The 71,730-nt window shown below is 45.6% G+C and overlaps 4 protein-coding genes and 3 pseudogenes across 4 annotated transcripts in view; all 7 read left to right on the top strand.

Annotated features, from left to right (window-relative positions):
• Window positions 1–7,643: 7,643 nt before the first annotated feature.
• LOC100086261 (putative olfactory receptor 56B2) lies at window positions 7,644–8,600 on the top strand. Its single transcript, XM_003428652.1, has one exon. The coding sequence runs from the start codon at window positions 7,644–7,646 to the stop codon at window positions 8,598–8,600; it is 957 nt and encodes a 318-aa protein (XP_003428700.1).
• A 3,740-nt stretch (window positions 8,601–12,340) lies between these two features.
• On the top strand, window positions 12,341–15,001 carry LOC100680678 (annotated as a pseudogene).
• Window positions 15,002–24,465: 9,464 nt separating this feature from the next.
• On the top strand, window positions 24,466–25,440 carry LOC114805625 (olfactory receptor 688-like). Its single transcript, XM_029046900.1, has one exon. The coding sequence runs from the start codon at window positions 24,466–24,468 to the stop codon at window positions 25,438–25,440; it is 975 nt and encodes a 324-aa protein (XP_028902733.1).
• Window positions 25,441–31,601: 6,161 nt separating this feature from the next.
• On the top strand, window positions 31,602–32,678 carry LOC100092713 (putative olfactory receptor 56B2). Its single transcript, XM_001521212.3, has one exon. It carries the CDS (start codon window positions 31,602–31,604, stop codon window positions 32,676–32,678), a length of 1,077 nt encoding a protein of 358 aa, XP_001521262.3.
• Window positions 32,679–35,546: 2,868 nt separating this feature from the next.
• On the top strand, window positions 35,547–38,362 carry LOC100092709 (annotated as a pseudogene).
• A 15,721-nt stretch (window positions 38,363–54,083) lies between these two features.
• Window positions 54,084–55,203, top strand: LOC100092706 (annotated as a pseudogene).
• Window positions 55,204–71,427: 16,224 nt separating this feature from the next.
• The window catches only part of LOC100681207 (olfactory receptor 52N2-like), a 963-nt gene continuing 660 nt past the window's right edge, over window positions 71,428–71,730 (top strand). Inside the window, exon 1 of the mRNA XM_007664459.1 lies at window positions 71,428–71,730. This exon is cut by the window's right edge and continues 660 nt beyond it. Within this exon, the coding sequence (XP_007662649.1) occupies window positions 71,428–71,730 (303 nt within the window).

The following is a 71,730-nucleotide window of genomic DNA, read 5'->3' as shown; positions in this document are numbered from 1 at the left end:
TCCAAATGCAAAGATGATACAGAAGGCAGAGGGAGTAGGGGAAATGAGAGTTTAGCCAGGGTAGGCCTCTTGGAGGAGATGTGATTTTAATGTGGCTTTGAAGGAGGGGAAAACGATCATCTGTCGGATATGAAGCGGTAGGAAGTTCCAGGCCAGAGGGAGGAGATTGGCTGGAGGTCTGCGGTGAGATAGAGGGGGCCATGGTACAGTGAGTAGGTTGCAATTCAAAGAGCAAAGTGAATGTGCCGGGTTGTAGTAGGAAAACAATGAGGAAAGATAAGAGAGGGCAAGGTGATTGAGTGCTTTAAAGCCAATGGTAAGGAGTTTCTTTTTAATGCAAAGGTGGATGAGCAACCACTGGAGGTTCTTGAGGAATGTTAAAGTATGACCTGAATGGTTTTGTAGAAAAATGGTCTGAACAGCAGAGTGATGCTGGAGTGGGGAGAGGCAGGAGGAAGGGAGGTTAGCCAAGAGGCTGATGTGGTAATCGAGGCGGGTTAGGATAATGATGATGATGATGGTATTTGTTAAGCACTTACTATGTGCCAAGCACGATTGTAAGCTCTGGGGTAGATATAAGGTAATCAGGTTGTCCCATATGGGGCTCACAGTCTTAATCCCCATTTTACAGTGGAGGTAACTTAGGCACAGAGAAGTTAAGTGACTTGCCCAAAATCACACATCTGATAAGTGGTGGAGCTGGGATTAGAACCCACGACCTGTGACTCCCAAGTCTGTGCTCTTTCCACTAAGCCATGATGCTCCTAAAGTGCCTGGATCAACATAGTAGAAGTTTGGATGGAGTGGAAAGGGTAGATTTTCGTAATGTTGTGAAGATTTTTGTAATGTTGTGAAGGTAGATCTGACATATTTAGTGACAGATTGAAATGTGGGTTGAATGAGGGTTGCCCAGGTTACGGTTTCGTGAAACAAGAAGGACTGTAGTGCTGTCATTCAGGTCCATCGTATATTCTTTGAGGGCCAGGCACATGTCTCCCCACTCCATTGTGTTGTAGAATCTCAAGCACTTAGTAAAGTGGTCCGCCCATAGTAGGAGTTCAATCAGTATGACTGATTGATAACGATAATGATGGCATTTGTTAAGTCCTAGCTGTGTATCAAGCACTCTTTTAAGCACTGGGGTAGATACAAGATAGTGAGGTTGGGCAGAGTCCCTGGCCCACTTGAGATTCACAGTTTTGAGCCCCATTTTACGGAAGTGACTGAGGCACAGAGAAGTTAAGGGCCTTGACCAAGAACACTCAGCAAACAGGTGGCAGAGTTGGTATTAGAAGCACAGTCCTCTGAATCCCAGACCCCTGCTCTTTCCACTGGGCCATATTGCTTCTTCGATTAATTGACTGATATCTCTGAGTAAGAAGATCCCAGTCCCATGCTAGACTCTTGCTGAGTCTTAATAAATCTACGCTGATGGTCATCACAGTGTTCTGGATTTCCACATGCTTCCATATGCTCCATTTATGGCTTAGGCCCGAAGAACGGAGGAACTTATATTTTCCTTGATGCTAGGGCAGATTCGGCATTGAACATCTGGATCCCTAATCCAGTCTAAGGCTGTTGGGAAAAGTAGCCAGGATCCAAGACTGAGTGGTCAACTGTGAGCAAACTAGAATACTGAGGCTCCTCCAATATCTGAGTCTCCTTTGCAGAAATGCTCAACTTGCTTTGGTCATTAACTACAGATCTGGGGTCCTGGAAGGAACAGACTCAATTTGAATTTAGAATAATAATCCTAATTGAAAAATGTCAATTTGGTTTCTGAATTACCTATCATTACCGCATGGATTAATGGAGAGGCATGGGCCTGAGAGGACCTGGGTTCTAAACCTGACTCTGCCACTTGTCTGCTGGGGGACCTTGAGCAAGTCACTTCACTTCTCTGTACCTCAGTTAACTCATCTGTAAAATAACGATTAAGACTGTGAGCTCCATGTGAAGCATAGACAGTTGTCCAACTTGATTAGCTTGTATCTACCCCAGCGCTTAGTACAGTATCTGGCATATAGTGTTTAACAAATGCCATTTAAAAAAAGGGCTCAGCTATTTGTCAGCTGTGTGACCTTCACAAGTCTTTTAACTTTTCTGTGCCACTGTATCCTCATCTGTAAAGTGGGGATTAAATCCTACTCCTTCTTATTTAGATTGTGAGCCCCATGTGGGACAGGGACTGTGTTCTACCTGATCATCTTGTACATACCCTGGGGCTTAGTTTAGTGCTTGGCACAGAGTAACCATTTAACGAGGAAAAAATTAATATTATCATTAATTGTTTTTTCTATCATTAGATGGTTCTGCAGTCTCCAGTGCCAGTTAGATAGCTCGGCCTGGAGTAATTTCTGGTTGTATCCTACTGACCTGTGCAAGCAGCGTGGCCTAGTGGAAAGAGGTGGGCTTGGGAGTCAGAGGTCATGGGTTCTAATCCCGACTCCTCCGCTTGTCAGCTGTGTGACCTTAGGCAAGTCACTTAACCTCTCTGTGCCTCAGTTACCTCATCTGTAAAATAATAATAATGTTAGTATTTGTTAAGCTCTTACTATGTGCCGAGCACTGTTCTAAGCGCTGGGGTAGACATAGGGGAATCAGATCGTCCCACGTGGGGCCCACAGCCTTAATCCCCATTTTACAGATGAGGGAACTGAGGCACAGAGAAGTTAAGTGACTTGCCCACAGTCACACAGCCAACAAGTGGCAGAGCTGGGATTTGAACTCATGAGCCCTGACTCCAAAGCCCGTGCTCTTTCCACTGAGCCAAGCTGCTTCTCTAAATGGGGATGAAGACTGTGAGCCCTACATGGGACAACCTGACTACCTTGTATCTATTTAACCCAGCACTTAGAACAGTGCTTGGCATATAGTAAGCACTTAACAAATACCAACATTACTATTAATACCTCTGGGGCTTTGGCCTGTGTTCTCTGGAGACTCTAAGATCCCAAGGGGAAATTGGCTCCCCTAAACATGACAGCGCTCAGCCCTCTTATCCTCAACTCCCCAAACTCTCAGTCTTCCTCAGTTAAGCCCTTTTTTCCACAACTCCCTCTCCCTTCTATGTCACCTATGATCTCGGATCTGGTCCCTTTAGCACTGTATGTATATAGCAGCACTTATGTATATATCTGTCATTTACATTGTCCTCTCCTGGCCGCTCCTCCTCAGCCACTTTGCAGGCTCCTCCTCTTCATCTCATCCTCTGACAGTGGAGCATCCCTCGAAGCTGAGTTCTGGGTCCCCTTCTATTCTCCATCTACACCCACTCCCTTGGAGATTGCCTTCTTTACTCTCACGGCTTCAACTACCATCTTTACATAGATAATTGACCAATATATCTTTCCAGCCCTGACCTCTTCTTCTCTGCAGTCTCACATTTCCTCCTGCCTTCAAGACATCTCTAACTGGATGTCCCACCAGCACCTCAAACTAAATACATCCAAAAGAGAGTTCCTCATCTTCCTACCCAAATCTCATCCTTCCCCTGCCTTTCCCATCACTGGAGACAATAGTACTATCCTCCCAATCTCATAAGCCTGAAGCATGGCCTAGAGGAAAGAGAATGAGCTTGTCAATCAGAGAAACTTTGTTCTAATCCCAGCTCTGCCATGTACCTGTTGCAGTACCTTGATGAGTCATTTAACTTCTCTGTGCCTCAGTTGCCTCATCTACAAAATGGAGACTCAGTGCCTTGTCTACCTCCTACTTAAATTCTGAGTTCTATGTGGACCTGATTATCTTGTATCTACTCCAACACCTAGTACAGGGTTTGGCCAGAGAAGCAGCATGGGATAGTGGATAGAGCACAGGCCTGGGAGTCAGAAGGACACGAGTCTAATCCCGGCTTTGCCAGTTATCTGCTATGTGACCTTGGGCAAGTCACTTCACTTCTCTAGGTCTCTTCTGTGAGCCTCACATGGGACAGAGACTGCATCCAACCCGATTAGCTTGATTCCACCCCAGCACTTAGTACAGTGCCTGGCACATAGTAAGCGCTTAATAAATGCCATTATTATTATTATTAGTAATAGTAGTAGTAGTAGCACATAAACTCATTATGGGCAAGGAGTGTATCTGCTAATTCTGTTGTACCGTACTCTCCCAAGCGCTTAGTACAGAGCTCTGCACATAGTAAGCACTATGTCAACAAAACTTGTTCGTTCTACCCTACCAACGTCGGTAGAATCTGCCCTTCCCTCTGTAACTAAACTGCTACTCTGCTAATCCAAGCACGTATCTTATCCCCCCTTGGCTAATGCATCTACCTCCCTGCCTCTTGTCTCTCTCCACTCCTGGGCACACTTCACTCTACTGTCTGAAACATTTTTCTAAAAAAACATGTTTAGTGCACATAACCCCCATCCTCCACACCTCTAGTGGTTATCCATCCACTTCCACGACAAACAGAAACTCCTCACCATCAGCTTTAAAACACTCAATCAGCTTGCTTCCTCCTACCTTATCTCACTGATCTCCTACTACTGCCCAATCCACCACTTCATTCTTCTAGTACCAACTTGCTCACTGTACCTTGATCTGGACTATCTCTCCAATGACACCTTTTCCACATCCTCCCTCTGGCTTGGAACTCCTTCCCCCTCCATAAATGCAGGACCATCCACCACACACACACACACACACACACACACACACACACACACACACACCCTTTAAAGCCTTATTAAGGTCACAACTCCTCCAAGAGGTCTTCCCAAATTATGCTCTCATTCCCTGGCTTCCTCTCCCTTCTGTGTCATCTATGCACTTGGATCTGTACCCTTTAGGCACTTGATATTCACCCCTCCCTCCTCAGCCTCACATCAATTATGTACACATCCATAACTTAAATATTTATATTACTGTCTCTCTCCCCTCTAGACTGTAAACTCCTTGTGGACAGGGCATGTGTCTACCACTTCTGTTGTACTGTACTTTTCCAAGCATCTAGTAGAGTGCTCTGCACAGTGTAAGTCATCAGTAAATTCCCTTGGTTGATCCATTCCTCTATGACCTTATCTTCATGGTAATTTTCCTTCAAATAATCCTCCTGGATCTCTCATCTAAACTTCTTTCCTAAAAATAACATTAGTAATAATGATAATCATTTAATAGCCAATAATTAAAAGGATAATAATAACCATTATTATTATTATTATATTTAAGTGCTTACTATTTGCCAAGTGCTGCATTAAGGGCTGAGGGAGATACAAGTTAACCAGGTGAAACACTGTACTTTTCCCATATGGGGCTCCCAATCTACATAGGAGGGGAAGACAGGTATTGAATTCCCATTTTACAGATGAGGAAAATGAGGCGCAGAGAAATTAAGTGACCCTCCCAGAGTCAAGCAGCAGGCAAGTGTCAGAGCAGGGATGAGAATCCAAATCTTCTGACTCTCAGGCCCGTACCCTTTCCAAGAGACCATCCTGCTTCTCCAGAATCACCGGCACACCTGGTGACAAATTCCATGTACTTCCCACCAGCTGGGTCAAAAACTGTTTCCTTTTTGGGTATTTGCATGTGAAAACACAGCAATCTCACCCTTATTTCCAGAGAGGGGAGAGCATAAATATACAAGAGTATGTCATAAAGAAGAGGAAACCAAGCCCAAGGTTAAGAACTGCTGGGGTGACTTAGAATCACTGTGGAGAACAGCTGTCACTTAGAATCATTGTGGAGAACAGCCCTACTTCTGTGGATGGTGGTACTGCTAATATGGCATTTTGACCATAGTATCTATAGTGGTCTTGATAGTTTATTGCCTTGCAGTACAGAAAATCTGTCAAACAAGATTTAGCTGTTTTACAGTTCTCATGCATGTATGAAGGGACACTGGGGCTTTGGTATTTAAACATGTGCCCTGCATGAGTGCCAAAGCGTTATTGGACATATTCTTTTCCGGTCTTCTGTGGGGAGGTGAAGGTGTTTTATTCTTAAGGTGGAAGTTGAAACAACAGCCAAACAAACCCACATTAAGGTCCTACCTGGTTCTCAACACCTGATACCTCAGGCTAGTCCCAGTCTAGGCACTGTAGGTTTAGGGAAAAGATGGGGGCCTGTGACCTAAAAACCTCCCCAGCTGTTCTTCCTAGACCACAGTCATCTATCAAATCCTACTCCTTTCCCTCTTCTAGCCATCCCAACCTGAATGGTGTGGACAGAGTGAACATGAGATTGGTGTCCACCACATCCCATGCACTAGGTCAAAGGGACACATATGTGAATGCCTGAGTGCCAGATTTCAAAAAGGATGTCACTAGGGACCCTCCCTCATGTGACTGGCTCTGCTGGTCCAGAATCGCTCTGGGGATCAGGTGCTACTCTGGGGTTCCCAGCAGCTCCAAGGCCCAGATTGCCCTCTCCCTGCAATTATAAGGTGACTCTTCCCTCCTCTGTCTCAGTATAAAGCCCCAGAACATGACTATCTCAGCCCTAATGGAATCTGAAGAATTGAGCCAGAGTTCCACTGAACCCCTGTCAGAGAGGGGAAGCCCTGGCCTCCCTGCAGATCACTGGTGAGTACCCCAGACCAGGTGGATCAGTTTGGAGAGGACTGATTCAGAGAAGAAAAATCAGACTCCCGCTCAAAGTGCAGGAGTTAGCAGGATCAACTCGGCGGGAGGTTCACAGAAAAAAAAGGATCCACACACACAAAGTTTGCAGGTCAATGGCTGAGTGCTTTTTCCAGGATTCCTCCACTGCCCCCAAGACTTGTATTTTTATGTTGAAAAGAGCTATGATTTTCAGCAGTAGATTTGCTGCGGGGAGAGAAGATTGCACCCCAACCAGCCTTCCACTACCCAGGAAGAAAGGACAACAGCACCTGCAGCATGAGGTCTCTTCAAAACCACAGGGAGACTGGTGGCCGAGATGAGATAAGACTTTGACTATGAGCCACATGGAGCCTGAAACATTAATCATCTAGCCATAGCTCCTTGCCAATTATTGTATTCATTCCATCATGTTGGCTTTATGTTTTACAGTTTTGGCGTTTAGTGTTTTATCACTTCTAATGTTTCTGTCTCCTGGCTCCTCTCTCCCATTGGTTCTCAGATTGTTAACCTACCCAAGGGAAAAGGATAGAGTTTTATTCCACATCTGCATATTTTCCCAGAGCTGAGTACAATGCTCTCCACACAGCAAGTGCTTAATAAGTACTATTTTTACTAATCTTCCATGGGTAAAATGATTTGTTTTTTGTCCATTGGAAATTGCATAAGTTTCCTTTCTATTTTTTTCCAGATCACTACTGCTGCCTTTGGGGTCAGCCGAGAAAGAGCTCTCATAACCATTTTAGCAAGGCTGAACTCTGTTCAGCTATCTACCAGGCACTGAGAATATTTTGCTAGCAATGTGGCATAGCCTGACACTCCTCTGATGCCTCTTGCTTTTGTTTCCCCTTGTTTAGTTTCCCAAGATCTGGGAGGACCTGCATTTCCCCAGAAGTGAATCCTTCCAAATTAAATCTCCCAAATCCACAAGGCATCCAGATAGTCAGAGAGGCATCAAAAGAATATTTTTTTTTTCCCAGAGATCTCAATGGCGACCCTGGTGCAAAGGAATTAGAAGACTTGGGTAATTCAAAGACAGTTTCTTCAGAGACATCCTGCGGTCAGCCTGTGCATCCCAAAAGGATGTTTGTGCCCATCAGGGCCTCCAATGGCTCTAGCCCCCAGGTCACCGAGTTCATCCTAATGGGTTTCCCGGGCATTCACAGCTGGCAGCATTGGCTCTCCCTCCCACTGGCCCTTCTCTATCTCTCAGCCCTTTTGGCTAATGCCATGATCCTGCTCATTATCTGGCAGAAAACGGTTCTGCATCATCCTATGTTCTATTTCCTGGCTGTCCTGGCCCTGGTGGACATGGGTCTGAGCACCACCATCATGCCTAGGATCCTGGCCATGCTTTGGTTCAATGCCCGCACCATCAGCCTCCAAGAATGCTTCTTTCAGATTTATGCTATTCACGTCTTCGTGGGACTGGAGTCCGGCATCTTCCTTTGCATGGCAATTGACAGGTATGTGGCCATCTGTCACCCCCTCCGCTACCCCTCTGTCATCACAGAAGGCTTTGTCCTCAAGGCCACCTTGTTCATGGTGTTCAGAAATGTCCTCCTAGCCATTCCATTGCCCATCCTGGCCACAAAGCGTCATTACTGCTCCAAGAACGAGATTGGCCACTGTCTGTGCTCCAACCTGGCTGTCACCAGCCTTGCATGTGATGACTGGAAGATCAACAGCATTTTCCAGCTGTCTGTAGCTTGGGTCTTAATGGGCAGTGATGTGGGTCTCATCATTTTCTCCTACACTCTGATCCTGAGGGCGGTACTGAAGTTACACTCCGCCGAGGCCGCCTCCAAAGCCCTGAGCACTTGCAGCTCCCACATCATCCTCATCCTCTTCTTCTATACAGCGATCGTGGTCATGTCCATTACTCACAGTGCAAATAAGGAAGTGCCCCTCATTCCCGTCCTCCTCAATGTTCTGCACAATGTCATCCCCCCGGCTCTCAACCCCATAGTGTATGCCCTGAGGACTCAGGAGATTAAAGTAGGGATCCTCAAGCTGATCAGGCTGGCAGGGGAGAGGTGACCTTTGGTCCAATGTGACTACAATGGGTTTTTTTTCCTAACCACCCAATATCAGGAGGCAGGGTCTAGGAAAGCACAAAAAGGAGTAGAAGCAGGATTCCAAGTCCAGCTCCAGGGCCCCTCTTTGAGGGGAAGTCAAGTTGACAGGTCTACAGTGGTGGTCCAGTTCCCAGGTGGCACTGGGACATGTTGAGCAGACATTCAGAATGATGAAATCTAATCCTTTCTAACCCTAGAGTTTCCCCTGAAACCCACTTCCTCGAGCTGAAATTCAGGGCAGGTATTTGTTAAGTGCTTGCTGTTGTGCCAGCTCTGTTATAAGCACTGGCTTAAAACAAGATACTCAGTTTGGACACAGTCCCTGTCCCACTTGGGATTCACAGTTTTAATCCCCATTTTACAAATGAAGTGCCTGAGGCACAAAGCAGTTAAGTGCTTTACTCAAGGACACTCAGCAAACAAGTGGCAGAGCCAGTACTAATTTAGAAGCCATGTCCTCTGACTTCCAGGCCTGTGCTTTTTCCACTAGGCCACATTGCTTCTTTGATTGATTGATTGATATATTTGAGAGAGTAAGAAGTATCCAAACCCATACAAGGCTCTATCTGAGTTTCAGCAAACATAGGTTGATGGTCATCACAGTGATCATGCTTCCACATGCTGCATTTACTGGCTCAGTCCAGAAGGAAGAACTCATGTTTCCCCTAATTCCTGGGTAGACTGGGCATTGAACGTCTGGTTCTCTAATCCAGTCTAAGGCTGCTGGAAGGGTTGCTAGGATCCAAGACTGAATGGTCAGCTGTGAGCAAACTAGACTACTGATGCTCTTCTCATATCTGAAATGCTCAACTTGCTTTGGACATTTACTGCAGATCTGGGGTCTTAGAGGGAGCAGATGCAACTTGAACTGATAAGAATAACCCAATTTGGAGAAATAAAGTCAATTTTGATATTGAATTAACTATTATTTTAGCATGTGCTAGTGGAAAGGCACTGGCCTGAGAAACAGAAGGACCTGGGTTCTAATCCCAGCTTTGCCACTTGTTAGTTGGGTGACCTTGACCTTGGACAAGTCACTTTATTTCTCTGTGCCTCAGTTAACTCATACATAAATTAGGGATTAAAATGGTAATTCCCATGTGGGAAATGGGCTGTGTCCAACTTGATTAGGTTGTACCTACCCCACTGCTTAGTACAGTGTCTAGCATGTAATAAGAGCTTAACAAGTGTCATTTAAAAAAAGGCTCAGCTACTCATCAACTCTGTGACCTTGGACAAGTTTCTTAACTTCTCTGTGCCACTGTTTCCTCATCTGTAAAATGGGGATTAAATCCTACTCCCTCTTACTTAGACTGTGAGCCCTATGTGGGAGGGGGACTGTGTTCAACCTTATTACTTTGTACCTAGTCCAACACTTAGTTCAATGCTCGGCACAAAGTAAGTGCCTAAAAAGTAATAGAATTTATATCATCATTTTTTCTAGCATTAGTTGGTTCTGTAGTCTCCTGTGCCAGTTTAGCTAGTCTAGTCTGGAGAAATTTCTGGTTGTGTCCTACTATCCTGTGCCTAACAACTCTGGTGCTTTGGCCTGTGCTCTCTAAAGACCCCTCAGTTCCCATTGGGAGTTCTGTCCCCCTAAACATGATAGCTATCATCCATTTAAACCCTCTTAAGCCCAACTCCCCAATCCACAGTCTTTCCCAATTAAGTCATGTCTTGCCCCTCTTTTCCACAACTCCCTCTCCCTTCTGTGTTATTATGAACTCAGATCTGTTCCCTCTAAGCACTGGATATTCATACCACCCTCAGCCCCACAGCACTTATGTACATATTCCTCATTAGCATTGTTCTCTCCTAGCTGCTTCTTTCCAGCCCCTTTTCCAGCTCCTTTTCTGCCAACACCCTTGGACAATGGGGGTCTCTCAGAGCTCAAGTCTGGGTCTCTTATTCACCAGCCTAACACCCACTCCCTTGGAAATTGCATTCACTCCCATGACTTCAAATTCATCTTTACACAGAAAATTCACAAATTTACCTTTCCAGCACTGACCTCTCTGCTTTTGTGCAGGCTTGCATTTCCTCCTGCTTTCATGACATCTCTAACCGGGTGTCCCACCAACATTTCAAACTAAACATGTCCCAAACAGAACTCCGTATCTTCCCACCCAAACCTCATCCTTCCCCATCACTGTAGACAAGATTGCTATCCTTCCTATCTCATCAGCTTGTAGCATAGCACAGAGGAAAAAGCACGGGCCTGGAAGTTAGAGGAACTGGCTTCTAATTCTAGCTCTGCCATGGACATGTTATGTGACCTTGTAGACTCATTTAATTTCTCTGCATCTTAGTTTCCTCATTTGCAAAATGGGGATTCAAGACCTTTTCCACCTTCCACTTTACTGCATGCTGTATGTGAGACTCAATTATCTTTTATCACACTGAGAAGCAGCGTGGCTCAGTGGAAAGAGCACGGGCTTTGGAGTCAGAGGTCACGGGTTCAAATCCCAGCTCGGCCACTTGTCAGCTGTGTGACTTTGGGCAAGTCACTTCACTTCTCGGTGCCTCAGTTCCCTCATCTGTAAAATGGGGATGAAGACTGTGAGCCCCACGTGGGACAACCAGATTCCCCTGTGTCTACCCCAGCGCTTAGAACAGTGCTCGGCACATAGTAAGCGCTTAACAAATACCAACATTATTATTATTTTATGTACCCTAGCACTTAATACAGTGTTTGGTGCATAGTAGCACTGTAATCTCGTTATGGGCAGGGAATTTGTCTGCTAATTCTAACATATTCTCCCAAGCACTTAGTACAGTGCTCTGCACATAGTAAGCACTCAATGAATGAGAAGCAGCATGGCTCACTGGAAAGAGCACGGGCTCGAGAGTCATAGGTCGTGGGTTCTAATCCTGGCTGAACTACTTGTCAGCAGTGTGACTTTGGGCAAGTTACTTAACTTCCCTATGCCTCAGTTCCCTCATCTGTAAAATGAGGATTAAGGCTGTGAGCCCCACATGGGATAACCTGACTACCTTGTGTCTACCCAGCGCTTAGAACAGTGCTTGGCACATAGTAAGTGCTTAACAAATGCCATTATTATTATTATTATTATTCTCTGTGCCTCACCTACCTTACCTGTAAAATGGGGATTAAGAGTGTGAGCCCCACTGCAGACAACCTGATTATTTTGTATCTCCCCCAGTGCTTAGAACAATGCTCTGTACATAGTAAGTGCTTAAATATGATTGAATGAATGAAAAAAAAAACTCCTCACCATTAACTTTAAAGCATTCAGTCAACTTACCTCCTTTCATTCATACATTCGTTCATTCATTGTCAGTCATATTTATTGAGTTCTTATTGTGTGCAAAGGTCTGTACCAAGCACTTGGGAGAGTATAACAATAAACAGACACATTCCCTGCCCACAGGGAGCTAACAGTCTAGAGAGGGAGACAGACATTAAACACACCCCATGCACTAAGTAAAAAGGACAAATATTATAATGTTTGAGGGCCAGAATTCAAAATTGATGTCACCAAAGACCCTCTCCCTTGTGATCTGGGTACCAGGTGCTACTCTAGGGTTCCAAGCAGGTCCAAGGCCCAGTCCGCCCTCCCCCTGCAACTATAAAGTGGCTCTTCCCTGCCCCTACTCATTGTAAATCCCCAGAGCATCAAAACCTCAACCCTCATGGAACCTGACGAATAAGCCAGAGTCCCACCGCAGCCCCTGTCAGAGATGGGAAGCCCTGGCCACTCAGCAGACCACTGGTGAGTATTCAACCCAGATAGGATTGGTTTGGAGAGGACTAGTTCTGAGAAGAAGAAGAATCAGATTTCTCCTCAGAGTACAGGGGCTAGCAGTGTCAACTCGGAGGGAAGGTCACAGAGAACCAAAAGGAACCAGACCCACAAAGGTGTAAGTCAATGCTCGAGTGCCTTTCCCAGCATTCCTCCACTGCCTCCAAGACTTGTATTTTTATATTGAAAAGAACTATAATTTTTAAGCACTAGAGTCTCTGGGGAAAGAGGAGATTGCACCCCAACATGGCTTCAAGTACCCGGAGGAAAGGACAACAGCACCCACAGCATGAGGTCTCTACAAAACCCCAGGGAGACTAGAGGCTGCTCTGGCTGTGACTGTGGCTCTGGGTGAGGCTTTGACTCTGAGCCACATGGAGCCTGAAATGACTATCGTCTAGCCACAGAACCTTGCCAATTATTCTGTTCGTTACAATAATTTGGCTTTAGGTTTACCCTGTTTTGCTGTTTATTGTTTTATTACAATAAATAATCGGCTCTTCTCCCCGATTTGTATTCTCAGGTTGTTAATCCACCTGAGAGCCAAGGACCAAGTTTCATTCCAATTTCTGTATATTTTCCCAGTACAATGCTCTCCACACAGTGTTTAATAAATACTATTATTATTACTATTCTATGAGTAAAATGATTTGCTTTTTGTCCATTTGAAATCGCACCAAAAGTTTCCTTTCTATTTTATTCCAGATCATTTCTGCTACCTTTGGGGTCAGCCAAGAAAAGACTCATAACCATCTTTAGCAAGGCTAAACTCTGTTCAGCTATCTACCAGGCAATGAAAATATTTTGCTAGCAATGGGGCATAGCCTGATACTCCTCTGATGCCTCTTGCTTTGGTCTTCCCCTGTTTAGTTTCCCACTCATCCCAATATCTGGAAAGACCTGCATTTTCTCAGAAGTGAACCCTTCTAAGTTAAATCTCCCAAATCACACAAGGCATCCAGATAGACAGAGAGGCATCAAAAGAAGATTTTTTTTTTCTCCAGAGATCTCAGCGGTGACCCTGATGCAAAGGAATTAGAAGGGTTGGGTAATACAAAGACAGTTTCTTCATATACATCCTGTGATTGGCCCGTGCATCCCCAAAAGATTTTTGGGTCCATAGGGGCCACCAGGTCACCGAGTTCATCCTCATGGGTTTCCCGGGCATTCATAGCTGGCAGCACTGGCTCTCCCTCCCACTGACCCTTCTCTATCTCTCAGCCTTTTTCAGCCCTTTTGGCCAATGTCATGATTCTGCTCACTATATAGCAGGAAACGGTTTTGCACCAGCCAATGTTCTATTTCCTGGTTGTCCTGGCCCTGGTGGACATGGGTCTAAGCACCACCATCATGCCCAGGATCCTGGCCATGTTCTGGTTCAATGCCAGCACCATCAGCTTCCCAGAGTGCTTCTTTCAGATTTATGCTATTCACGTCTTCGTAGGGCTGGAGTTCTACATCTTCCTCTGCATGGCAATTGACAGGTATGTGGCCATCTGTCATCCCCTCTACTACCCCTCTGTCATCACAGGTTTTGTCCTCAAGGCCACCTTGCTCATGGTGTTCAGGATTGGTCTCCTAGCCATTCCGGGGACTGTCCTGGCCGCAAGATGTAATTACTGCTCCAGGAACAGGATTGACCACTCTCTGTGCTCCAACCTGGCTGTCACCAGCCTGGCATGTGATGACAGGAAGGCCAACAGCATTTTCCAGTTGACCATGGCTTGGTTCTTGTTGGGCAGTGACATGGGTCTAATTATCTCCACGCCCTGATCTTGCGGGCTGTACTGAAGATAATAATGTTGGTATTTGTTAAGCGCTTACTATGTGCCGAGCACTGTTCTAACCTCTGGGGTAGACATAGGGGAATCAGGTTGTCCCACGTGGGGCTCACAGTCTTAATCCCCATTTTACAGTCTGTCTCCCCCCCTTCTAGACTGTGAGCCCGTTGTTGGGTAGGGATTGCCTTTATCTGTTGTCGAATTGTACTTTCCAAGCACTTAGTACAGTGCTCTGCACACAGTAAGCGCTCAATAAATGCGATTGAATGAATGAAGTCTCGCCTGTGTGACAGCAGCAGCTCTTCTTGGTGGGCTCTCTAAGGAGGCCAACAAGGAGTTCCTTAGTAGCAGGAGCTGTTGCAGTTGTTACTAATAATCTTTGTCAACTCATTTGAAGTCTCCTTCTCCCCCATCCCTTTCATTGCCTACTGTTTTACTCACCCCCGGGCCTTTTTTTAAAAACATCTCCAAATTCCCAGGTTACTAGAGCCATAGTGTCCCCTTATCAACTTTTGTTTACTCCCCAAAGAAATCAAGACTTGAGGCACGCTTTATGAACTGTTCCAAGAAGATACACTTGGCTGAAGCCGCCTCCAAAGCACTGACCAGCTGGAGCTCCCACATCATCCTCATCTTCTTCTACACAGCAATCGTCGTCTTACCCATTACCCACACTGCAAAAGAGAAGGTGCCCCTCATCCCGGTCCTCCTTAATGTACTGCACTTGTCACCCCCCGGCTCTCAACCCCATAGTGTATGCCCTGATGACTCAGGAGATCAGAGTGGGGTTCCTGAAGCTGATCAGGGATGGCCGGTGAGAGAAAGTGACCCTGGATCCACCGTGGCCACAAAGGACTTTCTTACTGTTACGGATTTTTATCAGAGAAATGACTCCGATCTCACAATCGCATGAGAGGGTTTCGTGACCATGGTGTACAAATTAACAGACTCAAGAGAGTAAGCCGAGAGATCAGGAAAGGGCGGAAAGTGGCTGTCGCCTGTTCACCCCGGCAGGGTACGAGTGACGAACAGCCACGAGCCGTCCCGAACCCGGTACCTTTATTTGCAAGCATTTCCACATTCCACTCCATCGCAACTCTTCCAGTGCACACCCCAAATCCCACACAATAATAATGTTGGTATTTGTTAAGCGCTTACTACGTGCAGAGGAGTGTTCTAAGCACTGGGGTAGATACAGGGGAATGAGGTTGTCCCACATGAGGCTCACAGTCTTCATCCCCATTTTACAGATGAGGGAACTGAGGCACAGAGAAGTGAAGTGACTTGCCCACAGTCACTCAGCTGACAAGGGGCAGAGTCGGGATCTGCGACAATCCTCTTCCCCGTTGCCGTACTCCACCCTCCATTCAGAACCAGGTTGTTATAAGGTAATGCAATTGACACATAGTTACCCAAACTTAACTGATTGATCTACCACAGAAAGGAGATTAAATGGAGACAGGACGTCTAGCACAATATTGGAAGGAGATAGAATAGAGACAGTATGGTCAATTGCCTAGTACAATATGGGAAGGAGACAGAACTGAGACAGGATGGTAAATCGTCCAGTACACTTAATCATCCAATATCATCAGTGCAGGGTCCAGAAAAGTACAAGAAGGAGGAGGAGCCAGTTGCCGGCTGCTCTTGAAGGGGAAGTCGGGTGGATAGCTTTGCAGTGGCGTCCCAGTTCGCAGTTGGCATCGGGTTACTTTGAACAGACTTCCTGATAGTCAAGATCTAGTCCCTCCCAACCCTAGGTTTTCATCTAAAACTTGCTGTCGAGCTGAGATTCAGTGCAGTGATTTCATGAGCTCAAGCCTCCAGACACCTTCCCATCCCAGAAAGACATTTCCATTTTTACTTTCTTCAGGGCTGAAGTCATGGTAAGTTTGTCCATAACTGTGTAAAAAATTGACTAGTTTCTCCTGTTTTTCCTTTCATTCTACAATGAAACTGACAAGCCCTAGAATGATTTAGTTCCTTTGTGTGCTGCTTGAGGGCAGAGAATGTGTTTACCAACCCTATTGAATTGCATTACCCCATGCACACAATACAGTGCTCTATATACTCTACACACTAAGCAAATATCATCCATTCATTGACTGGTTGATTGGGAACTTTCAAGAGAGTAAGTAGCACAGCAGCCCCATACTAAGTTGATGATCATTACAATATTCCGAATACCCATGTGCTTCTGCATCAAGCCAGAAGTAGGAAGGAATTCCTGTATTTCCCAAAGGCTGGGCAGATCTGTCTTTGAGTATTTGGATCAGGCCGGATATAAGAAGGAGCCCACAACAAGCTGTCGTGTGACTGCGATCCCGTGAACAACAAGGCAGAGACTTTGCACAGGCACTGATGGGCTTTACTGGGGGCAGGTGATTGCAGGCCTGTGGGGGCGAATCATGGAGGGAGGTGGCTTTTCTCTCCCTGTTCTACCTGGTAATGGGCCTGGGCCAATCAGTGACTGCCATTTAAAGCCCTAGCTGCGACGTCCAAAGCAGATAAAAAAAAGGTCACTTTGAATTGCCAAGGGGGCATGCCAAAAGAGGTGCAGCTGGAGACAGGATGGAGGCACCAGGGACAGAGGCATGCAGACAGAGGCATGCTGAGACGCAGAGAGAAACAAGCACTGAAGCAGCAGGAGAGCAGTACACTAAAGCAGCATAAGGCAGCAGAACTTGGAAGCAGAAAGAAGAAGCGTGGCAGAATGGGCTCTTGTGACCAGACTTATTGGACCTTAGGGTGGTGGAGTGAGTGAGTGTGTGTATGTGTCACTCCCTTGCACGTTGATAAAACTAAGTAAAAAACTTTTCACAGTAACCTTGATTATCATAGGTGTGGTTTGACTTCTATGTGTCATTGAGGCTCCCCTGGTCCAGGAAGGTCTGGTTGGTATAAACTGGGGGCTTGCAACATTATCTTCTCTGATGCTTGGATGGGTTTGTCTTTGAGCATCTGGATCCCTAATTCAATCTTTGGTAGAGGGTGGCAGGGTCCAGGATTGAATGGTCAGCGTGTGGGCATTCATTCAATAGTATTTATTGAGCGCTTACTATGTGCAGAGCACTGTACTAAGCGCTTGGAATGAACAAGTCGGCAACAGATAGAGACAGTCCCTGCCGTTTAACGGGCTTACAGTCTAATAGACAGATTTGCCTCGATCTCGCCTGTCTCACCACCAACCCCTAGCCCACATCGTATCTCTGGTCTGGAACTCACTCCCTCTTCTGATCCGACAGATAACTACTTGCCCCTCGTTCATAGTCTTATTGAAGGCCCATCTCCTCCAGGAGTCCTTCCCAGACTAAGCCCCACTTTTCCTTATCTCCCACTCCCTTCTGCATTGCCCTGACTTGCTCCCTTTGCTCTCCCCACCACCTTCTCCGCACCAAAGCACTTATGCACATATCTGTAATTTTTTTTTTATCCCTTTGCTCTTCCCCCCCTCCCAGCCCCAAAACATTTATGTTTTATTATCAAGTGCCATCGAATCATTTCATATTCATAGCAACTCTAAGGATATATTTTCTCCAGACTGTCCTGTCTTCTGCCATAATCTGCAACCTTCCTAAGAGTTAATCCGTTACCGTTGTTATGGTTTCTATCCATCTAGCTGCTGGTCTGCCTCTTCCATGTTTTACCTGGACTTTCCCTAGCATTTGTGTCTTCTCCAGAGAATTAGTCGTCCTGATTATGTGTCCAAAATATGCTAATCTAAGTAAAATCATTTGGCCTTCTAAAAACCACATTGGCTTAATTTACTCCAAAATTCATTTGTTTGATTTTTGGGCAGTCCATGGTATTTGCAAAAGCCTTCTCCAAAACCACATTCCAAAAGTATTGATGTTCTTTCTATCCTGTTTTTTCATTGTCCAGCTTTTGATCCCTACATTGTCACTGGAAACACCACAGAATTGACAATTTGTATTTTTGTGGCACTTATGTACATGACTAATTTTTATTTATTTGTATTGATGTTTGTCTCTCCACTCTAGACATTGAGCTCATTGTGGGTAGGGAATGTCAGCTTATTGTTGTATCTTACTTTCCCAAGCGCTTTGTACAGTGCTCTGCACACAATAAGTGCTCAATAAATATGACTGAATAACTGAATCTCCCTCTTGTTTCCTAGACTCCTTTACTCAACCTACTTTGAACATTTGTTGAGTAGAATGGACTCAACTTGGACTCAGAATATTAATTCAACTTGGAGAAAAAATGTCAATTTGGACATTATATTTGATGGATTAGAGAGATCTCTGGACAGGGATGCTCTCTGCCAGCCCACTGGTCAGTCCCCTCATCCAGTCGAGACTTGGTCTTACCCCTAGAGGTCACCTGAGTAGGTTTCAGGGTGCAACTGGTTAGTGAGCGAGCACAAGGACAAACTCTGGGTTTCAAGCTGGGAACTAGTTCTTCCCTTCGATGCGAGAAAGCAGTTGTACTTAGCACAAATGATACAATGTGCAGAAATGCCAAACAGTGAAAGCACACATGCTTGGAGGAGCCAAAGATAGAGAAGCAGCGTGGCTCAGTGGAAAGAGCATGGGCTTTGGAGTCAGAGGTCTGGGTTCGAATACCGGCTCAGCCACTTGTCAGGAGTGTTACTTTGGGCAAGTCACTTAACTTCTTAGTGCCTCAGTTACCTCATCTGTAAAATGGGGATTAAGACTGTGAGCCCCACGTGGGATAACCTGATTCCCCTATGTTTACCCCAGCACTTAGAACAGTGCTCGGCACATAGTAAGCGCTTAACAAATACCAACATTATTATTATTATTATCATTGCTTATAACCCACAGTGATTACAAAGGAAATAGACTAGAGGTATGTGTCTACCGATTCTGTTATAGTGTTAAATTGTACTCTACCCCAGTGCTTACAACAGTGCTGTGCACACAGTGAGTGCTCGATAAATATGACTGATCAATTGACGTAGAACAGGCACATGACAAGAACAGGCAGCCATCTCAGGTCTCCAGACAGGTCGTGCTGAGTCTTGGATCTTGAATCTTTGATTGTTTTTTAAATGCTATTTGTTGGGCACTTATGATGTGACAAGCTAATCAGGTTGGAAACAATCCATATACCACGAGGGGCTCATAGTCTTCATCCCCATTTTACAGATGAGGTTACTGAGGCACAGAGAAGTTGACATGCCCAAAGTCACACAGCAAACTCCCCATCATCTGGGATCTTGAGTGATGATTGCATCCCTGGTACAGCTGGCCAATAGAGGTGGACAGCATGATCTAGTTGACAGAACATGGTCCTGCAATTCAGAAGGTTCTAGATTCTAATTTCAGCTCCATCATTTGTCTGCTGCGTTACCTACGGCAAATCATTTAACTTCTCAGTGCCTCAGTTACCTCATCCATAAAATGGGGATTAAGATTGTGAGCCCCATGTGGGACATGAACTGTGTCTAACCTGATTACCTTGTATCTATCTTAGTGCTTAGAACAGTGGTATGGCACATACCACATCATAAATACTATTAAAAAATTGTCAAGAGGGGTGATGGCAGAAGATCACACCTAGTACCTCAAGCTGGGGACTCATAGACAGACCCTACACTGGTTTTTTGTTGTGCTGAGGGTTTGGTGGGCTGGTGGGGAGCTTCAGGGTCATCAGGGTCAAGTGTGTTATAAACGGTTTTCCTCTTTTGGCCATTGTCGAAACCAACTTTTAACCAACCTAACTCTCTTTTGTTTGCAGGTTCTATTTTGCATTACTGTATGTTGTGTCTCTAAGTCAAGCTTCAATCAAGTCCTTTCCATATACTCAATTTCAGCCACACCCTGAAGTCTCTTTAGAAAACTTGAGCAATATTTAAATCCATTCTGTTGTTGGTGTAAAGGAACACCACGCCCACCACAGACTATAAATAGCTACCTCGCCCACCTTCAGTTGATGAGGTTGAGTCAGCTTTAAGGGCAACGGGTTATGTCTGTTTTCACCCTTACAGATCTATATTGAATATTGTAACACAAAATAATAATGATTATGGTATTTGTTAAGCGCTTATTCTGTGCCAAGCACTGGAATAGATACAAGGTATTCAGGTTGTCCCATGTGGGGTTTATAGTCTTAATCCCCTTTTTACAAATGAGGAAACTGAGGTACAGAGAAATTCTGTCCTGCCCCAGGTCACAGAGCAGATAAGTGGGGGAGTTGGGATTAGAACCCACGACCTGTGACTCCTAAGCCTGTGCTCTTTCCACTAAGCCACACTGCTTCTCATAACCCTTGTGCTGTTTTGCTGCGACTTGCCCTTTCTTGGTCTTGACAACATGATGTTGCTCTCTGGGACTGGGAAATTTGTAGACATATAGCAGGTCAGCACTATCAAGCCCCATTGTTCAGGTATCCGTTTATGGCTGAGGTGTTGCTCATTGATCCTGGGAAATTTGAAACATTTAGTAGTTTCAGCAATAATGAGCCACAATGTTTTTTTCAACCCTTACTATTCTGGGACAGCCATTTCATTACTTATTTCCACAACATCTATATTTTCATGAAATCTATTTCAGAAGGTTGTCTTTTTTCCTGATATTAGATGGGTCTGTGCTAGTTTAGCTAGGCCAGGCTGGAGAAATATCTGGTTGGGTCCTACCGATCTTGCTTAGCAGTCTTGGGCTCTGGCCTGTGCTTTGTGAAGACCCTCAGATCCCATTGGGATTCCTGTCCCCCTAAATCTGACAGAAAATTCTAGTTACTCAGGTTGTCTCTTGGCAGCCCACATCCATTCCTCTTTGACATTTCTTCATAAGAAAGAAGAAGGAGAAAGTAAGGAGAAAGAGAATAATAATAATAATGTTGGTATTTGTTAAGCGCTTACTGTGTGCAGAGCACTGTTCTAAGCGCTGGGGTAGATACAGGGTCATAAGGTTGTCCCACGTGAGGCTCACAATCTTAGTCCCCATTTTACAGATGAGGTAACTGAGGCTCAGAGAAGTTAAGTGACTTGCCCACAGTCACACAGCTGACAAGTGGCAGGAGAAGTAAGAATAAGAATTGTTAAGTGCTTACTATGCACCAAGCATGGTACTAAGTGCTAGAGTAGATACTTGACAATCAGGTGGTTGTACTGTTTACTTGTTTTGATGTCTGTTTCCCCCCTTCTAGACTATAAGCCAGTTGTGGGCAGGGATTGTTCTATATTGCTGAATTGTACTTCCAAGTGCTTAGTCCACTGTTCTGCACACAGTAAGCACTCAAACACAATGGAATGAATGAATGAAAGCTGAGATACCACCCGTGTCTCCCATGGGGCTCCCAGTCTACATAGGGAGGGAATCAGGAATTGAAAATCCATTTTACAGCTAAGGACACACACATAGAGCTCTCCTTTCCTCTCCTCCCAATTCCTTCTGCCTTGCCCTGACTTCCTCCCTTTGTTCACCTCCCTTCACAGCCCAACAGCACCTATGTACATAGATGTAATTTATGCAGTCATTTATATTAATGTTTGTCTCCATCTCTAGACTGAGCTTGTTGGGCAGGAAATGGATCTGTTTATTGTTATATTGTAGTCCCCCTGGTGTTTAGTGTTTTGTACACAGTAAGAGCTCAGTACATGTGATTGAATGAATGAACAGAGAAATTAACTGCCTTCCCAAAGTCATGCAGCAAGCAAGTGTCAGAGCCAGATGAGAAAAAAAGATCCTCTGATTTCCAGGCTCAAGCCCTTGCCAAAAGACCACCTTGCTTCTCCAAAATCACCTGCGCCTGGTAACGAATTTCACATTCTCCCCAGCAGGTGCATCAAGAACTGTTTTGGGGTATCTTTATGGCATTTGTTAAGTGCTTAGTATGTGCCAGGCACTGTTCTAAGCACTGGAGTAGATAAATGGTAATTAGGTTGGACACAGTCCTTGTCCCACATGGGGCTCCCAGTCATAATCTCCATATTACAAATGAAGCAACTGGGGCACAGAGAAGTAAAGTGACTTACCCAAGTTCACACAGCAGACAAGTGGTGGAACCAGGACTAAAGCCTAGGTCCTTCTGATTCTCAGCCCCTTGCTCCATCCACTAGGCCATGCTGCTCCTTTTTAACAGTTTTTGAACTGTTACCGTGGCAATTTCACCCTTGTTTCTGGGGAGGGGGCAGGGTGAGTTTACAAGTGTATGTCAAGAAGAAGAGGAGACCATGCTGAAGAATAGGAATGGCTGGGACAGGTTTGAAACATTCTGGAGATCAGGCTTGCTTTTGTGGATTGCAATTCTGGGAATGTGATCATCTGACCACAGTGACTATGGTGATCTGGAGAGCTTAAGGCATTTCAGCTTGAAAAGTCTATTAAACGGGATTTAGCCAAGTCAGTTATTTTGTATATGTGAAGGGGCATTAGGGCTTCGATATTTACACGTGTGCTCCATATGAGCTCTGACTGGACCTTTGACAAGCTCTGCCTGGACTTCCAGGGGAAAACAGAGGTGCTTTATTCTCATGGCAGAAAATGAAGCAAAAGGTAAGTACACCCACACTTGGGCCCTATCTGGTTCCCATCACCCCATTCCTCAGGACATTCCCACTCTGGGTACTGGAGATTAAGAGAAAGGATGGGAACCTGAGACCCAGGAACCCTCCCACCTGTTCTCTTTCCACATCCCAATCATCTGTAATCACCTGCTCCCTTCCCTCTTCTAGCCATTTTCAAACTCTACACTGTGGACAGGGTGAATGAGGAATTGGTTTCCACTACATCCCGTAAATTTTAAAAAAGGGACACCTATTCAATGCACGAGGGCCAGATTTCAAAAGTAATGCCACCCGGGACCCTCTCCCTTGTGCAAGGGGCTCTGCTGGGCCAGAATCGCTCTGGGGACCAGTTGCTACTCTGGGGCTCCCTGCAGCCTTAAGGCCCAGCTCAACTGCACGGTGGCTCTTCCCTGTCCCTTCTCACTGTAAATACCCAGAGCACCACAACTTCAGCCCTGATGGAGCCTGAAGAATGAGCCAGAGTCCCACTGCAGCCCCTGTCAGAGAGGAAGCCCCGGCCCCTCTGCAGGTCACTGGTGAGTACCCCAGACTAGGCGTCCAGAGAAGAAGAATCAGACTCCTCCTCGGAGTATAGGAGTTAGCAAGGCCAACTCGGAGGGAGGTTCACAGTGAACCAAAAGGAACCAGACAAAGTTTACAGATCAATGCCTACGTACCTTTCCCAGGATTCCTCCACTGCCCCCAAGACTTGTATTTTTATGTTGAAAAGAGCCATGATTTTTCAGCAATAGATTCTCTGGGGGTAGAGGAGATTGCACCTCATCCTGCCTTCCTCTATCCCAGAGGAAGGGACAAGAGCACCTGTAGCATGAGGTCTCCACAAAACCCCAGGGAGACTGTGGCGGGTCTGGCAGCCCCTGTGACTGTGGGTGAGGCTTGGACTCTGAGCCATTGTTCTTGTCTGTCTGTCTCCCCCGATTAGACTGTAAGCCCGTCAAACGGCAGGGACTGTCTCTATCTGTTGCCGACTTGTTCATCCCAAGCGCTTAGTACAGTGCTCTGCACATAGTAAGCGCTCAATAAATACTATTGAATGAATGGAGCCTGAAATAGTGATCCTTCAGCCACAGAACCTTGCCAGTTATTGTGTTTGTTACATTCGTTTGGCTTTATGTTTTACCCTCTTTTGGTGTTTATAGTTTTATCACTCCTAATATGTTTGTCTCCCAGCTCCTCTCCCCCTTTTGTATTCTCAGATTGTTAACCTGCCCAAGGGACAAGGACGGACCTTCATTCCCACCTCTGTATACTTTGCCCGGACTCAGTACAATACTCTCCACACAGTAAGTATTTAGTAAATATTATCATTACAACTATTACTTGGGTAAAACGATTGGTTTTTTGGCCATTCGAAATTGCACCAAAGCTTTCCCTTCTCCTTTTTTCCAGATCACTTCTACTACCTTTGGGGTCAGCCACTAAACTCTCTTCAGCTATCTACCAGGCACTGAGAATATTTCCATGCACCATTTTGCTGGTAATGGAGCATAGCTTGATACTCTGCTGTTGCCTCTTGCTGATTTCGTCTTCTCCTCTTTAGTTTCCCACTCATTCCAAATGCCGGAAGACTTGTATTTTTCCAGTAGTGAAGCCTTCTAGGTTAAATCTCCCAGATGCACAAGACAAGTAGATTGTCAGAGAGACAATCAAACCATTTTTGGTTAGTTATTTTTTCCCAGAGATCTCAATGGGGACCCTCATTCAAAGGAATTAGAAGGTTTGGGTAATACAAAGACAGTTTCTTCAAAGACATGCTGTGATCAGCCCATGCATCCTAAAAGGATGTTTGTGTCCATCGGGGCCTCCAATGGCTCTAGTCCCCAGGTCACAGAGTTCATCCTAATGGGTTTCCCGGGCATTCACAGCTGGCAGCACTGGCTCTCCCTTCCATTGGCCCTTCTCTATCTCTCAGCCCTTTTGGCCAATGCCATGATCCTGCTCACTATATGGCAGGAAATGGTTCTGCACCAGCCTATGTTCTATTTCCTGGCTGTTCTGGCCCTGGTGGACATGGGTCTGAGCACCACCATCATGCCCAGGATCCTGGCCATGCTCTGGTTCAATGCCCGCACTATCAGCCTCCAAGAATGTTTCTTTCAGATTTATGCTATTCACACCTTTATGGGGCTGGAATCCGGCATCTTCTTATGCATGGCAATTGACAGGTATGTGGCCATCTGTCACCCCCTCCGCTACCCCTCTGTCATCACAGAAGGCTTTGTTCTCAAGGCCACCATGTTCATGGTTTTCAGGATTGGGCTCCTAGCCATTCCAGTTCCTATCCTGGCTGCAAGACGTAATTACTGCTCCAGAAATGAGATTGACCACTGTCTGTGCTCCAACCTGGCTGTCACCAGCCTGGCATGTGATGACAGGAAGGCCAACAGCATTTTCCAGTTGACCATAGCTTGGTTCTTGTTGGGCATTGATGTGGGTCTCATCATTGTCTCCTATGCCCTGATTCTGCGGGCGGTACTCAAGTTACACTCGGCCGAAGCCGCCTCCAAAGCCCTGAGCACCTGCAGCTCCCACATCATCCTCATCCTCTTCTTCTACACAGCAATTGTCGTCTTGCCCATTACCCACACTGCAAAGAGGATGGTGCCCTTCATCCCTGTCCTCCTCAATGTTCTGCACAGTGTCATCCCCCCAGCTCTCAACCCCATAGTGTACGCCCTGAGGACTAGGGAGATCAAACTCGGGATCCTGAATCTGATCGGGTTGGCTGGCAAGAGAAAGTGACCCTGGGTCCACCGTGGTGGCAAGAGACTTTCTTACTCAGTCACCCCATGTCAGTGCGAGGTCCAGGAGAGCACAAAAAGGAGCAAGATCCAGTTTCCAAGTCTGGTTCCCTGCTGCTCTTGAAGGGGAAGTCAGGTGGATAGCTTTGCAGTGCTGGCCCAGTTCCCAGCTAGCACCGGAACACGTTGGACAGACTTGCTGATAGTTGAAATCTAATCCTTTCTAAACCTAGCTTTTCATCCAAAACTTGCTTCCTCAAGCTGAGATTTAGTGCAGCAAACTCCATGAGGTCAGAGCTCTGGACACCTTCCTACCCCAGAAAATTAACTTCATTTTTACTCTCTTCAGGGATGAACTCTCAGTATGTTTTTCCATAACCAAGTTGTAGCTTTCTAAATAAGCTCTAGTTTCTCAGTTTTTCCCCTTCATAAGCATATGGAGACTGTTGTGCCCTAGAACGATTTAGTTCCTTTGTATGCTCCTTGAAAACTGGGAATGTGTTTACCAACTCTATTGTATTGCACTCTCCCAAGCACCTAGTACAGTGCTCTACAAATCCTATGCACTCAGCAAATATCACTGATTGATTGGCTGATTGGGAACTTTCAAGACAGTAGTACGATAGCAGCCCCATACTAGACTCTCTTTGTTTCTTAATAAATGTAAGCTGATGGTTATTATAATGTTCTGAATTTCAACATGTTTGTACATCAGGCTGTAGGTGGAAAGGAACACCTACCTTCCTCAAAGACTGCGCAGATTTGTCTTTGAGCATTGGATCATGCCAGATGAGGGAAGGAACTTCTATCTTCCCTAATGCCTAGGCAGATTTGTCTTTGAGCATTTGGATCCCTAAACCAATTTATGGCAGAGGCTGCCAGTGTCCAAGATTGAATGGTCAGCTGTAAGCAGATTGGATTACTGATCTCCCTCCTGTTTCTGAGGCTCCTTTGCCCAACCTACTCTGAACATTTGCTGAAAAGAACAGACACTACTTGGATTCAGAGTATTAATCTAACTTGTAGAAAAAAATGTCAATTTGGACATTATATCCCCTATTGTTTGATGGTCAGAGAGATCTCTGGACAGAGGTGCTCTCTGCCAGCCCAGTGATCAGGCCCCTGGTTCAGTCGGGAATCGGTCTTAACTCTAGAGGTCACCTGAGTAGGTTTCAGAGTGCAGCTAGTTAGTGAGCATGCACAAGAAACACTAGGAAAACTCTGGGTTTCAAGCTGGGAACCAGCTCTTTCCTTCTATTCATGAGAACAGTTGCTCTTAGCACAGATGATACAACCTGGGAAAATGTAAAAGAGTGACAGCAAACATGCACAGAAGAGCCAAAGATCATTACTTGTAACTTGCAGTGATTACTAAGAATATAGACTACAGGTATGTGTCTGCTAACTCTGTTATACTGTAAAATTTATTCTCCCAAGTGGTTAGTACAGTGCTCTGCACACAGTGAGTCCTCAATAAATATGATTGATTTTATAAAATTTATAATATAAATGATCCTCAATAAATATGACCTCAATAAATATGATTGATTAACTGATGCAGTGAAGGCACATGACAAGGATGGACAGATATCTCAGGTCTCTGGACAGGCCATGCTAATCTTGGATCTCACACCCTTAATTTTTGTTGTTTTAATGCTGCTTGTTAAGCACTTACAATGTGCCAGGCACTGTATTGAGCACTGGGGTAGATACAATCTAATCAGTTTGGACACAGTCCATGTTGCAGAAGGGGCTTAAGGTCTTCATCCCTATTTTATAGATTAGGTAACTGAGTCTCAAAGAAGTTAAGTGACTTTGCCCAAGGTCACAGCAAACTCCACATTATCCCCAAATGATAGGGATCCTGGGGTCTTGAATGACGAGTGCATCCCCAACAGCTGGCAAGCATGGACAGACAGTTTTGCCTAATGGATAGAACATGGGCCTGGGAGTCAGAAGGACATGGGTTCTACTTCTGGGTCTGCCATTTGTCTGCTATATGACCTTGGGCAAATCACTTAACTTCTCAGTGCCTCAGTTACCGCCTCTGTAAAATAGAGATTAAGACTCTGAGTCCCATTTGGACCATGGACTGTGTCCAACCTGATTACCTTGCGTCTATCCCAGCACTTAGAACAGTGCCCGAAACATAGTAAGAATTTAGCGATTTCCATGATAAAAATTAAAAAAAAGTCAAGGGTGGTGATGGTGGAAGATCGCACCGAGCCCTACATGTTGGGGGCTTATTGACAGTCCCCATGCTGGTTGTTGTGCTGAGGGTTTATCAGGAGCTTTGGAGTTGTTAAGGTCAGGTGGGCATAAATAGTTTTCAGCCTTCCATCTGTTTTTGGCTTTTATATTGCTCCCTGAGACTGGGAAACCTGGAGACATTTAACAGTTGCAGCACTATGGAGCCCCAGTGTTCAGGCATCTGATTTTGGCCCAGGTGTTGCTCCTTGATCCTGGGAAACTGGAAACCTTTAGCAGTTTCATTAATGTGGAGCTACAACATTCTTTTCAACCCTCACTATTCTGGAGTGACCATTTCATTTATTACTTCTACAGCATCTATATTTTAGTGAAAAGTGTTTCAAGTGTTGGGTTTTTTTCTTCTGATATTAGAAGGGTCTTTGTTAGTTTGGCTAGCCCAATCTCCAGAAATATCTCATTGGGTCCTACTGATCTGTGCTCAACACACCAGGGTTTGGCTTGTGCTTTGTAGAGACCGTAAATTCCCATAGGGAATCCTGTCCTCTAAATATGGTAGCTTAGGTTGTCTTTCAGCAGCCCACAACCATTCCTCTTCAACGTTGAATAGTCCTCCCTAGATCTTTCATCTAAACCTCATTAATAATAATAAGAATATGAAGAACTAGAAAAAGTAGTGTTTGTTAAGTATTTACTATGTGCCAAGCACTGTGCTAAAATTCAAGACAGTCAGGTGAGATACTACCCTTGTCCCCTCTCAGGGTCACACCTGGAGAGTTTCCAGTACTCTACCAGTCTCGGCTATAGGAGAGAAAGTCAGAGGTGTACCCATTCCATTCCTAGCTTGGGCAGGGGCTAGTGAGAGGAAGGCAATGTACTACAGGTCAAAACACCCCCATGCTGGGCTGCAGCGGCATGGGAGAGAGTCGAGGGCAGAGATTCAAGCTGACTGCACAGAAGGAGGTAATGGTAAACCACTTCCCTATTTTTACCAAGAAAACTCTATGGATAAACTATCAGAACAATTGCAGATGGAGAGAGGGGCGTTCCGGGAGATGTGTCCGTGGTGTCACTATGGGTCGGAAATGACTTGACAGCATAAGACAAGACAAGACGGCCCTTGTCCCACATTGGCCTCCCAGCCTACGTAGCCATTTTACAGAAGAGGAACTTGAAAAAGAGAAATTGACTGATTTTCCAAAATCATGAAGCAGGCAAGTGTCAGAGCAGGGATAAGAACCCAAATTGTCTGACTCCCAAGTTTGTGCCCTTTCCAAAAGGCCATCTTATTTCTCAAGAACTAACCTGCACCTAGCGAAAAATTCCATGTTATTCCCACTGACTGGATCAATAACTGTTTCCTTTTTGTCAGTCTGTCATATTAATTGAATAATGTTGATATTTGTTGGTATTTGTTAAGTGCTTACTATGTGCAGAGCACTGTTCTAAGCGCTGGGGTAGACACAGGGGAATCAGGTTGTCCCACGTGGGGCTCACAGTCTTCATCCCCATTTTACAGATGAGGTAACTGAGGCCCAGAGAAGTTAAGTGACTTGTCCACAGTCACACAGCTGACAAGTGGCAGAGCTGGGATTCGAACTCATGACCTCTGACTCCAAAGCCCAGGCTCTTTCCACTGAGCCACGCTGCTCCTCCCAATTCAGTGCTTCCTTGGTGCAGAGCACTGTACTAAGTGCTTGGTTGGGTACAGTATAACAATAAACACATTCCCTGCCCCCAGACAGCTTACAGTCTAGAGGGCGTTTAAGGTTTTTGATCTACAAACACAGCAATTTCATTCTTATTTCTGGGGAGGGGGTGAGGTGAGTTTATAAGTATGTGTCACGAAGAAGAGGAGACCAAGCCAAAGAATAAGAATGTCAGGGATGCATTTGAAACGTTCTGGAGACCTGCCGTCTTTTGTGGATAGTTTTTCTGGGAATGTGACAATTTGACCACAGCATCTATGGTGATCTTGGGAGCTTAATGCATCTCAGCCCACAGAGTCTACTGAACAGAATTTAGCCAAGTCACAGTTCTTTTGTATCTGTGATGGGAGGCTTTGGTATTTACATGTGTGCCTTACATGAGCTCTGACTGGGCCTCTGACAAGCTTTGCCTGGACCTCCATGGGGAGATGGAGGTACTTTTTTCTCAGGGCAGAAGGGGGAAACAACAGAAAAGTATATCCATAGATGGACCCTTCCTGGTTCCTAACACCCCACTCCTCAGGTCATTCCCACTCTGGGCACTGGAGATTTAGGGAGAAGATGGGAGCCTGAGACCGAGGAAACTTCCCTCCTCTTCTCTTCCCAGACCCCAATCACCTGTCACCCCTGCACCCCCTTCCTAGCCATTTGACCTGTACAGTTTGGACAGGGTAAATGTGGAATTGGTATTCCCCACATCCCATGCACTAGGAAAAAGCAACACATCTTTTAAAGCTTGTGGGCCAGACTTCAAAAGTGATGTCACCAGGAACCCTTTCCCTTGTGCGAGTGTCTCTGCTGGGCCAGAATCACTCTGGATACCAGGTGCTACTCTGGGGCTCCCAGCAGACCCAAAGCCCAGCACGTCTTCCTTTTGCAATTGCAAAGTGGCTCTTCCCTGTCCCTTCTCACCATAAATACCCAGGGCATTCATTCATTCATATTTATTGAGCACTTACTGTGTGCAAGCAAAGTACTAAGTGAAAGAGCCTGAAGAATGAGCCAGAGTCCCACTACAACCCCTGTCGGAGAGGGGAAGCCCAACCCACTTTGCAGACTGGTGAGTACCCCAGCCCAAGCAGGTTCAATTTGGAGAGGAGTGGTCCTGAGAAGAATCAGGCCCCTTTGCAGAGTTCAGGAGTCAACAGGGTCAACTCGGAGGGAGGGTCGCAGTGAACCAAACTGATTCAGATCTGTGGAGATAGCCGGTCAATGCCCATTTGTTTTTCCTAGGATTCCTCCACTGCCCCCAAGACCTGTACTCTTATGTGTAAAAGAGCTATGATTTTTAGCATTAGATCTACTGGGGGAGAGGAGATTCATCTTGCTTTCCCCTGCCCTAGAGGGAAAGCAAACAGCACCTGCAGCCTGAAATCTCCACCAAACCGCCGGAAGACTGGGGCTGGTCAGGCAGCACCGTGGCTATAAGTGAGCCTTCAGATCTAAGCTACATGGAACCTGAATTACTGATCCTCTAGCCACTGCGCCCTGGTGTTTGTTGTTTCTTCTTTGTTTATCATTATTATATTTTACGCTACATTGGTGTTTTATTGTTTCTTCACTCCTTGTGTGTGTTTCCAGGCCCCGTCCATCACGTCTATTCTCAGATTGTGAACCCCTGTAGGAGCAGAAACTATATCTCATTCCCACCTCTGTATACTTTCCCAGCACTTAGTACGGTGATCTACAAACATGAAATCCTGAATAAATGCTTAATAAGTTATTACTCTTACTCCATGGGTATGATTTGTTTTTTGTCTATGTGAAACTGCACCCCCAAATTTTCTTTCTATTGTTTCCAGATCATTTCTACTACCTTTGGGGTCAGCTGAGAAGGAACCCACACGCCCATTTCTGGACTAGCTAAACTCTGATCAGCTATTTGTTGGGTAGATGAAATATTTCTCTCTGTCATTTCGATGGCAATAGGGCCTGGTCCTCTACTTCTCTGTTGCCTTTTACTTATTTCTTTTTCTGTTTAGCTTCCTGCTCACTCCGAGGCTGGAAATACCTGAATTTCCCCAGCAGTATGCCTTTCTAGGAGCATGGAACTGTGATTCAAAATCTCTAAGATCCACAAGGCAATCAGAGAGTCACAGAGGCTCAGAGTTACAGAGTTACAGAGGACGGTAACTGTTTTGGAGAGCTGAACAGGAACTCTAGTGAAAGGGCATTAGAAGAGGTGGGTAATACGAAGGCAGTTACTTCAGGGACTTCCCGCCACCAGCCTGTGCATCCCAAAAGGATGTTTCTGTCCATCGGGGCCTCCAATAGCTCCAGTCCCCAGGTCGCCGAGTTCATCCTAATGGGTTTCCCGGGCATTCACAGCTGGCAGCACTGGCTGTCCCTCCCCTTGGCCTTGCTCTATCTCTCAGCCCTTGTGGCCAATGTCATGATCCTGCTCACCATCTGGAAGGAAACAGTTCTGCACCAGCCGATGTTCTATTTTCTGGCTGTCCTGGCCCTGGTGGACATGGGTCTGAGCACCACCATCATGCCCAGGATCCTGGCCATGCTCTGGTTCAATGCCCACACCATCAGCCTCCCAGAATGCTTCATTCAGATTTATGCTATTCATATCTTTGTGGGGCTGGAGTCGGGCATTTTTCTTTGCATGGCAATTGACAGGTATGTGGCTATCTGTCACCCCCTCCGCTACCCCTCTATCATCACAGAAGGCTTTGTCCTCAAGATCACCCTGTTCATGGTGTTCAGAAATGGTCTCCTAGTTGTCCCGGTTCCTGTCTTGGCCTCAGATCGTATTTACTGCTCCAGGAATGAGATTGACCACTGTCTGTGCTCCAACCTGGGTGTCACCAGCTTGGCGTGTGATGACAGGAAGGCCAACAGCATTTTTCAGCTCTCTGTGGCTTGGATCCTGATGGGCAGTGACGTGGGTCTCATTATTCTCTCCTATGCCTTGATCCTGCGGGCGGTGCTGAAGTTGCACTCGGCCGAAGCCGCCTCCAAAGCCCTGAGCACCTGCAGCTCCCACATCATCCTCATCCTCTTCTTCTATACAGTGATCGTGGTCATGTCTATTACCCATAGTGCAAAGGGGAAGGTGCCCCTCATTCCTGTCCTTCTCAATGTCCTGCACAATGTCATCCCCCCAGCCCTCAACCCCATAATGTACGCCCTGAGGACCCAGGAGATCAATGTGGGTATCTTGAAGCTGATCAGGTTGACTGGTGAGAGAAATTCACTCTGGGTCGGCCGTGGCTGCAAGAAGGAGCACGAGCGGCACTCCAAGCAAGGCTCTTTGAGGTCAAGTCAGTTGTATATCTTCACAGTGGTGATCCAGTTCAGTGAGACACACTGAACAGACATCCAGATAGACAAGATCCAATCTCTTCCAATCCCACCATTTCCTCCAAAACCTGCCTCCTAGTGCTGAGATTCAGGGCTGTGAAACCCATAAGGTAAAGGTTCCAGAAACCTTCCCAGCCCAGCAAGTCATCTCCAATTCTTTAGGGTTGAAACAGAAGTTAGGCTAAGTGATTCCATAATTGTACCGTAGCTTTCTAGTCTCTTCTGAATTTCATTTCATTATATATTGAAGATGACATGTCCTAGGACAGTTCTGGTTCTTTATATGTTCCTTGAGGGTAGGGAATATTGTAGCAACTCTATTTTATTGTATTCTCCAAAGGGCTAACTAGAGTGCTTTGGACATCCTAAATTCTCAGTAACTAGCATTGACTAATTGATTAGTCAATTAGTACAAACGGGCAGCCCCATGTTATGCTTTGGTTGACTGGTAAGAAACATAAATTGATGGTCATCACTCTGCTCTTTTGTTCACATGCTTCCATTGTGCTACCCATTTAACTTCGCTAAGGCTCAATTATTTCATCTGTAAAATGGTACTTAAGACTGTGACCCTTCTGTAGGACAGGGACTAATTCTACCTGATCAGCTTGTATCTACATCTTGTTTAGTTCAGTGCCTGGCACCTAGTAAGCGCTTAGCAATTACCATAAAAAGGTTGGGCAGAACTCATAATTGCATATTTTAATTCATATTTGAGAAGCTGCTTGGCCTAGTGGAAAAAGTACGGGCCTGGGAGTCAGAGGACCTGGGTTCTAATCCCACTCAGCCACTTGTCTGCTGTGAGACCTTCGGCAAACTTCTTTGGGCCTCAATCCCCTCATCTGCAAAAGGGTATTCAATTTCTCTTCTCCCTTCTACTTAGACTGTGAGCTTCATGTGGGACCTGATTATTTTCTCTCTATTCCAGTGCTTAGTATGGTGCTTGGCACATGGCAAGTGCTAAACTAATATCTAAACAAAGCATTACTTTCTATAGTAACAGTTGTGTTATTTGTTAATTGCTTACTATGTGTCAGGCACTGTACTCAATGCTGGGGCGGATACAAACAAATCAGGTTGGACAGAGTCCCTATGAGGCTCAGAATCTTCATGCTTATTTTACAGATGAGGAAACTGAGGTGTAGAAAAGTGAAGTACTCGCTGAGTGTTACAGACCACCAGACCATGCAGCTTCTCTGTAATGCCTAGGCAGATTTGGCATTGAACAATTAGATCCCTAATCCAATTTTAAACTGTGGGAGAGGATGCCAGAGTCCAGGATTGAATATTAAACTGTTGCGCAAACTGGATTACTGATCTCCCTCATGTACCTGAGCCTCCTTTGCCCAAACGTTTGATTCGCTGTGGATGTTGACTGTAGATCAGGGTCTTGGAGGGACTCAACTAGGACTCAGGAGTAAAAAATACAATTAGGAGAAATGATATCAATTTGGATTTTAGGGCGGACTAGCCTTTAGAGTGGCCTCGTTCTCCCCTGTCCCGCCGTCAACCCACTGGCCCACATCCTACCACTGACCGGATTATCCTCCCTCCTCACATCCACCAAACTAACTCTCTTCCCTTCTTCAAAGCCCTACTGAGAGCTCGCCTCCTTCAGGAGGCCCTTCCCAGACTGAGCCCTCCCTTTCCTTCTGCCCCTTCTCTCCCCATTGCCCCTGCTCCCTCCCTCTGCTCTATTCGCCCCCCCGCCACAGCACTTGCGTATATGTGTATATATTATTTATTACTTCTATTTCATTAATGATGTGTATATATGTCTATGATTCTATTTATCTATTTTGATGGTATTGATTTGACTACTTGCTTTCTTTTGTTATCTGTTTCCACCTTTCAGACTGTAAGCCCAATGTTGGGCAGGGATTTTCTCTGTTGCCAAAATTGTCCATTCCAAGCGCTTAGTACAGTGCTGTGCACATAGTAAGCGCTCAATAAATGCAATTGAATGAATGGACTAGCAGAAAGAACAGGGTCATGGGAGTTAAAAGACTGGGGCTCTGATCTCAGTTTGGTCACTCATCTACTGTGTGACCTTGAGCAAGTCAACTAACTTCTCTATGCCCAAATTTCTTTATCTGTAAAATGGGGATTAAATCCTCCTTCCTCCTACTTAAACCGTGAGCCCATCTGAGATAGGACTGTGTTCTGATCTGGTTAACCTTATATATACCCCAGCACTTAGTACAATTCTACTACAACCCAGCCTGCAGACTTTGTTCCTCTAATGATAACCCTCTAAATGTACCTTGATCTTATCTCACTCCCTTCTGGGTCGTCCTGACTTGTTCCCTTTATTCATCCCCAGTCCCAGCCCCACAGCACTTTATATATCTGTCATTTATTTATTTTTATTATTGCCTGTCTTCCCCTCTAGACTGTAAGCTCATCATGAGCAGGAAATGTGTTTGTTTATTGTTACACTGTACACCAAGGGCTTTATAGTTCTCTGCACATAGTAAGCACTCAATAAATATGATTGAATTGAGTGAGTGAATGAGTGAATGAATACAATTCTTGGAACATAGTAAGCACCATGCCAAAGTGTAGAGTGGCTGGGATACCAAACATTCTGGAGACCAGTGCTGCTTTGTGGATAATGATGATGATGATGGTATTAAACTCTTACTATGTGCCAAGCACTGTTCTAAGCACTGGGGTAGATACAAGGTCATCAGGTGTCCCACGTGGGGTTCACAGTCTTAATCCCCCTTTGACAGAGGAGGTAATTGAGGCACAGAGAAGTGAAGTGACTCCCCAAAGTCACACAGCTGACAAATGGCAGAGCCGGGATTAGAACCCACATCCTCTGATTCCCCTAGTGCGTGCTCTTTCCACTAAGCCCTGCTGCTTCTCTGGGATCATGAATATTCTGGCCACAGCAACCTAATGGCACACAAAGTCTGTCAGACCGGATACACCCACTCTTTGGGTGCCTGCCTGGCCTCCCAGCACCCCACTCCCTTAGGCCATTCCCACTCTGGGCCACTGGAAATTTAGGGAGATGATGGGGATCTGAGACTCAGGAACCTCCACAACCGGTTCTCTTCCCAGACCTCAATCAACTATCATCCCAACCTGGATGGTGTGGAAGCTGTATGTGGAACTGGGGTTCACCACACCTGGTGCACTGAGAAAAAGGGACTTGATTTCAATGCTGTAGGAACCACTGATGTGATGTGAGTGACTGCTGGGCTGGCAATCGCTCTGGCTACCAAGTGTTCCTCTGCGGCTTCCTAGCAGCTCCAGTCCCAGCCCACCCTCCGCCTGCAGCTGAATAGTGACTCTTTACCACTCCATCTCAATTTAAATACTCAGAGCACCATGGCTTCATCACTGGCAGAACCAGAGAAGGAGGTGGGCTCCCACTGGAGCCCCCTGTCAGAAGCCAGGAGCCCTACCCTTGCAGAACACTGGTGAGTACTTCCAGCCCAGATGTGATCGATCCAGAGATAATTGTTTTTGAGAAGAAGAATCAAATTCCTCCTGTTGCTAGAGGGGGTAGTGGAGACAGCTCAGAGGGAGGGTCGCAATTGACCAAATTAAAACAGAACTTCAGAGTTAACTGTTCAATGGCCAAGTGCCTTATCCAGGATCCCTCCATTGCCCACAAGACTTTTTTTATTTAATTGTAAAAGCCCTATTATTGTACAGCATTAGGTCCATGGTGGAAGTGGGAGGGGAAGAGCCTGCACCCTGTCCTGTCTTTCACCACCCTGGAGTGAAAGAAAATAGCACCTACAGGACGAAGCCTCCACAAAACTATGGGAAGACTGGAGACTGGTGTGGCAGATGCTGTGGCTATGGATGAGCCTTTGAGTGAGCCACGTGGTGCTCGAAATTTTGATCCTCTAGCCACAGCATCCTGCTGTTTGTTTTTATTTTTTTATTGTCTTTGTGTCTGTGTCTTTGTTAGTGTTTCATTGTTCATCATTCCGGCAAGGAATGTATCTGTTTATCATTGTACCATACTCCCTCGAATGCTTAGTACAGTGCTCTACACACAACTGACTGACTGATTATATGTCTATTTGCAGGCCTTTCTCCCCAGTTTGTAATTCCCAGAATGTGAACCCCTTTGTGGAACAAGGATCGTGTCTCATTCCCCACCTCTATATTCATTCCCGTTGTTTAATATATGCTCTGCAAGCATGAAATGCTGATTAAATAATGTAATACTACTATTAAAACTACCGGTACTACTACTAGTATGACTACTTCCACTGCATGGGTAAAATTATTTGGTTTCTGTCCATTTGAAATCGCACCCCAAATTTTTTCTTTCCATTTTTTTCCAGATCATATCTGTCTGCTACCTTTGGGGTCAGCCAAGAAGGGACTCCCATACACATTTCTGGGCTAGTTTAAACTCCAATCTATTGGGAGGTGGAAATATTTTACCTGCCAATTTCCTGGCAATAGGGCATGACCCAAGTCTCTTCTCTTGCCTCTTGCTTTTTTCTTCCCCTCTTTGGAGTATCAGTTAAACCAAGATCTGGAAAAACCTGGGTTTCCCCATTAGTGTACTCTTCTAGGAGCATGGAACTTTGATTTAAACCTCCCAGAGCCACAAGCCGATCTGAGAGTCACAGGGGCAAGAAAACAGTTATTGTTACAGAGCTGAACTGAGACTCTGGAGAAGGGGAATTAGAAGAATTGGCTACTACAAAGGAGGTGACTTAAGTGACTTCCTGACATCAGCCTGTGCATCCCAAAAGGATGGATGTGTCCACAGGGGCGCCAATGATTCCAGCCACGGGGTGACTGAGTTCATCCTAATGGGTTTCCCCGGCATTCACAGCTGGCAGCACTGGCTCTCCATCCCCACGGCCATTCTCTACCTCTTGGCCCTTGTGGCCAATACCATGATTCTGCTCACCGTCTGGCAGGAAACAGTTCTGCACCAGCCTATGTTCTATTTCCTAGCTTTCCTGGCCCTGGTGGACATGGGTCTGAGCTCTACCATCATGCCCAGGATCCTGACCTTGCTCTGGTACAATGCCCGCACCATCAGTCTCCCAGAATGCTTCTTTCAGATCTATTCTATTCACGTCTTCTTGGGGCTGGAGTCTGGTATCTTTCTGTGCATGGCACTGGACAGGTATGTGGCCATCTGTCACCCCCTCCACTATCCTTCTGTCATCACAGAAGGCTTTGTTCTCAAGGCCGCTATGTTCATGGTGTTCAGGTATGGTCTCCTAGCCATCCCAATGCCTATCTTGGCTGCAAGCCATCATTACTGCTCCAGGAGTGAGATTGACCACTGTCTGTGCTCCAACCTGGCTGTCACCAGCCTGGCTTGTGATGGCAGGAAGGCCAACAGCATTTTCCAGCTAGCTGTGGCTTGGATCATATTGGGCAGTGACATGGGTTTTATCATTGTCTCCTATGCCCTGATCCTGCTGGCGGTGCAGAAGTTGCGCTCGGCCGAAGCCACCTCCAAAGCCCTGAGCACCTGCAGCTCCCACATCATCCTCATCCCTCTTCTCTACTTCAGCACTCATCGTCTTGGTTGTTACCCACAGTGCAAAGGAAAAGGTGCCCCTCATTCTGGTCCTCTTCAATGTTCGGCACAATGTCATCCCTCCAGCTCTCAACCCCATAGTGTACGCCCTGAGGATCCAGGAGATCCAAGTGGGAATCCTGAACCTGATCAAGCCGTGTGGGTTGAGAAAGTGAACCGTATCTTTTGTGTGACCTTGGGCAAGTCATTTTACTTCTCTGTGCCTCTGTTACGTCATCTGGAAAATGGGGATTAAGACTGTGAGGATGTGTGGGACTGTGTCCGGCCCAATTACCTCATATCTACCCCAAGCTTAGTAAAGTATCTGGCACATAGTAATCGTTTAACAAATATTACAATTATAATTATTACCCATTTCCTTTTGGCCTTATCTTCATCATAAGAGAGATACCATGGAACACCTCTAATTTTCCTTTGAATATTCCTCCCTGGATCTGTCATATAAATGTTTTTAATGAGATATGTGGTATTTGTAAAGTGTTCCTTATGGGCCAAGGACTGGGGTAGATGCGAGATAATTAGGTAGGAAACAGTCCCTGCCCGACTTGGGGCACAATCAAAGTATTTGGGGGTGAACATGTATTTAAAGTCATCTCCATTTTTACTTTTTTCAGGGCTGAAAGAACAGTTAGGGGAAGTGCTTCAATGATTGTTCTGTAGCTTTCTAAACTGGCTCCAGGCTCTTCTTTGTTTCTCCACCCGACCCGCCGCGCCCCCACCCCCCTATTGTATATAGTACTTGACAAGACCCAGGAAGATTCAGGTCCTTTTTCTGTTCCTTGAGGGCAGGGAACATGTCTACCAATCCCATTACATTGTACTCTGCAAGTGCTGAATACATCATCATCATCACCATCAATTGTATTTATTGAGCACTTATTATGTCCAGAGCACTGTACTAAGCCCTTGGAAGAGTACAGTGCTTAGATATTTTATGTCTAGGTCATAAGTCATTTTGAGAAGCAGCGGGGCTCAGTGGAAAGAGTACGGGCTTGGGAGACAGAGGACAAGGGTTTTAATCCCTGCTCCGCCACTGGTTTTCTGTGTGACCTTGGGCAAGGTACTTAATTTCTCTGTCTCAGTTACCTCATCTATAAAATGGGAATTAAGACTCTGAGCCCCACGTGGGCCAACCTGATTACCTGATTATCTACCCTCGTGCTTAGAACAGTGCTCGACACATAGTGAGTGCTTAACAAATACCATCATTATTATTAGTATTAAGTGCTCAATAAATATCATTAAATGATTGATTGCTATTTGCTAGAGAATAACAAGCCCCAAACTAGGCTCTGGGTGGTTCGTAATAGACAGAAAGTGATGGTCATCATTCTGCTCTGGTTTTTCCCATCCTTTCATTTGCTCCATCTATTACATCAGACCAGAAGTAGGGAGGGACTCCTATCTTCACTAATACCTCTAGGCTGTAAGCTCGTTATGGGCAGGGAACGAGTCTACTACTTCCCAGTTCTTTTGCCTTGGAGTCAGACGACCTGGATTCTAATCCCACCTCTGCCACTTATCTGGTGTGACCTGGGGCAAGTCACTTCACTTCTCTGTGTCTCAGTTACCTCATCTGTAAAATTGGGATTAAGACTGTGAGCCCTGTGTAAGACAGGGACTGTGTTCAACCCAATTAACTTTTATCTACTACAGTGCCTGGCTCTAGTAAGTGCTTAACAATGTGTCTGTTTACTGTTGTATTGTGCTCTCCCAAGTGCTTACTAAGTGCATTGCACATAGTAAAGCCCTCAATAAATATGATTAATTCTGTTCTATTGACCACTCCCAAGCACTTAGTATAGTCCCATCTCTCTCTATATATGGGGTAGATACAGGGTCATCAGGTTGTCCCACGTGAGGCTCACAGTTAATCCCCATTTTACAGATGAGGTCACTGAGGCACAGAGAAGTGAAGTGACCTGCCCGCAGTCACACAGCTGACAAGTGGCAGAGCTGGGAGTCGAACTCATGACCTCTGACTCGGAAGCCCAGGCTCTTTCCCCTGAGCCACGCTGCTTCCCATATATATGTATATATATGTATATATATGTATACACACACACATGTGCTCAAGAAATACGATCGATTGATTGATTGATTGATTGAGATTTACCAGTGAGCATCTGGTTCCCTAATCTGATTTATGGCTTTGGGAGAGGCTGCCAGGATGCAACATTGAATGGACATCTGTGATCATACTGGATTGCTGATCTCCTACCTGTATCCAAGACTTGTTTGCTCAAACACTTGAACTACTTTGAATGTCCTAGAGGGATCGTACTCAACTTGGATTCAGAATAGCAATCCATCGTGGAGAAATAATGTCATTTCAGATACTGTATCACCTATCAATATCTGAAATGTACTCTACATGTCTTTTCTTGTATTAGTGTTCTGCGGTCTTCTGGGACCTTTTAGGTACTATAGCATTCTCTTATTCTTTATTCAAGCCCACATATTCAATCCGTCACCAAATCCTGTTGGTCCCACCTTTGCAACATTGCTAAAATCTGGCCTTTCCTTTCCACCTAAACTGCTACCATGTTAACACAGTCACAGTCACTCTTACTATCCTGCCTAGATTACTGTAACAGCCTCCTTGCTGACCTCCCAACCTCCTGTCTCTCCCCACTCCAGTCCATACTTCACTCCGCTTCCTGGCAATATAATATAATTCTGCAAACACGTTCAGAACATGTCACCCCCCTCTTCAAAAATCTCCAGTAGTTGCTTATCCACCTCTGTATCAAACAAACCCTCCTCACCACTGGTTTTAAAGAAGTCCATCACCTTGGCCCCTCCTACCTCACCTTGCTTCTCTCCTACAACCCAGCCTGCATACTTCACTCCTCTAGTGCTAACCTTTTCACTGTGCCTCATTCTCATCTGTCTCGCTGCTGACCTCTGACCCACGTCCTGCCTCTGGCCTGGAATGCCCTTCCTGCTCAGATCCGACAGTTACTCGCCCCTCATTCCAAAACTTTTTGAAGGTGCATCTCCTCCAAGAAGCCTTCCCAGACTAAGCCCCTCTTTTCCTCATCTCCCACTCCTTTCTGCGTTGCCCCAACTTGCTCCCTTTGCCCTTTTGGGACACCACCGAAGCCCCACAGCACTTATGTAAATATCTGTAATTTTATTTGTATTGATGATTGATGTCTGTCCCCCCCACACCTAAACTGTGAGCTCGTTGTGGACAGTGAATGTCACTGTTTATTGTTGTATTATTCTTTCCCAAGCACTTAGTACAGTGCTCTGCACACGGTAAGTGCTTAATAAATACAATTGAATGAATGAATGAAGCATCTGATTGTCCTACCAACCTGTGCCTACTTCTTGCAGGAGTCTGATCTGTGCTCTCTGGAAGCACTCAGTTCCCACTGAGATCTCTGTCCCCATAAATACAACAAAAAACCCTGTTAACATCAGTGACCTCTCATCAGTACATATCCAGTCTTGGACCTAATTATCATGGTAAGGGAGAGACCATCAGACACCCTAATTTTCCTTTGAATAATCCTTCCTGGGTCCCTTATCTTGACCTCTTTAATAATAACTGGCTCTTACTATGTGTACCAAACAATGTTCTAAGAACTGGGTAGAAATAATATAATCAGGTGAGAAACAGTCTGTGTCCCATAGGAGGATCAGGATCTAAGTAGGAGGAGGAAACAGATACTGAACCACCATTTTGCAAATGAGGAACCTGAGGCAAAGAGAAATGAAATGACTGGCCTAAAGTCACTCAGCAGATGTGTCAGAGAGGAGATTAGAACCCAGATCCCCTTACTCCCAAGATCATGCCCTTTCTAGCAGACATTACTGCTTCTCCAGAACGAATGTAAAACTGATGACAAATTCCATGTTCCTGATGGGTGGGTCTGTTTGCTTTTAGGATTTTTGAACTGTAGACACTGAAATTTTATCCCCCTTTTTTTTTTTGGTTGGGTGGAAGGGTGTTTTATGGATCTACATATAGAAGAAGCCAAGCCTAAGAATGAAAATGGCTGGGAGACATTTAAAACATTCTGGAGACTAGCCCTACTTTTGTGGCTGGTGCTTCTTGGAATATGACATTCTTATCACAGCACCCAATCATCACCATCTTCATCATCATCAAAAGTATTTACTGAGCTCTTACTGTGTGCAAAGCACTGTACTAAGCACTTGGGAGAGTATAATACCAATGGAGTTGATAGACCACTCCCTGTACACAATGAGCTTACTGCCTAGAGGGGGAGACAGACATTAATACAAATCAAGAATGTATAATTTAGAGGTAGGTACTCATCTTTAAGGTCTTGAGGGCTTATTGCATCTTGGCACAAAAAGTTTGTCAAATGCAATATAGCTGATTTGCAGTTCTCATATATGTGCATGTGGACATTAGGGCTTGATATTTAAACTTGTGCCCTGGAGGTCCTCTGATTCTTTGACTGGCTATTCCTGGTCTTCCACTGAGAGGCAAAGGTGCTTGTGCCCCAGAACCAAAGGTAATAACAGATAAGCACACACATCCTTGGGTTCAACCTGGTTCTCAGTCCCCCATCTGCCACTCCCCACATCATTTCCACTCTGAACCAATGAGGAGTTTTTTAAAGGATGGGGACCTGAGAGCCAGGAACCTCCCAACCTGCTCTCCTCCCAGACTGCAATCATCTGCTCCCTTCCCTTCCCCAGCCATCCCAAGTTGGACAGTGTGGACAGGGTAGGTGTGAAATTGGTATCCACCATATAATAATGTTGGTATTTCTTAAGCGCTTACTATGTGCCGAGCACTGTTCTAAGCGCTGGGGTAGACATAGGGGAATCAGGTTGTCCCACGTGGGGCTCACAGTCTTAATCCCCATTTTACAGATGAGGGAACTGAGGCACAGAGATGTTAAGTGACTTGCCCACAGTCACACAGCCGACAAGTGGCAGAGCTGGGATTCGAACTCATGAGCCCTGACTCCAAAGCCCGTGCTCTTTCCACTGAGCCACGCTGCTTCTCATATCCCATATCCCATGCACTAGGATAAAGGGACACATGTTTCAAAGCTTGAGGGCCAGATTTCAAAAGAGATGTCTCCAGGGAGCTTCCCGAGTGTGAATGGTGTAGTTGGGCCGGAAGGGAGCTGCAGCTGCAGCAAAGTGGCTCTCTCCTGCCCCTCTCATTATAAAGGCCCAGAACCCCATAGCTGCAGCCCTGACTGATCCCAAAGGATAAGTCAGATTATCGCTTCAGCCCCTGATAGGAAAGAAGTCCCAGCCCATATGCAGCCCTTATTTCTTTCCTCTGCCTTCAGAACATCTGTACTTGGATGTCCCACTGACACTTCAAACTTAAAGTGTCCCATACGAGACTTCTCATATTCCCATCCAAACTGTGTTTTCCTCCTGACTTTCCAATTACTCTAGACAGCACCCACCATTCTTCCTGTCATGTAAACCTGTAACCTTGACATTATCCTTGGCTCATCTCGCTTACTCAACCTACTTATTTAATCTGTAACTAAATCCTGTTGGTCCCACCTTCGCAACATTGCTAAAATCTACCCTTTCCCCTCCAACCAAACTGCAACCATGTTATTTCAAGCACATATCCTATCCTACTTTGATCACTGCATCAGCCTCCTTGCTGACCTCCCTGCCTCCTGTCTCTCCTCAGTAAAGTCCATACTTACACTGTTGTCTGGATCATTTTTCTACAGTACCATTCAGTTCAGGTTTCCCCTCTCTTTAAGAATCTCCAATGGCTGTCTAGCCACCGCTGCATCAAGCAGAAAGTCTTTACCATTGGCTTTAAAGCACTTATTCACCATATGCCCTTATACAATAAATCCCTGATTTCTTACTACATCTCAGACCCTACATTTCATTCCTCTAATGCCAGTATACTCACTGTACCTCAATCTAATCTATCTCATCTCTGACCTTTCACCCATGTCCTGCCTCTGGCCTGGTACTCTCTACCCCTTCATATTTGATAGATGATCACTCTCCCTATAGTCAAAGCCTTGTTGAAAAGATATCTTCTCCAAGAAGCCTTACCCACCTAAACTCTCATTTCGTCTTCTCCCACTCTCTTCTGCATCACCCTTCCACTTGGATATGCGCCCATTATCCACCCCTCCCTCAGCCCCACAGCACTTATGTACATATCCATATTAATATCTGCCCCCACTTCTAGACTGTAAACTTGTTATGAGTGGGAAACAGGTCTACTAAATCAGTTACACGGTACTCTCCCAAGCACTAAAGTACAGTGCTCTGCATACAGTAAGTGCTCAATAAATATGACTGATAGATCGATCGCAGACCATGTGTCTGTTGATTGTTGTACTGTACTCTCCCCAGTGCTTAGTATTCATTCAATAGTATTTATTGAGCGCTTACTATGTGCAGCGCTCTGCACACAGTAAGCACTCATAATAGTAATTTTGGTATTTGCTAAAGTACTTACTGTGTTCCGGGCACTGTACTAAGCAGTGGGGTAGATACAAGCAAATTAGGTTGGATATAGTTCCTGTCCTGCCTGAGGCTGATGGTTTTAATCCCTAATTTACAGGTGAGGGAACTGAGGCAAAGAGAAGTGAAGTGACTTGCCCAAGGCTACACAACAGACAAGTGGTGGAGCTGGGATTAGAAACCAAGACCTTCTGATTCCCAGACCTGTGCTCTATCTACTATGCCACACTGCTTCCCAATAATAATGGTATTTGTTAAGTGCTTAGTATATGCCAAGCAGTGTTCTAAGCCCTGGGGGGGAATACAAGGTAATCAGGTTGTCCTAGGTGGGGCCCAGAGTCTTAATCCCCATTTTACAGATGAGGTAACTGAGGCACAGAGAAGTTAAGTGACTTGCCCAAAGTCACACAGCTGACAAGTGGCGGAGCCAGGATTAGAACCCATGACCTCTGACTCCAAAGCCTGTGCTCTTTCCTCTGAGCCACGCTACTTCAATCGACAGATTGACTGACTGACTGACCGGTGAATACTTTAGCCAAGGCTGAATCAGCTTGGGGAGGACTGGTCCTGAGAAGCAGAATCAACTCCTATTATTGCTATAGAGGCTAGTGGGGGTCAGCTCAGAGGGAGAGTGGCAAAGGACTGAACTGAACTAGACCCACCAGGTTAACTAGTCACTGGCCATATGACTTTCACAAGATCACTTCAATGCCCCCAAGACTTTTGTTGTCACTTTTAAAGAAACTATGATTTTATAGAAATAGCTCCATGGCAGGGGATAGAAAACTGCACCCAGTGCTGCCTTCTACCACCCTACAGGGAAAGAGAACAGCACCGGCCTCCACAAAACCAGAGAAAGATTGATGGCTGCTGCAGTCGTTGCTGTGATTATGGGTGACCTTAGACTCTGAACCACATGGGGCTTGAAATTTTGCTCCTCTAGCCACAGCATCCTCCTGATGATTGTATTTATTATGTTTGATTGTCGTTGTGTTTATGCTGTTTTGGTGTTCTATTGTTTCATCAGTCCTAAAGTGTCTGTCTCTAATCCCCTTTCTCCATTTGTAGTCTCAGATCACAGGCCTTCTGAGTGATGAGGCCCAAGTTTTATTCCCACTTCTGAATATTCTCCTTGAACTTAGTACAGACCTCTGCACACAGTATTCACTTATAAATACTATTACTTATACTACTACTACCTTTAAAACATGACATTGCATCATGGTTTTTTTTCCAGATCATTTCTGCTGCTGGTGTGGTCAGCAAGGAAAAGAACTAACTCATTTCCAGCCAAGTTAACTCTAATCAACTAATTATCAGGTAGTGGAAATATCTCCACCTACCAGTTTGCTGTAGCCAAAGATTCCTGTTCCCTCCTACTTGTTTCTTTCTTCTTTTTTTTCCCTCATTCACCTCAATATCTGAGAAAACTTGAATTTCCCCAGTAGCCCCCCAAGAGCATGACACTTTGATTTTAAATTTCCCAGATTCACAGGCTTATTGGAGGGTCTCAGAGAGCTGAACAGGGCCACTTGTGAAAGGGCACTGGAAGAGGTGGGTAGTATGAAGGCAGTGACTTTAGTGACTTCCTGTCATCAGTTTGTGCATCTCAAAAAGATTTGATTGTCACCTGAAGCCTTCAATGGCTTCAACCCCAGATTGCCAAGTTCATCCTAATTCATAGCTGGAAGCATTGGCTCTTCCTCCCCATGACCCTGCTCTGCTAATGATCTTGCTCACTATCTTGTAAGAAATGTTTTTGCACCACCCTGTGTTCTATTTCCTGGCTGTTAAGATAGGTCTGAGCACCACTATCATGGCAAGGCCTGGCTCAGTGTCAGGACCATCAGTGTCCCATAATGCTTCATTAAGATCTATGCTATTCACATCTTCATGGGACTGGAGTCAAGCATCTTTCTTGCAAGGCAATGGTCAGGTAAGTGGCCATCTGTCACTCCCTCTGCTACCCCTTTGTAATCACAGAAAGCTTTGTCCTCAAGGCCACTATATTCATGGTGTCAGAAATGGTCTCCCAGTTGCCCCTTGCCTGTCTTGACCATAAAGGATATTTACCGCTCCAGGAATGAGTTTGACCACTTTTTGTGCTCCATCCTGTCCCTCACCAGCCTGGCATGTGATGACAGAAAGGCCAACAGCATTTTCCAGCTATCTGTAGCTGGAATTTTGATGAGCAGTGACTTGGGTCTCATCAGTCTCTTCTATGCCCTAATCCTGCGGGCGGTACTGATGTTATACTCTGCCAAAGCTGCCTCCAAAGCAATCAGAACCTGCAGCTCCCACATCATCCTCATCCTTTTCTTCTACACAGCTTGCATTGATATACCCATTACTCAGAGTGCAAAGGGGAAGGTGCCCCTCATCCTCATGCTCCTCATTGTTCTGCACAATAAAAACAATTATAATAATGATGGCATTTATTAAGCACTAACTATGTACCAAAGACTATTCTAAGCACTGGGGTAGATACAAGGTGATCAGGTTGTCTCATGTGGGGATCACAGTCTTAATCCCCATTTTACGGATGAGGTAACTGAGGCACAGAGAAGTTAAGTGACTTGCCCAAGGTCACAGAGCAGACCAGTGGCTGAGCCAGGATTAGAACCCATGTCCTCTGACTCCCAAGCCCCTGCTTTTGCCACTATCCCCCTAACCCTCAACCCCATAGACCATCCTGAAACTGATAAGACTGGCTGGGGTGAGAGAGTGACCTTGGTTCCACCATGGCTACCATGGACTTTCTTTCTCAAACACCCAGTGTCAGCACAGCATCCAGGAAAACACAAGAAGTAGGAGCCAGATTCCAAACTCTTTGAGGTCAGTGCTACGGAAATCTTCCCACCCTGGAAAGTCATCTCCAGTTTTACTTTCTTGATGACTCAAATAGGAAATTAGGAAAAGTTTTTTTTCTTTAATTGTTCCATAGCCTTCTGTCTTAGCTCTAGTCTCTGCTAAGTTCCCCTTCCTTACGTACTGAAACTGACATACCCTACAATGTTTGATTCCTTTAGTAGGCTCCTAGTAGAGGGTAGAGAAAGTGTTTACTAACTCTATTTTACTCTTCCAAGATCTTAATATGATTCTCTGCATATTTATATACTCAGTAAACATCATCGATGGATTGATCGATTGATTGAGATCTCTAAGAGAGTAACAAGCACCCAGCCCAATTTTAGGTTCTGATTGGTTTTAATAAAAGTAAGTGATGGTCACCAATCAGGATGTTCTGAATTTTCACATGTGTCCGTATGCTCCTCCTACTGCATCAGGCAGACATAATAATAATAATAACAGTTATGCTATTTATTAAGCGCTTACTCTGTGCAAAGCACTGTTCTAAGCACTGGGATAGGTGCAAGTTTGTCAGGTTAGACACAGTCCCTGTCTCACACAGAGCTCACAGACTTAATCCCCATTTTACAGATGAGGTAACTGAGGCCTAGAGAAGTGAAGTGACTTGCCCAAGGTCACGGAACAGACATGTGGCAGATCCAGAATTTGAACCCATGACCTTGTGACTTCCAGGCCTGTGTTTTATAATAATAATAATGTTGGTATTTGTTAAGCGCTTACTATGTGCAGAGTACTGTTCTAAGCGCTGGGGTAGACACAGGGTCATCAGGTTGTCCCACGTGGGGCTCACAGTCTTAATCCCCATTTTCCAGATGAGGTAACTGAGGCACAGAGAAGTGAAGTGACTTGCCCACAGTCACACAGCTGACAAGTGGCAGAGCTGGGATTCGAACTCATGACCTCTGACTCCAAAGCCCAGGCTCTTTCCACTGAGCCACGCTGCTTCTTTATCTTCCATAATTCCTGGGGCGATTTGGCATTGGGCATTTGGGACCCTGATCCTATCTATGGCTCTGGGAGAAGCTGCCAGAGTCCAGGATTGAATAGTCAGTTGTGGGCAGGCTAGATTACTTATCTCCCTCTTGTTTCTGAATTTCCTTTGCTCAACCCATTTGCAATGTTTGCTCTGGATCTCAAGTCCACAACACCTACCGTGGATTTGAGATCTTATTGTATCACAGTACACCAAATCTGTCAATCAGGATATAACTGATTCACACTTCTCATGTTCATGGGAAGGGACACTAGAGCTTTAGTATTTACATGTGTGCCCTGCAGGTACTCTGACCCATCCTTTGATGAATCAAAATCGGAATCAGAAAAATAATCAATTTGGAGAAAAAAATGTCAATTTGGATACTATATTGTCTATAATTTCATTAAATATGCTTCATGTTTTTTCTTGGCATTAGAGGTTTCTGGTCTCCTGTGCCAGTTTAACTAGCCCAGAATGGAAATATTTCATGTTGGGTCATTCCAACCTTTGCCAACACCCCTGGGTATCTGACCTAAGCTCTCTGGGAGTCCTCAGTTCCCACTGGGATTTCTGCTGACTTAAAACAGAAAACTCTATTAAATTCAATTCCCTCTCACCAACACACATCCATTTCTCTCTGACCTTATTTCATAGTAAAAGAGAGACCATTAAATACCACCAATTTTCCACTGAATAATCCTCTTTGGATTTCTCATCTAAAATCCTTTTTTAAAGTTATTGTCATTATTATTAATAATAACAATAATATTTGTTAGGCACTTACTATGTGCCAAACTCTGTTACTAAGTGCTGGGGTGGATAGAGAAGCAGTGTGGCTCAGTGGAAAGAACCCACGCTTGGGAGTCAGAGGTCATGGGTTTGAATGCCGGCTCCGCCGCTTTTCAGCTGTGTGACCATTGGCAAGTCACAACTTCTCTGTCCCTCAGTTACCTCATCTGTAAAATGGGGATTAACTGAGAGTCTCACGTGGGACAACCTGATTTCCCTGTATCTACCCCAGCGCTTAGAACAGTGCTCTGCACATAGTAAGTGCTTAAAAAATACCAACATTAACTTTTCTGTGCCTCAGTTACCTCATCTGTAAAATGGGGATTAAGACTGTGAGCCTCCCATGGGATAACCTGATTATCTTGTATCTCCCCCGTGATTATAACAGTGCTTGGCACATAGTAAGCTCTTAATGAATACCATAATTATTATTACAAGATATTCAGGTGAGACACTGCCCTTGTCCCACATCATAGTCTAAGTAGGAAGATGAAATAGATATTGAATCCCTATTTTACAGGTGAGGAACCTGAGACCAAGAGAAATTGAATGACTTGCCCAAGTCACACAGCAGACAACTCTCAGAGAGGGCACTAGAACCCAGATCCCCTTACTTCTAAGATTATGTCCTTTCCAATAGGCCACACTGCTTATCCAGAACCAACTGCACAACTCTTGACAAATTTCATGTGCTTCCTAATAGCTGGCTCTGTTTCCTTTTAGGATTTTTGAACTGTAGACACTGTAATTTCATGCTCATATCCAGGGTGGGAGTGGGAGATAAATTTACAAGTGTGTGTCATGAGAAAGAGGAGACAAAGTCCAGTAATAAGAATGATTGGGATGACAATCAATCAGTAGCATTTATTGAGTGCTTACTATGTGCAGAGCACTATAGAGAAGCAGTGTGGCTCAGTGGAAAGAGCCCAGGCTTGGGAGCCAGAGGTCATGGGTTTGATTCCCATCTCAGCCACTTGCCAGCTGTGTGAACTTGGGCAAGTCACTTGATTTCTCTGTGCCTCAGTTACTCCATCTGTAAAATGGGGATTAAGGCTGTGAGCCCCACGTGGGACAAACTGGTTACCTTGTATCTACCCCAGTGCTTAGACCAGTGCTTGGCACATAGTAAGCGCTTAACAAATACCAACATTATTATTATTACCAAGTGCTTTATCCTCACTCTCAGCCCCAAAGCACTTTCATTCATCCATTCATTCATTCAATATAACCATATTTATTGAGCACTTACTGTGTGCTGAGCACTGTACTAAGCGCTTGGAAAGTACAATTCAGTAATTAAAGGAGACAACCCCTGCCCATACCAGGCTTACAGTCTAGAAGGGAGGAGCCAGACATCAAAACAAGTAAACAGGCATCAATATAAATAAATAGAATTATAGATATGCACACAGTAAAATCAGCACTTATGTACATATCTGTAATTTATTTATTTATCTGTAATTTATTTATTTATCTTAATGTCCTGCTCCCCCTTTAGACTGTAAGCTCGTTATGGTCAGGGAGTGTGTCTGTTTATTGTTATATTGTACTCTCCCAAGTGCTTAGTACAGAAAGTGCTCAATAAATATGATGAAACGAATGAATGAATGGGAGAGTACAATGCAACTAAATTAGCTGACACATTCGCTGCCGATAGCAAGTTTACAGTCTGGAGGATGAGTTTACAGTCTAGATGATATGTCTGAAACATTCTGGAGACCAGTCCTGCTTTGTGGGTGGTGCTTTTGGGAATGTGACATTCTGACCACAGCACCTATGGTGGATTTGAGGTCTCACTGCATTGCGGTACGCCAAATCTGTCAAGCAGGATAGAGCCGATTCACAGTTCTCATGAGTGGCGAGCCCACAGTAAGCTTCCTTATTAGTGACTGTCTGTGGTCCCGTGAACGACAACAAGGAAGAGACTTGAGAAGGCACTGATGGGCTATACCTAGTGCAGGTGATTGCTGGCCTGTGGGAGTGGGCATGGAGGGAGGTATGGCCTTCTCTCCCTGTTCTATCTGGTAACAGGCCTGGACCAAACAATGATTGCCAAGTAGAACCCCAGATGTGACAGCTAAAGCAAATAAAAGGCATAAAATGCTCTCGCTTTGAGTGGCCAGGGGGCACCTGGAGTCAGCACAGTGGCACACAGAGGAGCATAAGCATTCGAGAAGCAAGAAGGAAGCAAGGTGAGAGCGGCACTAGAAAGCAGCAGAAGGCAGCAGCACTTGGAATCAGAAAGAAGAAGCATTGATAGAAGGGGCTCCTTTGACCACAGCCTGGTATTGGACCCTTGAGTGGTTAAGTAAAGGAGAGTACATACGTGTCACTCCCTTGCATGTCAGTAAAACTAAGTAAGAAACTTACCACAGTAACCTTGGTGATCAGAGGTGTGGTTTGAACTGTACTATGTGTTACTGAGGCTCTCCCAGTCCAGGAAGGTTCTGGTTGGTATGAACCGAGGGCTTGTGACATCATGTACATGTGAAGGGACACTAGGGCTTTGGTATTTACATGTGTACCCTGCATGTGCTCTGACCCATCCTCTGACGATCTCTGCCTGGTCTTCAGTAATGAGGTGAAGGTGCTTTTGTCCTAGGGCTGAAAGGGCAATACAAGCACACCCATTCTTGGGTACTGCCTTGTACCCAACATCGCTCAGGCTTTTCCCACTCTGGGCCACTGGAGATTTAGGGAGAAGATGGGGACCTGAGACCCAGGAACCTCTCCACCTGTTCTTTTTCCAAATCCCAATCATCAAACATCCCAGCTCCTATCCCTATTCCAGCCAACCCAACCTACATGGTGCCATCAAGGTGAACATGGAATTGGAGCCCACTATATTTAACTTACTAGGAAAAAGGGATATATATTTCAATGCTTGAGGGCCAGATTTCTCAAATGATGTCACCAGGGACCCTCTCTCTCATGTGAATGGCTCTGCTGAGCTGGAATCACTGAGAATACCAGGTGCTACTCAGGGGCTCCCAGCAGCCCCAAGGCCCAGGTCACCCTCCTCCTGCAGCTACAGAGCTGCTTCCTCTTGCCATTTCTCACTATAAAGGCCCAGATCACCACGTCTTTGGCCCAGATGGCCCCTAAAGAACGAGCCAAATTCCCACTGCAGACCCCTGTCAGAGGGGAGAAGCCACAGCCCCACTGCACACCACTGATGAGTACCCAGCCAGGCAGTATTGATCTAGAGAGAACAGGTCCGGAGAAGCAGAATCAGATTCCTCTTCAGGCTGAGGGGACTAGCAGTGTCAACTCCGAGGGAGGGTCAAATTAAGTCTAACTGAACCAGAACTACTTTAGTTGGTTGGTCAACAGAGAAGCGGCATTGCTTAGTGTAAAGAGCCTGGGGTTGGGAGTCAGAGGTCATGAGTTCTAATTCCGACACCACAATTTGTCAGCTGTGTGACTTTGGGCAAGTCACTTAACTTCTCTGTGCCTCAGTTACCTCATCTGTAAAATGGGGATTAAGACTGTGAGCCCCTCGTGGGACAACTTGATTAGCTTGTATCTACCCCAGTGCTTAGAACAGTGCTAGGAACATAGTGAGCACTTAAATGTCATCATTATTATTATCATTATTATATGCCTTTCCCGGGATCTATCCACTGCCCACAAGATTTTCCATTGCTATATAGTTATACTTTACTCTCCCAAGAGCTTAGTGCAATGTTCTGCACACAGTAAGGACTCAATAAATATGAATGATGGATTGTGCTTAGTACTGTGCTCTGCAAATAATAAGCACTCAATAAATTAGATTAATTTTATTTGTAATTATTAAAGAGCTATGATTTTACAGCTCTAGCTTCTTGTGGGGAGAGGAGACTGCACTCCATCCATCCACCACTCCAGAGGAATGGAGAAGAGCACCTTCAGCTCAAGGCATCCACAAAACCCCAGGAAGACTGATGGGTACTGTAGTGGTCACTGTGGCGATGGGTGAACTTCAACTCTGAGGCACTTGGGGACTGAATTTTTGATCCTCTGTCTACAGCACCCTACTGATTATTGTGTTTATTTTGTGTATTTGTCCTTGTGTTTTTACACAAGCCCACATCTTCTGGCAGCCCTCCCCAGTTTGTATTGTCAGATTGTGAGTTCCCCAGGGAACGAGGATCTAGTTTAATGACCACCTCTATATACTTTCCCAAAGCTCACTTCAATGCTCAACACACTTAAGTGCTGAAAAATACTATTCTTACTTCTACTACATGGGTAAAATGATTGCCTTTTGTCAATTTGAAATTGCACCAAGAGTTTTGTTTCTATTTTTTTCCACATCTTTTCTGCTGCCTTTGGGGTCGGCGAGGAAGGGACTCACCTATTTCTGGCCAAGTTAAGCTCCTAACAGCTATCCATTGGGACGTAGAAATATTTTCACCTGCCACTTTGTTGGCAATGGGGTGTGGCCCAAGATTCCTCTGTTACCTCCCGCTTGTGTCTTCATTTGCTTTTTTTGTCTTTTCCTGCTCAACCCAATATTTCCCAGCAGTGTGCCCTTCTTGGAGCATGGCATTTTGATTTAAAATTCCCCAGATAATAATAATAATAATGTTGGTATTTGTTAAGCGCTTACTATGTGCAGAGCACCGTTCTAAGTGCTGGGTAGACACAGGGGAATCAGGTTGTCCCACATGGGGCTCACAGTCTTAGTCCCCATTTTACAGATGAGGTAACTGAGGCACAGAGAAGTTAAGTGACTTGCCCACAGTCACACAGCTGACAAGTGGCAGAGCTGGGATTCGAACTCATGACCTCTGACTCCAAAGCCCATGCTCTATAAGGTTATTGAAGGGATCCAGAGGAAAGAGGACAGTTACTGTTCCAGAGAGCTGAACAGGGCTCCCGGTGAAGGGGCATTAGAAGGGGAAGGATATAAAAAGGGAGTGACTTCAGGGACTTCCAACCATCAGCCTGCGTATCCCAAAAAGATGGTTGTGTCCATCGGAGCCTCCAATGACTCCAACCTCCAGGTGACTGATTTCATCCTAATGGGTTTCCCGGGCATTCACAGCTGGCAGCACTGGCTCTCTATCCCCCTGGGCCTTCTCTACGTCTTGGCCCTCATGGTCAATGTGATGATCCTGCTCACCATCTGGAATAAAACAGTTATGCACCAGCCAATGTTCTATTTTCTGGCTGTCCTGGCCCTGGTGGACATGGGTCTGAGCACCAACATCATGTCTAGGATCCTGGCCATTCTCTGGTTCAATGCCCGGACTATCAGCCTCCCAGAATGCTTCTTTCAGATCTATGCTATTCACATCTTTTTGGGGCTGGAGTCTGGCATCTTTCTGTGCATGGCATTGGACAGGTATGTGGCCATCTGTCACCCCCTCCGCTACCTTACTGTCATCACAGAAGGCTTTGTCCTCAAGGCCACCCTGTTCATGGTGGTCAGGAATGGTGTCCTAGTCATCCCAGTGCCTGTCCTGGCCGCAAGGCGTCTTTACTATTCCAGGAATGAGATTGATCCACTGTCTGTGCTCCAACCTGGCCGTCACCAGCCTGGCATGTGATCTTAGGAAAGCCAACAGCATTTTCCAGCTGTCTGTGGCTTGGATCTTAATGGACAGTGACATGGGTCTCATCATTCTCTCCTATGCCCTGATCCTGCTGGCGGTACTGAAGTTACACTCGGCCAAAGCTGCCTCCAAAGCCCTGATCACCTGCAGCTCCCACATCATCCTCATCCTCTTCTTCTACTTAGTGATTGTGGTCTTGCTCATTACCCACAGTGCAAAGGGGAAGGTGCCCCTCATCCTGGTCCTCCTCAATGTCCTGCACAATGTCATCCCCCCGGCCCTGAACCCCATAGTGTATGCCCTGAGGACCCATGAGATCAAAGTGGGGTTCCTGAAGCTGGTCAGGCTGGCTGAGGTGAGAAAATGACCCTAGTCCTTCATGGTTGCAATGAGACTTTTCTCAACCACCCACTGTCACTGCAGGATTTGGAAAGCACAAGAAGGAGCAGAAAGTGGTTTCCAAACCTCGTTTCTGGCCACTCTCAGAGGGTGTCAGATGTATATCTTTGCAGTGGTGTCCCAGTTCCCACCTGACACTGGGACACACTGAACATTGGCATCCAGATAGACAAGATTCCATTCCTTTTAACCCCAGCCTTTCGTTCCAATTCTGCTGCTTAGTCCTGAGACTAAGGCCAGTAAACCTCATTCATTCATTCATTCATTCAATAGTATTTATTGAGCGCTTACTATGTGCAGAGCACTGTACTAAGCGCTTGGGATGAACAAGTCGGCAACAGATAGAGACAGTCCCTGCCGTTTGACGGGCTTACAGTCTAATCGGGGGAGACGGACAGACAAGAACAATGGCACTAAACAGCGTCAAGGGGAAGAACATCTCGTAAAAACAATGGCAACTAAATAGAATCAAGGCGATGTACAATTCATTAACAAAATAAATAGGGTAACGAAAATATATACAGCTGAGCGGACGGGTACAGTGCTGTGGGGATGGGAAGGGAGAGGTGGAGGAGCAGAGGGAAAAGGGGAAAATGAGGCTTTAGCTGCGGAGAGGTAAAGGGGGGATGGCAGAGGGAGTAGAGGGGGAAGAGGAGCTCAGTCTGGGAACGCCTCTTGGAGGAGGTGATTTTTAAGTAAGGTTTTGAAGAGGGAAAGAGAATCAGTTTGGTGGAGGTGAGGAGGGAGGGCGTTCCAGGACCGCGGGAGGACGTGACCCAGGGGTCGACGGCGGGATAGGCGAGACCGAGGGACGGCGAGGAGGTGGGCGGCAGAGGAGCGGAGCGTGCGGGGTGGGCGGTAGAAAGAGAGAAGGGAGGAGAGGTAGGAAGGGGCAAGGTGATGGAGAGCCTTGAAGCCTAGAGTGAGGAGTTTTTGTTTGGAGCGGAGGTCGATAGGCAACCACTGGAGTTGTTTAAGAAGGGGAGTGACATGCCCAGATCGTTTCTGCAGGAAGATGAGCCGGGCAGCGGAGTGAAGAATAGACCGGAGCGGGGCGAGAGAGGAGGAAGGGAGGTCAGAGAGAAGGCTGACACAGTAGTCTAGCCGGGATATAACGAGAGCCCGTAATAGTAAGGTAGCCGTTTGGGTGGAGAGGAAAGGGCGGATCTTGGCGATATTGTAGAGGTGAAACCGGCAGGTCTTGGTAACGGATAGGATGTGTGGGGTGAACGAGAGGGACGAGTCAAGGATGACACCGAGATTGCGGGCCTGCGGGACGGGAAGGATGGTCGTGCCATCCACGGTGATGGAGAAGTCTGGGAGCAGACCGGGCTTGGGAGGGAAGATGAGGAGCTCAGTCTTGCTCATGTTGAGTTTTAGGTGGCGGGCAGACATCCAGGTGGAGACGTCCCGGAGGCAGGAGGAGATGCGAGCCTGAAGGGAGGGGGAGAGGACAGGGGCGGAGATGTAGATCTGCGTGTCATCTGCGTAGAGATGGTAGTCAAAGCCGTGAGAGCGGATGAGTTCACCGAGGGAGTGAGTGTAAATGGAGAACAGAAGAGGGCCAAGAACTGACCCTTGAGGAACTCCAACAGTTAAAGGATGGGAGGGGGAGGAGGCTCCAGCGTAGGAGACCGAGAATGATCGGCCAGAGAGGTAAGAGGAGAACCAGGAGAGGACAGAGTCCGTGAAGCCAAGGTGAGATAAGGTTGGAGGAGGAGGGGATGGTCGACAGTGTCAAAGGCAGCAGAGAGGTCAAGGAGGATCAGAATGGAGTAGGAGCCATTGGATTTGGCAAGAAGGAGGTCATGGGTGACCTTAGAGAGAGCAGTCTCGGTAGAGTGGAGGGGACGGAAGCCAGATTGGAGGGGGTCTAGGAGAGAATGGGAGTTAAGGAATTCTAGGCATCGATTGTAGACGACTCGTTCTAAGATTTTGGAAAGGAAGGGTAGTAGGGAGATAGGACGATAACTGGAGGGGGAAGTGGGGTCAAGAGCGGGTTTTTTTAGGATGGGGGAGACGTGGGCGTGTTTGAAGGCAGAGAGGAAGGAGCCCTTGGAGATTGAGTGGTTAAAAATAGAAGTTAAGGAAGGGAGGAGGGCAGGGGCGATGGTTTTAAGAAGGTGAGGTCAAGGCTCTTGAAAGCTTTCCAATCCAGAAATTCATCTCTATTTTTATTTATTTCAGGAGTAAACAAGTATTTAGTTGGAGTAAGTGTCATAGCTTACTTAACTTGCATACTTCCTAAATGGCTTTAGGCTCTTCTGTGTTTTTCTCCCCATTATCCACTATAGCCAAATTGGAAGATTGCCTAGTCCAGCCTAGATAAATTTTTGGTTGAGTCTTTCCTACCTACCTTTGCCTAGCTCATCTGGAGCTCTGACCTGTGCTTTCTGGGGGCTTCTTCTTTCCACTAGGATCTCTGTCCCCCTAAACATGACAGAAAATTTTATTAACTGCTGTCGCCTTTCATCAGCTTTTATCCATTCCTTTTTGATCTTATCTTCATCAAAAGGAAAAACAATCAAATCCCCTAATTTTTCTTCAGATAGTTCTCCCTGAATCTCTCATTCCATCCCCTTTAATACTAACCGTGACATTTATTAAACACCTACTCTGTTCTGAATGCTGTAATGAGGATATATGATAATCAGGTTAGACACTGTCCCCATCCCACATGGGCTCACAGTTTAAGCAGGGGAAGTCAGGTATTGAATTCCCATTTTACAGCTGAAGATCCTGAAGCACAGAGAAATTAAGTGGCTTGCCCAAAGTCATTTAAAAGGCCAGTGGTGGAGCCAGACTTTGAACCCAAATCCCCTTACTCCCAGGCTTACGTTGTTTCCACTAGGTGTGTTGTTTCTCTAGGACCGCCTGCACAACTTGTGAGAAATTCTGTGTTCTTCCCATTTACTAGGTCAAGAACTGGACTGTTCCTTTTTAGTGTTTTTGGTGATAGGGAGCTGCACAAGCTGCACAAGGAGACACGAGTATATCATGGAGAAGAGACCAAATCCAAGAGTCAGGTCAGCTGGCACAAATCTAACATCTAAGGAGACCAGCCCTGCTTTTGTGTATAGTGCTAATGAGAATGTGACTTTCTGAAATGGTGGTCTTGAGAGCTTTTTGCATCATAGCCGACCAAGTATATCGAATGGGATTCATCTGATTCTATTGTATTGAACTGTTCCAAACACTTAATGCAATCCTCTCCACCCAGTAATCGATCAGTAAATACCATTGATTGATTGATTCATCTGATTCAAAGTTCTCCTGTACTTGTGAAGGGAGTGCCCAAGTTCAAGCCCTGAGCTACATCGTTGAATTAGAAAACCTTTCACAGTTAGAGTTTGTGTGTCCTGCATATTCATGATCAATTGGGTATTTATATCTCTGGGCTGCCCTGCCCAGGAAAACCATGTTTCTGTGGACATTGGCTGAACAAATACCAGACACATTCCCTGCCCACCATGAGCTTATAGTCTAGAGGGGGGAAAATACATTCATATAACTACATAAATTACAGATAGGTACATAAATGCGGTGGGGCTGGGGTTGGGAGAGATTGAAGATGGAGCAAGTCAGGGAGATACAGAAGAGGTTGGAAGAGCTCTCCATCACCTTGCCCCCTCTTACCTCACCTCCCTTCACTTCTTCTACATCCCAGCCTGCACACTCGGCTCCTTTGGTTCTAACCTTCTCACTGTGCCTCCATCTCGCCTGTCCCGCTGTCAACACCTGGCCCATATCCTACCTCTCGCCTGGAACACTCTTCCTCCTTAAATCCACCAAACAACCACACTTCCCTACTTCAAAGGCTCACCTCCTCCAATAGGCCTAACCCAGACTAAGCCCAGCTTTTCCTCAGCTCCCCTCTGCCTCGGTCGCCCTGACTTGCTTCCTTTGCTCTAACCCCCACCCCACAGCACTTGTGTATATATATGTACATTTCTATAATTCTATTTATATTAATGCCTGTTTACTTGTTTTGAGGTATATATATATATATATATATATATATATATATGTGTGTGTGTATATATACAGATATAATTCTAATTATTTACACTGATGCCTGTTTACATGCTTTGATGTCTGTCCCCCCCTTTCTAGACTGTAAGCCCTCTGAGGAAGAGAATGTCTCACTTTATTGCTGAATTGTACTTTCTAAGCACTTAGTACAGTGCTCTGCACACAGTAAGAACTCAATAAATACGACTGAATGAATGAAAAGGAAAAGAGCACTTATTCAGGGAAGGTCTCTTGGAGAAGATGTGCCTTCAAAAAGGTTCTGAAATGTGTGTGTAAGTGTGGGGGGGCAGTAATTGTCTTTCAGGTATGAAGAAAGAGGGCGTTCCAGGCCAGACGCAGGATGTGAGTAAGTGGTCAGTGGATAGACGAGAACTCCCAATGCTCCCATTGCCTGTCCCTATTCTCCAGATTCATTCATTCATTCAATCGTATTTATTGAGCACTTACTGTCTGGAGAGCACTGTACTAATCACATGAGATGCCACCTGCCCTTTCTCTCTTTCCCCCCAGAGCTTCCCACTCCAGATATGTTGTGCTGGCCAAGCACAGGGAGACTCCTGGAATGGGCTGACCTTGGTTTTTCCTCCATCCTTACTCAACAGGCTTAGCAGCGGCCCCATTCCTGGCCTTAGCCTGCCTGACCCTCCAGCCCCAGACAGAGCAGCCAATTAGGATTGAACCTGATTGGCATCTATCTTTGTTTTATTCCAAAGTAAAAGGCAGTGGGGGCTCCTGGAGACCTACAAATTCTCAATCCCCAAGATGGTCCCAAGAAAGATCCATGCACTGGGGGCTCTGGGAGGGGAGGAGCAGGAAAGCAACTAAGTAGGTGCTTGGGAAAATTCAACAGAAGCACAATATATGTTCCCTACCAATAAGTAGAAGCAGTAGTGGTAATAGTAGTAGTAATAGTAATAGCCATAGAATCATTTACTGAGCAATCTCTACGTGTAGCATACTGTGCTACAGGCTTGGGAAATGCAGAATAGGAAGTGACATTTTCCCACCCACAAGGAGCCTGTATTATAAATGAAGAGACAAACTCAAAAATATCCACTTTAGTCAAAATAAGTAAAGGATGTAAATAATTCATAAGTGCCAGAGTTGGATGAAGGCACAATATAACTCAGGGTGTTGGGAAAACAACTGGGGAAAAGTTGTTGGAATAGGTGAGATTTAAAGAATGTTGATAGAGCTGTGGTCTGATGAGGGAAGGGAGGGAATTCCAAGGCAGAGGAGCAGCATGAGTAACGTACAGATAGAAGGTTGGTTTGGGAGGAATGAAGCAGTGTTTAGGGAATAGGGGGTAAAAAGAGAAGATAGGAAAGGTGGAGCTAGATGGTCAGAGCCCTGAAGCTGAAAGTGTTTGATGTGGAGAGACACAGGAATTCGGTGGAGCGGGGTATTGAGGAGAGGAGATATGTGGGCCAAGAGATGTTTCAGGAAGATGATCTCGGCAGCAGTGTGTAGTATAGACTGGACTTGGGAGAGGCTGGAGGCTGGAAGAACAGAGAGTAAGTTAATGCTGGGTGGAGAGGGCCCATCTCCCAGCTGTTGTGCCCAAAGAATAAGCAGGATGTGGCTGTGATTTCATGTGAAAGTTGAATGATAGTGTAGAGTCAAGGGTAGCACTGTGGGCTTCTGGGACAAGGAAGATGGTGGTAATAATAATAATAATTGTGGTATTTGTCAAGCACATACTATGTGTCAAGCACTGAACTAAGCACTGGAGTAGATACCAGATGATCAGATTGGACAGAGTCCCTATCCCAATGGGGCTCACAGTTTTAAGGAGAAAGAAGAACAAGTATTTAATCCCCATTTTACAGATGAGGAAACTGAGGCCCAAAGATGTTAAATGACTAGACCAAAGCCACCCACCAGGTGAGTGACAGAGCTGGGATTAAAACCCAGTTCACTGACTTCCTGGCCCATGCTCTTTCTGCTTAGACCATGCTGACTGTCATTGCCTGGAACTGCTGTCATCATTTGGAGGTTTGCTCTCTACGGGGAGACCCGGACATAAAAGTCTTTATGATAGTGTAATCAGAATGAATGAATTGACTGTAAAATCAATTATACATGTAGCCTCCAGTGCTGGGGGAGACACTGAATAAATTTGTTGGTGCTAGAGGCAGCTGATGCCTGGTTGTGACTCGGGGTGTTAGTTATCAGGGCAGGCTCTCTAGCCATTCTCTTCAGATCCAAAAGGAAATCAAGGAAAAATAATTTTACCTGCTCCAGCCTTGGACACCTAGTTGAAATATGAAGATAACAGAGCCTTTGCCACATTCATCCTCAGTCTCCCCTGATTGAGACCTCATTTTCCCTACTCCTTCTCCCTTCTGTATTGCCTATGTACCTGGATATGTATCTTTTAAGCATTTGCTATTCACCAGCACCCTCAGCCCACAGCAATTGTGTATGTATCTGCATTTTTAAATAAATAGATGTCTCCCCCTGTAGATTTAAAAACCCTTGTGGTCAGGGAGTGAGTCTATCAACTCTGTTGTATTGTCCTCTCCCAAGAGCTTAATACTGTTCTCTGCACAGAGTAAGCACTCAGAAAATACCATTGATTGATTAATTGATTGGCCACCAACCCTCTTTCCTCCAGCATTTGAATGGGAAACATTTAGGGGTTTCTTTAGGCTATCACAAGTGAGGATGAGCCCTATCTGAAAGTAAGACTCACTGATTATAAACCAAAAATATTTGTGTAGCCCCTTGAATTAGGTGTTTGGGAGAGTGTAATATTATTAGTACAATCCCTGTCTTCAAGGAGTTTACAGTCTAGCAGAGGAGATTGAATCCTCACCATTGGCTTTAAAGCACTCCACCATCTTGGCCCCTCCTACCTCTCCTCACTACTGCCCCTCTAAAACTCAGCCTGCACATTTTGCTCTTGTAAAGCTAACTTTCTCACTGTGCCTCGATCTCTCTTACCTCATCGCTGACCCCTAGCTCACATCCGGTCTCTGGCCTGGAATGCTGTCCCTTCCAATTACTCTCCCCCCATTTCAGAGCTTTATTGAAGGCACACCTTCAAGAGGCCTTCCCAGACTAAGCCCCCCTTTCCTCCTCTCCCTCTCCTTTCTAAATCATCCTGACTTGCTCCCTCTGCTTTCCCCTCCCCCAAGCCCCACAGCACTTATATACATATCTGTAATTTGTTTATTTGTATTAATGTCTGTCTCCCCACCTCTAGACTGTAAGTTCTTGTGGGCAGGGAATATGTCATTTTATTTTTATATGGTACTCTCCCAAGCACTTAATAAGAGCTCTGCACACAGTAAGTGCCCAATAAATACAACTGAATGAATTGAAAATCAAATAATTTACAGATCAAAGGAAGAAAGGCAAAAACAAAAATAAGTAAGTGCTTGCTTGTGTAATAGGATGTATAAGTTCACACGTACAGATAGGGTACAGGTGGGTGTGAGTGCAAAGAGAATAGTTGGCTCAGATATACTGAGGTAGTAGTTGGGGTTATGTAACCTGAGTGGATGATAAATTAACCAAAGACAAGCTCAGTAGGCTTCTCAAAACTCTAGCAGATATCTAGGGGGAGCCTAAGGGTTTTCTGTCCCAAAAGTGAGGGACAATGGAAAAACACAGAAGAAATGAAGAAAAGGGAAGAGATAAAAGATGAGATTATTTCATGAATGGGAACATTTTACTTCTTTTCTGTGGCCATAGAAAATATCCTCCTGAGTGACCAAAAAAAACCAAAGACAAAAAAACTTTTTTACTGCTCCTTGGCCCCTTCAGGCACATCAAAACTACCTCTGTTATTTTCCCACTTAACCCTGACCAAGTTGCCGCGTTCTATTATTATTCATCATATTATTATCATGATCTGTGAATTGCATTCCCTGTGGGGCATCGTCGTCAGTGTTGGGGAGAGGTTCAATGAGGATTCTGATCTTAGCAGATCCTAGCAGGATCCCTAGTACCCTTTACTGGATAGGAGGGAGAAGTGGAAGCTGTACCAGTCCTGCCCCATTCCTGGGTGTGCTGGTGTGCTGGATAGCTGCTCCAATCACAACAGCCTCCAGTCACAGCCACCTACCCGCATCCCCAAGATTCCCAAGGTTAAAGCTGGTATGGGTAGCTGGATTGGCTGGTCTTTTAGGGATTAGTGTAGGGATTAGCCCTTCTCTTGCTAGACTCAAAGGTTTAGTCCCAAGATCCTTTAAGAGCTTTCACTTTTCATGGTAGGAGTGGAATATTTAGCAGTTCCACCTCCTTCTGATCCGTGGGGTGTCTAGTTTCCATGGCGATTGGACTCTGAAAGGGAGGCGGCTTGGTTCTTAGCTGGGGAAAGTGATGAGTAGGGGAGAAGATTCTCCTGTTGAGAGATCCTGCTCCTCAGGATCAGATGTGGCTGAACTGACTGAAACAATCTCCTCTGTTCTAACAGACTGTCGCTCCATAGCCAGTGCTAGGAGGCTCAGAAAAGCAGCATCGTCTAACAGAAAAAAAGCGGAAGCCCAGAGATCTGGGTGCTAATCCCAGTTTTAGCAGTGGCCTGTTGCATGGCTTTGGACAAGCCACTTAACATCTCTCTACCACAAGTTTTATTCATTGAGTAATATTTATTAAACACTTACTTTGTGCAGAGCACTGTACTAAGCCCTTAGGAAAGTACAATACAACAATAAACAGTGACATTCACGGCCCATAATGATCTCACAATCCAGGGTGGTTGGGGGCGGGAGTAGACAGACATCAATATAAACAAAATTACAGATATGTACATAAGTGTTTTGGGGTGGGAAGTAGGGGGAAGAGCAAAGGGAGAAAGTTGGGGCAATGCAGAAGGGGATGGGAGATGAGGAAAAGTGGGGATTAGTCTGGGAAGGCCTCTTGGAGGAGATGTGCCTTCAATAACGCTTTGAAGAAAGGGAGAGAAATTGTCATATTTGAGGAGAGAGGGCATTCCAGGCCAGAGACAGGACATGGGCCAGGGGTTGGTGGCGAGACAGGCAAGAATGAGGCACAGTTAGAAAGTTAGCACCAGAGGAGTGAAGTATGTGGGCTGGGTTGTAGAAGGAGAGAAACAAGGTAAGGTACAAGGGGGCAAGGTGATGAAGTTCTTCATCATCAATGGTGAGTACTTTTTGTTTGCTATAGGGGTGGATGGGCAACTACTGGAGTTTTTTGAGGTGCAGGGTGACGTGTTCGTAATGCTTTTGTAGAAAGATGATCTGGGCAGCAGAGCGAAGCATGGACTGGAGTGGGGAGAAGCAGGATGTTGGGTGATCAGCATGGAGGCTGATGCAATAATCTAGGCGGGTTAGGATGAATGATTATATTACTGTGGTAGCAGTTTGGATGGGGAAGAAAGGGCAGATCTTAGCTATGTTGTTAAGATTGGAATGACAGGATCTGGTGAAGGATTGAATATGTGGGTTGAATGAGAAAGAAGAGTCAAAGATAATGCCAAGGTTACGTGTTGGTGAGACTGAAAGGATAGTGGTGCCATCTATAGTGAAAGTCAGAGAGAGGACAAGTTTGGGTGGAAGGGTAAGGAGCTCTGTTTTGGACATGTAAAGATTGAGGTGATGGGAGGACATCCAAGTAGAGATCTCTTGAAGGCAGGAGGAGGTGCAAGCCTGCAGAGAGGGAGAGATCAGGGAGGAGATGTAGATTTGGGTATTATAATAATGTTGGTATTTGTTAAGCGCTTATTATGTGCAGAGCACTGTTCTAAGCGGTGGGGGAGATACAGGGTCATCAGGTTGTCCCACATGAGGCTCACAGTCTTTATCCCCATTTTACAGATGAGGGAACTGAGGCCCAGAGAAATGAAGTGATTTGCCCACAGTCACACAGCTGACAAGTGGCAGAGCCGGGATTCGAACCCATGACCTCTGGCTCCCAAGCCCATGCTCTTTCCATTGAGCCATGCTTGAGATGGTAGTTGAAGCTATGGGAGCAAGTGAGTGAGGATGGAGAAAAGAAGGGGACCCAGAACTGAACCTTGAGGGACCCTCACAGTTAGAGGATGGGAGTGGGAGGAGGAGCCCACAAAGGAGACTGAGAATAAACAGCCAGAGACATAAGAGGAGAACCAGGAGAGGACAAAGTCAGTGAAGCCAAGGTTAGTTAACGTTTCCAGGGGAAGGGAGCGGTCCACATTGTCAAAGGCCGCTGAGAGATTGAGGTGGATTAGGATGGATTAGAGGCAGTTGGATTTGGCGAGAAGGAGATCATTGGTGACCTTTGAGAGGACAGTTTCTGTGGAGTGAAGGGAACAGAAGCCAGTTTCCTCATCTGAGGATAAGATTCCTGCTCTCCCTACCTCTTAGATTGTGAGTCCCAGGTTGCAAGCTTCTTGAGGGCAGGAATCATGTCTAGTTACTGTGTTCTAATCTCCCAAATGCTTAGTATAGTGCTCAGTTGGTTGATTGACAGGGACTTTGATCTGCTTATCTTGTATCTACTCCAGAGTTTAGCACTGTGTTATGCACATAGTAAGCATTTAATGAATGCCATAGTATTCTTGGGTCATTTTAGTTCTATACTCTACTTCCATGGACCAGGCAGGGAATGGGTCTCCTTATTATTGTATTATACTCTCCCAAGCTTTTAGTACAGTGCTCTGCACACAGTAAGTGCTTAATAAGTGCAATTGAATAAATGAATGAATGAATGAATGAATGAATGAGTGAATACAAGGGGACCTGTGTTCTACCCTGGCTCTGCACTTGATTGTTATGTGACTTCGGGAAAGTCATTTAACTTCTCTGTAACTCAGTTTTCTCATCTGTAAAATGGAGATTCAATACCCATTCTCCCTCTTTATTCTACTGTGAGCCCCATGTGGGACAGGGACTGTGTTCAACATGATTCACTTGAATTTTCCCTAGTGTTCAGTGAAGTATATGGCACATAGTGCTTAACAAATATTATTATCTGTAGTTCTCCCTCCCACTTGACTGTAAGTCCCATGAGGGACAGCTACTGTGTATAACCTGGTTGTCTTATATTTGCCCCAGCATTTATTACTGTGCTTGTCAAGTAGTAAATGCTAAATGAATACCACAGTTATTATCCCAATCATTCCTACATCATCAGGGGATTGTACAGGACAAGAAAGGGGCCCAATCTGAGCTCCCAACCCCAGGCTTTCCTTTGCAAAAAGCCTTATGGGGCAGGTATGAAGGAATGGACAATAAACTGCTTTTGTGAGCTTGAGGTCCTTGTCAAGGTTGTCAAGGGCATCACAGCCCCCCCACAAGAGTCCCAAGGGTGAAGCTGGTATGGTTAGCTGGACTGGCTGGTCTTCTAGGTTACCTGGTGGAGAAAAGACTCAGCTGTGCCTGCCTGCCATCAGGACATAGGGATTAGCTCTTCTCTTGCTAGACTCAAAGCTTTAGGCCCAAGGTCCTTTAAGAGCTTTCACTTTTCATGGTAGGAGTAGGACATTTAGCAGTTCCACCTCCTTCTGATCCATCGGGGGTCTGTTTTCAGTGGAGATTAGACTCTGGGAGGGAGGCGGCTTGGTTCTTAGTCAACTTGGGAAGGTGGTGAGTTAGGGGAGAAGTGGGTAAGCTTGGGGAGCATAGAGGGGCCAAGCTAGGAAGGATCATGTGGGAACTCTGATGATGGTAGTGATGGTGGTGGTGATGACAGTGATCATGATGGATAAATCTGATCATAGTGATGACAACAGTGATAATGGGAATGACAGTGGAGCTGCTGATGATAATAATAATGCTACTGATGGGACTGTGGGACTCCGGGGGGGGGGCAGAAATGATGATGGCGATGATGAGAAGTGGGTAGTAGGATGATGCACCAAGCTCCACCAAAGTTCTATAGAACCTGAAACTCCCCAGGCTTGCGGAAATATCTAAGGCCACCTCACCCAACACCTTGCCTTGGGAGTTGAATACAGCTCTCCCAGTTCTTAGATGTTGTTCTCTCCTTTTTCAGAAAAAGAGAATGTGCGATCTATTCAGGGCCCCTCACTATTTCCAGCCAAACTATTCTTCCTTATTCTAACCTAAATTCTTCTCGCTGGAGGGTTCAGGAGAGCTGAGGAAGACACTGTGACTAGACACAATTCCTGGGAGGGGGGTCTCTTTGCTGGCCAAGGTCTGGGAAACCTGACCCCAAATGTTGGAAAAGTCCTGAAGGAAATTCTTGATGATAACATCTGGGCCTGAAGCAGGAATCCAGTGCTGGGATGCTGGCATTCAGAATCCTCAGAGGGTTTTCTGTGGATTAAGTGGCAGGTGGACATAGTAGAGAAGATCACACAAGATCTTTCTGATTGCACCCATTGCTGGGCAGGTCCCCATCTAGAAGAGGTTCAAAAGGTAGAGGGAGAGAGATTAGAAGAGTTAATAATAATAATAATAGTAATAATTGTTCAGAACTTACTGTGTGCCAAGCACTGCACTAAGTATTGGGGAAAATATAAGTGAATCAGGTTGGACACAGCCCCTGTCCCACGTGGGGCTCACATTATCAATCCCCATTTTACAGATGAGGTAACTGAGGCACAGAGAAGTGAAGTGACTTGTGCAAGGTCACAGAGCAGACTTGTGGTGGTGCAGACATTAGAACCCATGAATTTCTGACTCCCAGGTCTGTACCCTATCCACCATGCCATGCTGCTTCTCATGGTGAAGGAAAGAGTTCCTCAGCAATATTTCCCAGACCCACTCCTTCCTCTCTTCATGTTCATAGCCACCAGCATGGTCCAAGCCTTTGTCACCTCCTGCTGGACTCCTTCATCAGCCTCTTTGCTGCTCCCCTTACTTCCAGCCTCTCCTCTTCCCTACCTAACACTCTGCTTACTGAATCAAACTTCCTAAAGTTCAGTTCAGAATTTATCACTTCCTTCCTCAAACTGTCCAGTAACCACTCACTTCTCTCTGCAAATCTGAATTTCACAGAATCAGAGAGAAACTCCTGAGAATTCATGGTTCTCCACCAGTTAACACCTTGCGTCTCTACTCTCTGTCCCTTCTGAATCCCAGCACCCAATCTTTTCTTGTCCCAAGCTAATCTTCATAGAGGTTCTCTCATTTGGAGCTTCAGTTTGAAACCCATTTCTCACATCCTTCCTAGAACTCCTTCCCCCTTCAAATCTTATAAACTGTGTTTCTTTACATCTTCAAACATTTCCTGAAAACCCACCTCCTCCAAATACTTACCATGTCCCCTTGTCATTCCATCTCAATGGCCACAATAGAATTTATGTATATGTAAAATAACTTATTGCATTTGCTTTGTCATTTATGCTTTCATTTTTTCATTTTCTCCATAGCTAAGCTGTTCCCTGGGGGGAAAAGAACAAACAGTAACATAAATAACAAAATAAATGAAATATGCTAAAATTTTCTTCCCGTTCCCTCTGTATGTATACAATGTGTTTTTGTCTATGATCTCTTATAGTTCACAAACTTTTCAAAGACAGAAATATGTTTTCATTTTACTGTGCATCTCTAAGTAATCATTACAGTGTTCACCACAAAATACCCAATAAATATGGTTTATTATTATGACTATAATAATGATGAGGGAAGAGGAGGAGGGAAAAAAGAGCAAGGACAAGGAAGATTAGAAGGATGAGGAGAAGGAGAAAGAAGATGAAGAAAAAAGGAAAAGAAGGAGAAGGAGGGGAGGGAAGAAGGAGAAGTAGGAAGATGATAAGAAGGGAGAGGAGGATGAGGGAGGACAAGAACAGCGAGGAGGAGGAGGAAGAGGAAGAAGAGGAGGGGTGGAGGAGGAGCAGAAAGGTGGGTGGAGGAGGAGGAAAAGGAAGAGGAAGTCTTATTAAAGTTTTGGGGGCAGCAATTATTCAGAAGAGAAGGGCTACAATTAGCTAAATCTTGTTATTTAATGGAAGTGATGGTTTTTTTTCCACTGAAAACAGAACAAACTTAATCTACATTAAAGACAATTTAGGTTAGATAGAAAAAAAAACATTCTGAGAGTGAGGATTGTTAACACTGTGTTTGATAAATAATGGGATAGTTGCTGAATGGAGATCTTAAAAGAAACATGCCAAGCTTTCAACTGGACTGCAGATAGCCATTCTGGGAAGCATGCACTGGACTCTGTGATGTCAGGAACCTTCCATCAGATGGCTAGGAGTTCATTATGAAGAGCCCCTGTAGGCTCAAACACCACCATAGGGACATTGGTCAACTTTTCCACACTTTATGTTTTTCTTCTCAGATTGGTTCAAAGGCTCTGAAGATCTTCAGTTCTGGGAATACAATCCTTCTCCTTCTTCCCTTGGAGAATTTGAGCCAGTGAGAGAAGGAAGAACAAACATCTGAGGCCATGCTGGCTAAAGAACCCTCTGGGGAAGGACCACAGAAACACTAAGTCAAATCCACACCCTCTTCCAACCCATAGCCTGATGCTCCCGAATCTCATTCTGCCATTTGCCTTCTGGGTTTTTCACACAGCCAGGTTCCAGCCAGTCTTCTGGTAAGACTTCATCATTTCTAAAACCTCCTCTCAGATGTTGTGAGAGGAAGATCCAGAAACAGGGGGTCGAGGGAGGTGGAGACATTGGCCAACTTGTATGCACTGGGAACCCAACAAGGGGCATCTGTCTGGGGTGGGGGAGGGATGGTACAGCTCAGAGGACTGAAGGTGAAGGAATAGGTCTGACAAAATTCACAGTAGCTGCTGGGGCATGAAAGAGGTCTCCTTGGAAGAGCAGGTTTGAGGATGGAATTGTATTTTCTGTTTAAAACTGCATCAGAAGAATCTATATGGCCAGGAGATGTCTTTGGGGCTGCTAAATGACATTTGACACTGTCCCTTTAAGAATGTCAACTGGCCACTGTGGTGTGTGTGAATGATTCCATTTTGTAACATAAAAATAATTTTATGAGCAACCATCATTTGACCCCGTGAACAACATAGAAGAAGAAATTTGAGGAGGAACCGAAAGCATAGAAGGTGGACTTTGAGGAGGCACTGAACCGTCTTGCCATCAGGCAGAAGGAAGACTGCTGGAGGTACATGAGGTAAGCTACCTTGCAAAAACATCCCATAGGGTGGGTGCAGGGGGAGGGGTAGCTGTCCCCTGGGCTTTAACCGGTAATGGCTTGAGAGAGCAGGCAAGTCAAAGCAGTGAATTAGGACCTGCCGTGACCCCTGTGAAACAACCAACATGAGTGGATAAAAGGGTAGGGGAGGGCACGACCAACCAAATAAGAGAGCAAGAGCAGGCCGAACGTGGGGGCCTAACAACTGAAGCATGTGGTTGTCATGTGCTAAAGAATATGACCCCAGCGGGTGGCAAAGACCGCCTGGCCCAAGATGTCTATGGCTTGGCCGCCAAGAATGACCTAAAGACTTGCACCAGGACAATGCGCTGTGAGCAGCCAGACTCCTTGAACTCTTCTGACATAAGACCATCTACATGAATTTGGGGAAAACAGTCAGACAGGGTTACTATATATGTGTGAGTGTGTGTCTGTGTATGTGCATTTACCCCTTCTGTTTGACTGAGAATCGAATAAAGCTTTATGTTACACAATGCTGTAGTTTGGTTTCACTGTGGTTTGACTTGTCATTGAGTACCTGACGGGGTGAGAGAGTATCAGGGACAGATTTATAGAATTGCCAGATGGGGTGAGATGGGGACAGACCTTTAGGAGTGGTGCCTGACAGGACCAGGGATGCACTTAAAGACTTACGGTGACGGTAATGGTGACTTAACTAAATGTGTGAGCTGGGCTCATGACAGCCACCATAAAGCGTAGGGTCAGGAGGACAGCCCATGCTACCTCCATGAGCCCTAGGTGACTGATGGAACCAGGAAGACAGGGGTGTGGATGACCAGGGGGAATTTGGATGGAACAATGTGGGAAATTACTCCTTCTGCCTACAGGTTTGGGGAAATTCTAGATCCTGTGCCTAAAAGTGGCAAGAGATCAATTCCTTGGCTCAGCAGAGGCAGTGTTGGGGAGAAATACTGTTTTCTGAACACCAAGATTGAGGGATATCTACAACACCTGGGCTGGAATGAGTCACCTGCCTTCTGAGATCCAGGTGGAGTGGGTACCTGATCCAACCCAGACAAATTGGCAGCCATGAGATCTGGAACTGTTAATGCTGCTTCTCTTCTCTCCCCACCCTTCCCAGAGCACCAAAGCTGATGCAGAATGTGGCAGGCATGTCATTTTGCAACAGCTCCAGCTTTGCCCCAACGCTTTTCACCCTGAATGGCATCCCAAGTCTGGAGGCCCTACATGCCTGGCTCTCCCTCCCTTTCTGCTCCATGTATGTCATTGCCATGGTGGGGAACTGTGGACTTCTGTACCTCATCTGTCGTGAGGAGGCACTGCACCAGCCCATGTACTACTTCCTGGCAATGCTGTCTTCCACGGATCTGGCCACATGCAGCGGCACAGTGCCCAGAATGCTCCTTCTCTTCTGGTTCAATTTAAGGGAGATCAACTTCAGCATCTGCCTCGTC

The sequence above is a fragment of the Ornithorhynchus anatinus genome, chromosome 2 (genome assembly GCF_004115215.2).
Source record: "Ornithorhynchus anatinus isolate Pmale09 chromosome 2, mOrnAna1.pri.v4, whole genome shotgun sequence".
Taxonomy (NCBI): domain Eukaryota; kingdom Metazoa; phylum Chordata; class Mammalia; order Monotremata; family Ornithorhynchidae; genus Ornithorhynchus; species Ornithorhynchus anatinus.
This window is presented reverse-complemented; position numbering and strand designations above follow the sequence as displayed.

Excerpts from the sequence above, each read along its gene's own strand:
- LOC100086261 (XM_003428652.1), top strand. The coding sequence starts at position 7,644 with ATGTTTGTGCCCATCAGGGCCTCCAATGGCTCTAGCCCCCAGGTCACC.
- LOC114805625 (XM_029046900.1), top strand. The coding sequence starts at position 24,466 with ATGCATCCTAAAAGGATGTTTGTGTCCATCGGGGCCTCCAATGGCTCT.
- LOC100092713 (XM_001521212.3), top strand. The coding sequence starts at position 31,602 with ATGTTTCTGTCCATCGGGGCCTCCAATAGCTCCAGTCCCCAGGTCGCC.